Source organism: Euprymna scolopes, chromosome 46 (assembly GCF_053919585.1).
Source record: "Euprymna scolopes isolate OS-2025 chromosome 46, ASM5391958v1, whole genome shotgun sequence".
Classification (NCBI taxonomy): Eukaryota; Metazoa; Mollusca; class Cephalopoda; order Sepiida; family Sepiolidae; genus Euprymna; species Euprymna scolopes.
In genome coordinates, this window is record NC_136527.1 from 85,512,701 (window position 1) to 85,584,789 (window position 72,089).

General features: G+C 23.7%; 1 long non-coding RNA gene across 1 annotated transcript; it reads right to left on the reverse strand.

Moving 5' to 3' along the window:
• Nucleotides 1-1,085: 1,085 nt before the first annotated feature.
• Nucleotides 1,086-58,531, reverse strand: LOC145270728 (uncharacterized). The gene is made up of 2 exons (XR_013865539.1): nucleotides 58,274-58,531; nucleotides 1,086-3,305 (listed from the first exon to the last, which is right to left on the reverse strand). It is a non-coding gene; the product is annotated as an uncharacterized LOC145270728 (long non-coding RNA).
• Nucleotides 58,532-72,089: the final 13,558 nt, after the last annotated feature.

The window sequence follows — 72,089 nt, forward strand, 5'->3', positions numbered from 1 at the left end:
TATTTAGATTTACGAGGGTTTAGATGTAGGTGCAGTACTGTAAGGGTATAACTGGAGGTACATTTATAGTCATGGCGTATTCCGTATGTATAATTAAGTAAATATTTGGGCAAATTTTCAGTCGATGCAAATATATAGAAGTTGTGTTATTGTTTCTGCTATTAAAGGAGATAATTACGGTTTTCATTTAAGAGTCATCGAGCGTTTTGCTTAGCCAGGAGTATCGGATTCGGTTTAGCATTGTTCATTTCAAAACCATCTAGGAAGAGGCAATTGTAAATGTAATGAAGATCGCTTTGCACCCTTTGGTTGGTAAGTACAAAACTGGATAGGAATGAACTCTAATGCATGTCAGAGGTAGAAATGTATAGTGATGGCCTAAAAGCGGTTAGCATGTGAAAGTTAGGAGCTTGAGGCTAAGATATGTGTATAATGTAGGGTTTTAGTGGCGGCTAGAAGGGGGGTGCAGATTGTTAACTTTCAAGGGTCGGGGTTATTAACTTACAGAATGCAGTAAAGTTTCATTAGGATTTAGAGTTTCAAGTATTGTTTTAGCTTGGGAAAAAGGAATAAAATTTTTCGCTTCTTTTCCCCTACTTTGCATGCAGGTTAGACATAGGCAGTCGTCTTGGAGGTAAAGAGAAACAATTATTTCGTCGAGATTCGGAATTTATACTTATAGGCAGTCGTTAAGGTTGGAGACAAAACAATTGTATCTATTCAGAAAATAGTCCTAGTGATGCAGCTAAGATCACTGTAGATTTCAATTATAGTAACAGTTAATTATAAGCTATATCCAGTGGTTTGGTAGAGATATCAACGAGGCCTCTTTCTTTACACAAGCGAGCATATGGCAATTGTAGATATTAAGTATATTACTTAAAGTTCTTCTGACTTCTATGGTAGAAAAAATAAATCTGCGTTTGTGTTAATTTCAGAAAATTTATCCTGCCTAATGGTATTTTATCTCTAGCCTTAGTACAGAGCGTGGAAGTAATCATTTAAACTGGAAAAGAACGTGGTTGAGTTTTTCGGGGGGGGGGGAGTTTCAAACTAAGCAAAGTAAAGAAAACAAAAAACAGAACAAAAACAAAAAAATATTTATCATTCAAGGGAATGTTAAACGTGAAAAATGATATTCATGAAAATTATAAAATGCATGCTGAATAGGCGTGGGAGGCAGTATAGTTTTCTACATAGGGCTCAGAGTCAGAGTAGGAGTCAAAGATATCAAAGTAGTTAGAGTTGGAGTCGGCATTCTAGGAGTCAAATTCGATGTTTTATCATCACCCTCCACAAGAATATTGTTTCTGCCGTTTTTTGTTTTATTTTACTGTAGTCGAAGTTCTCAGAAATCAAGGGGCCCACGACCTGGGGTGCCCTGTATATGTTCGCATATGTTGGAACAAATGTGACTTCCATGCAAAAAAACACCAAATACTTCACACGAATGTGTTTTCTCTCTTATTTTAATTTTCTTCCTATGAAGATTGTACTACTGGGTATGGGGCAGTAAACCAGCTGCCAACATTGCCCTGGTTTTCATTGAAATCAACCGCGAGCTCTTTTTAGTATCCTCATTGTTCCCTTACGTGCAATTGTCTGGATCTCTTTTGCATTTGGTTCATCAGGAATATTAGTAGAGTAAGGCTTCAGATTCTTCTCCAAAAGCACTGTGGTACCTATAATAACTGGTATGATTGATATCTCTTTAAGATTCCAGTTTTCATATACATATGTATGTGTTTGTATATGATACAACAAAGCTGACTTGTATTCAAAATGAGGACCACATACTTCATAAGTATGTGGTTTTAACATGTGTGGAACCAAATGTGACTTACGTGAAAAGAAGAACCACATAATTAAAAAGAATGTGGTTTGTTTCCTGTATGCGAAAACATGTTGAAACAAATGTGACTTTTGTGTAAAAAAAGCACATACTTCAAAAAAAGGTGTTTTTTTTCTCCGGTATGTCTTAACATATGTTGCAACAAAGTTTATTTATGTGTAAAAGAAGCAACAAATAGATCACAATATTGCCGTTTGTCTCCTGTATGTGTTCGTATATGCTTGAACAACGTTGATTTCTCTGCGAAAGAAGAACCACATACTTCACAACAATGTGGTGTGTCTCCTGTATGTGTTAACATATGTCGCAACAAATGCGACTTCCGTGTAAAAGAAGAACCACATACTTCACAAGAATGTGGTTTTTCTCCTGTATGTGTTTGCATATGTCGCAACAAATTAGACTTCTCTGTAAAAGAATGACCACATATTTCACAAGAATGTGGTTTGTCTCCTGTATGTGTTCGTATATGATTGACCAAAGTTGATTTATGTGCAAAAGAAGAACCACATACTTCACAAGAATGTGGTTTGTCTCCTGTATGTGTTCGTATATGACTCAACAAATCTGATTTTTGTGCGAAAGAAGAACCACATACTTCACAAGAATGTGGTTTGTCTCCTGTATGTGTTAAGATATGTCGTAACAAATTCGACTTCTCTGTAAAAGGAGAACCACATACTTCACAAGAATATGGTTTTTCTCCTGTATGTGTTCGTATATGTCGCAACAAATGTAACTTCCGTGCAAAAGAAGCACCACATACTTCACAAGAATGTGGTTTGGCTGTCGTGTGTGTTGTCATATGTTGCAATAAATGTGACTTCTTTGTAAAACAGGAACTACATACTTCAAAAGAATGTAGTTTGTTTTTCATATTACTTTGCATATAGTCAAACAAACTTAAGTTCAATGCGAAAAAACACAATTTAATAAAATTATTAGTCTATAGTATATGTTCAAATGTTCCACAATAAAAATGACTTTTCACTAATGAAAACAACCTACATTTATTAAAGAATTTTCGATTTTCTTTTCTCTTTGTTTCTATTTTATTTAACCGTTAGTATTTGATACACCAGATTTTTACCAAAAGATTTATCTTGTTTCGCCTTAGACTTCAAGTTTTCTTTTATAGTAAACACATGATTTTTTTCATAAGTATTTTTCGTGCATTTTTCGATTTTTAGTTGATTATTTTATCAACTCTAACTTGTATTGATTTTAATTTTAAACATTTGTATTTTAAAAATGTCTATGCATTTTTGTTACATATGTTAAAGGATTCATTCACGTAACAAGTATTGAATGTTTTGAACTACTTTGCATCAAATTGTATGTCACGTGTTTCACAAGTCTATGATTTCTCTGCTTTCTGATATTTTTTCAAAATTTGTCACAGGTTTCTCATATCATCAAATGAATAATTGATTTCTGTTGATTGCTGCAAAGTCTGAAAATATAAAATGTATATATCAAATAGATTTCCTGCGATAATATTTAATTTTGAAAAATTCTTATAAAAATGTCAACAAATTATTCATTGTTAAAGAACAAAATATAATTAATACTTTTCATGTAATATTTGTTTGTAAACAATATATAATTAGTGCTTCTCTGTGTGATACTTATTTTAAACAATCCACAAATTGTTATCGCTTGTAAACAATATATAATTAGTGCTTTTCTGTGTGATACTTATTTTAAACAATCAACAAATTGTTATTGCTTGTAAACAATATATAATTAGTGCTTCTCTGTGTGATACTTATTTTGAAAAATCCACAAATTGTTATTGCTTGTAAACAATATATAATTAGTGCTTCTCTGTGTGATACTTATTTTAAACAATCAACAAATTTTTATTGCTTGTAAACAATATATAATTAGTGCTTTTCTGTGTGATACTTATTTTAAACAATCAACAAATTGTTATTGCTTATAAACAATATATAATTAGTGCTTTTCTGTGTGATACTTATTTTAAAAAATCAACAAATTGTTATTGCTTGTAAACAATATATAATAAGTGCTTTTCTGTGAACCACTTATTTTAAACAATCAACAAATTGTTATTGCTTGTAAACAATATATAATTAGTGCTTTTCTGTGTGATACTTATTTTAAACAATCAACAAATTGTTATTGCTTGTAAACAATATATAATTAGTGCTTCTCTGTGTGATACTTATTTTGAAAAATCAACAAATTGTTATTGCTTGTAAACAATATATAATTCGTACTTTTCTGTGTGATACTTATTTTAAAAAATCAACAAATTGTTATTGCTTGTTAACAATATATAATTAGTGCTTCTCTGTGTGATACTTATTTTAAACAATCAACAAATTTTTATTGCTGATAAACAATATATAATTAGTGCGTTTCTGTGTGATACTGATTTTAAACAATCAACAAATTGTTATTGCTTACAAACAATATATAATTAGTGCTTTTCTGTGTGATAGTTATTTTAAACAATCAACAAATTGTTATTGCTTGTAAACAATATATAATTAGTGTATTTCTGTGTGATACTTATTTTAAACAATCAACAAATTGTTATTGCTTGTAAACAATATATAATTAGTGCTTTTCTGTGTGATACTTATTTTAAACAATCAACAAATTGTTATTGCTTGTAAACAATATATAATTAGTGCTTCTCTGTGTGATACTTATTTTAAAAAATCAACAAATTATTATTGCTTGTAAACAATATATAATTAGTGCTTCTCTGTGTGATACTTATTTTAAACAATCAACAAATTGTTATTGCTTGTAAACAATATATAATTAGTGCTTCTCTGTGTAATACTTATTTTAAACAATCAACAAATTGTTATTGCTTGTAAACAACATATAATTAGTGCTTTTCTGTGTGATACTTATTTTAAACAATCAACAAATTGTTATTGCTTGAAAACAATATATAATTAGTGCTTCTCTGTGTGATACTTATTTTGAAAAATCCACAAATTGTTATTGCTTGTAAACAATATATAATTAGTGCTTCTCTGTGTAATACTTATTTTAAAAATCAACAAATTGTTATTGCTTGTAAACAATATATAATTAGTGCTTCTCTGTGTGATACTTATTTTAAACAATCAACAAATTGTTATTGCTTGTAAACAATATATAATTAGTGCTTCTCTGTGTGATACTTATTTTAAACAATCAACAAATTGTTACTGCTTGTAAACAATATATAATTAGTGCTTCTATGTGTAATACTTATTTTAAACAATCAACAAATTGTCATTGCTTATAAACAATATATAATTAGTGCTTCTCTGTGTGATACTTATTTTAAACAATCCACAAATTGTTATTGCTTATAAACAATATATAATTAGTGCTTTTCTGTGTGATACTTATTTTAAACAATCAATAAATTGTTATTGCTTGTAAACAATATATAATTAGTGCTTCTCTGTGTGATACTTATTTTAAACAATCAACAAATTGTTATTGCTTGTAAACAATATATAATTAGTGCTTTTCAGTGTGATACTTATTTTAAACAATCAACAAATTGTTATTGCTTATAAACAATATATAATTAGTGCTTTTCTGTGTGATACTTATTTTAAACAATCCAAAAATTGTTATTGCTTATAAACAATATATAATTAGTGCTTTTCTGTGTTATACTTATTTTAAACAATCCATAAATTGTTATTGCTTGTAAACAATATATAATTAGTGTTTCTCTGTGTGATACTTATTTTAAACAATCAACAAATTGTTATTGCTTGTAAACAAAATATAATTAGTGCTTCTCTGTGTGATCGTTATTTTAAACAATCAACAAATTGTTATTGCTTGTAAACAATATATAATTAGTGCTTCTCTGTGTGATACTTATTTTAAAAAATCAACAAATTGTTATTGCTTGTAAACAAAATATCATTGTAGTTCATGTAATACTTATTAAAAAGTCAAATTAGTTATTGTTAAAGAAACAAAATATAATTAGTACTTTTTCATGTAATATTTGTTTGTAAACAATATATAATTAGTGCTTCTCTGTGTGATAGTTATTTTAAACAATCAACAAATTGTTATTGCTTGTAAACAAAATATAATTAGTGCTCCTCTGTGTAATACTTATTTTAAACAATCAACAAATTGTTATTGCTTGTAAACAATATATAATTAGTGCTTCTCTTTGTAATACTTATTTTAAACAATCAACAAATTGTTATTGCTTGTAAACAATATATAATTAGTGCTTCTCTGTGTAATACTAATTTAAAAAAATCAACAAATTGTTATGGCTTGTAAACAATATATAATTAGTGCTTCTCTGTGTAATACTTTTTTTAAACAATCAACAAATTGTTATTGCTTGTAAACAATACAAAATTAGTGTTTCTCTGTGTTATACTAATTTAAAAAAAAAATCAACAAATTGTTATTGCTTTTAAACAATATATGATTAGTGCTTCTCTGTGTAATACTAGTTTTAAAAAATCAACAAATTGTTATTGCTTGTAAACAATATATAATTAGTGCTTCTCTGTGTAATACTTATTTTAAACGATCAACAAATGTTTATTGCTTGTAAACAATATAAAATTAGTGCTTCTCTGTGTAATACTAATTTTAAATAAATCAACAAATTGTTATTGCTTGTAAACAAAATATCATTGTAGTTCATGTAATACTTATTAAAAAGTCAAATTAGTTATTGTTAAAGAAACAAAATATAATTAGTACTTCTTCATGTAATATTTGTTTGTAAACAATATATAATTAGTGCTTTTCTGTGTAATACTTATTTTAAAAAATCAACAAATTGTTATTGCTTGTAAACAAAATATCATTGTAGTTCATGTAATACTTATTAAAAAGTCAAATTAGTTATTGTTAAAGAAACAAAATATAATTAGTACTTCTTCATGTAGTATTTGTTTGTAAACAATATATAATTAGTGCTTCTCTGTGTAATACTTATTTTAAACAATCAACAAATTGTTATTGCTTGTAAACAATATATAATTAGTGCTTCTCTGTGTTATACTAATTTAAAAAAAAATCAACAAATTGTTATTGCTTGTAAACAATATATGATTAGTGCTTCTCTGTGTCATACTAGGTTAAAAAAAATCAACAAATTGTTATTGCTTGTAAACAATATATAATTAGTGTTTCTCTGTGTAATACTTATTTTAAATGATCAACAAATGTTTATTGCTTGTAAACAATATATAATTAGTTCTTCTCTGTGTAATACTAATTTAAAAAAAAATCAACAAATTGTTATTGCTTGTAAACAAAATATCATTGTAGTTCATGTAATACTTATTAAAAAGTAAAATTAGTTATTGTTAAAGAAACAAAATATAATTAGTTCTTCTTCATGTAATATTTGTTTATAAACAATATATAATTAGTGCTTCTCTGTGTGATACTTATTTAAAAAAATCAACAAATTGTTATTGCTTGTAAAGAAAATATCATTGTAGTTCATGTAATACTTATTAAAAAGTCAAATTAGTTTTTGTTTAAGAAACAAAATATAATTAGTACTTCTTCATGTAATATTAGTTTGTAAACAATATATAATTAGTGCTTCTCTGTGTAATACTAATTTTAAAAAAATCAACAAATTGTTATTACTTGTAAACAATAGATAATTAGTGCTTCTCTGTGTGATACTTATTTAAAAAAATCAACAAATTGTTATTGCTTGCAAACAAAATATCATTGTAGTTCATGTAATACTTATTAAAACGTCAAATTAGTTATTGTTAAAGAAACAAAATATAATTAGTACTTCTTCATGTAATATTTGTTTGTAAACAATATATAATTAGTGCTTCTCTGTGTAATACTAATTTTAAAAAAATCAACAAATTGTTATTGCTTGTAAACAATATATAATTAGTGCTTCTCTGTGTAATACTTATTTTAAACGATCAACAAATGTTTATTGCTTGTAAACAATATATAATTAGTGCTTCTCTGTGTAATACTAATTTTCAAAAAATCAACAAATTGTTATTGCTTGTAAACAAAATATCATTGTAGTTCATGTAATACTTATTAAAAAGTAAAATTAGTTATTGTTAAAGAAACAAAATATAATAAGTTCTTCTTCATGTAATATTTGTTTATAAACAATATATAATTAGTGCTTCTCTGTGTGATACTTATTTTAAAAAATCAACAAATTGTTATTGCTTGTAAACAAAATATCATTGTAGTTCATGTAATACTTATTAAAAAGTCAAATTAGTTATTGTTAAAGAAACAAAATATAATTAGTACTTCTTCATGTAATATTTGTTCGTAAACAATATATAATTAGTGCTTCTCTGTGTAATACTAATTTTAAAAAAATCAACAAATTGTTATAACTTGTAAACAATAGATAATTAGTGCTTCTATGTGTGATACTTATTCAAAAAAATCAACAAATTGTTATTGCTTGTAAACAAAATATCATTGTAGTTCATGTAATACTTATTAAAACGTCAAATTAGTTATTGTTAAAGAAACAAAATATAATTAGTACTTCTTAATGTAATATTTGTTTGTAAACAATATATAATTAGTGCTTCTCTGTGTAATACTAATTTTAAAAAAATCAACAAATTGTTAATACTTTTAAACAATAGATAATTAGTGCTTCACTGTGTGATACTTATTTAAACTAATCAACAAATTGTTATTGCTTGTAAACAAAATATCATTGTAGTTCATGTAATACTTATTAAAAATTCAAATTAGTTTTTGTTAAAGAAACAAAATATAATTAGTACTTCTTCATGTAATATTTGTTTGTAAACAATATATATTTAGTGCTTCTCTGTGTAATACTTATTTTAAAACATCAACAAATTGTTATTGCTTGTAAACAAAATATCATTGTAGTTCATGTAATACTTATTAAAAAGTCAAATTAGTTATTGTTAAAGAAACAAAATATAATTAGTACTTCTTCGTGTCATATTTGTTTGTAAACAATATATAATTAGTGCTTCTCTGTGTAATACTTATTTTAAAAAATCAACAAATTGTTATTGCTTGTAATCAAAATATCATTGTAGTTCATTTAATACTTATTAAAATGTCAAATTAGTTATTGTTAAAGAAACAAAATATAATTAGTACTTCTTCATGTAATATTTGTTTGTAAACAATATATTAGTGCTTCTCTGTGTAATACTTATTTTAAAAAACCAACAAATTGCTATTGCTTGTAAACAATATATAATTAGTGCTTCTCTGTGTAATACTTATTTTAAAAAACCAACAAATTGTTATTGCTTGTAAACAATATATAATTAGTGCTTCTCTGTGTAATACTTATTTTAAAAAACCAACAAATTGTTATTGCTTGTAAACAATATATAATTAGTTCTTCTCTGTGTAATACTTATTGTAAAAAAATCAACAAATTGTTATTGCTTGTAAACAATATATAATTAGTGCTTCTCTGTGTAATACTTATTTTAAAAAATCAACAAATTGTTATTGCTTGTAAACAATATATAATTAGTGCTTCTCTGTGTAATACTTATTTTAAAAAACCAACAAATTGTTATTGCTTGTAAACAATATATAATTAGTGCTTCTCTGTGTAATACTTATTTTAAAAAATCAATAAATTGTTATTGCTTGTAAACAAAATATCATTGTAGTTCATGTAATACTTATTAAACAGTCAAATTAGTTATTGTTTAAGAAACAAAATATAATTAGTACTTCTTCATGTAATATTTGTTTGTAAACAATATATAATTAGTGCTTCTCTGTGTAATACTTATTTTAAAAAATCAACAAATTGTTATTGCTTGTAAACAAAATATCATTGTAGTTCATGTAATACTTATTAAAAAGTCAAATTAGTTATTGTTAAAGAAACAAAATATAATTAGTACTTCTTCATGTAATATTTGTTTGTAAACAATATATAATTAGTGCTTCTCTGTGTAATACTTATTTTAAAAAATCAACAAATTATTATTGCTTGTAAACAATATATAATTAGTGCTTCTCTGTGTAATACTTATTTTAAAAAATCAACAAATTGTTATTGCTTGTAAACAAAATATAATTGTAGTTCATGTAATACTTATTAAACAGTCAAATTAGTTATTGTTTAAGAAACAAAATATAATTAGTACTTCTTCATGTAATATTTGTTTGTAAACAATATATAATAAGTGCTTCTCTGTGTAATACTTATTGTAAAAAAATCAACAAATTGTTATTGCTTGTAAACAATATATAATTAGTGCTTCTCTGTGTAATACTTATTTCAAAAAATCAACAAATTGTTATTGCTTGTAAACAATATATAATTAGTGCTTCTCTGTGTAATACTTATTTAAAAAAAACAACAAATTGTTATTGCTTGTAAACAATATATAATTAGTGCTTCTCTGTGTAATACTTATTTTAAAAAACCAGCAAATTGTTATTGCTTGTAAACAATATATAATTAGTGCTTCTCTGTGTAATACTTATTTAAAAAAAATCAACAAATTGTTATTGCTTGTAAACAATATATAATTAGTGCTTCTCTGTGTAATACTTATTTTAAAAAACCAAAAAATTGTTATTGCTTGTAAACAATATATAATTAGTGCTTCTCTGTGTAATACTTATTTTAAAAAACCAACAAATTGTTATTGCTTGTAAACAATATATAATTAGTGCTTCTCTGTGCAATACTTATTTTAAAAAAATCAACAAATTGTTATTGCTTGTAAACAATATATAATTAGTGCTTCTCTGGTTAATACTTATTTTAAAAAAATCAACAAATTGTTATTGCTTGTTAACAATATATAATTAGTGCTTCTCTGCGTAATACTTATTTTAAAAAACCAACAAATTGTTATTGCTTGTAAACAATATATAATTAGTGCTTCTCTGTGTAATACCTATTTTAAAAAACCAACAAATTGTTATTGCTTGTAAACAATATATAATTAGTGCTTCTCTGTGTAATACTTATTTTAAAAAACCAACAAATTGTTATTGCTTGTAAACAATATATAATTAGTGCTTCTCTGTGTAATACTTATTTTAAAAAAATCAACAAATTGTTATTGGTTTGTAAACAATATATAATTAGTGCTTCTCTGTGTAATACTTATTTTAAAAAACCAACAAATTGTTATTGCTTGTAAACAATATATAATTAGTTCTTCTCTGTGTAATACTTATTTTAAAAAACCAACAAATTATTATTGCTTGTAAACAATATATAATTAGTGCTTCTCTGTGTAATACTTATTTTAAAAAATCAACAAATTGTTATTGCTTGTAAACAAAATATCATTGTAGTTCATGTAATACTTATTAAACAGTCAAATTAGTTATTGTTTAAGAAACAAAATATAATTAGTACTTCTTCATGTAATATTTGTTTGTAAACAATATATAATTAGTGCTTCTCTGTGTAATACTTATTTTAAAAAATCAACAAATTGTTATTGCTTGTAAACAAAATATCATTGTAGTTCATGTAATACTTATTAAAAAGTCAAATTAGTTATTGTTAAAGAAACAAAATATAATTAGTACTTCTTCATGTAATATTTGTTTGTAAACAATATATAATTAGTGCTTCTCTGTGTAATACTTATTTTAAAAAATCAACAAATTGTTATTGCTAGTAAACAATATATAATTAGTGCTTCTCTGTATAATACTTATTTTAAAAAATCAACAAATTGTTATTGCTTGTAAACAAAATATAATTGTAGTTCATGTAATACTTATTAAAAAGTCAAATTTGTTATTGTTAAAGAAACAAAATATAATTAGTACTTCTTCATGTAATATTTGTTTGTAAACAATATATAATAAGTGCTTCTCTGTGTAATACTTATTGTAAAAAAATCAACAAATTGTTATTGCTTGTACACAAAATATCATTGTAGTTCATGTAATACTTATTAAAAAGTCAAATTAGTTATTGTTAAAGAAACAAAATATAATTAGTACTTCTTCGTGTAATATTAGTTTGTAAACAATATATAATAAGTGCTTCTCTGTGTAATACTTATTTTAAAAAATCAACAAATTGTTATTGCTTGTAAACAATATATAATTAGTGCTTCTCTGTGTAATACTTTTTTTAAAAAAATCAACAAATTGTTATTGCTTGTAAACAATATATAATTAGTGCTTCTCTGTGTAATACTTATTTTAAAAAATCAACAAATTGTTATTGCTTGTAAACAATATATAATTAGTGCTTCTCTGTGTAATACTTATTTTAAAAAAACAACAAATTGTTATTGCTTGTAAACAATATATAATTAGTGCTTCTCTGTGTAATACTTATTTTAAAAAACCAACAAATTGTTATTGCTTGTAAACAATATATAATTAGTGCTTCTCTGTGTAATACTTATTTAAAAAAAATCAACAAATTGTTATTGCTTGTAAACAATATATAATTAGTGCTTCTCTGTGTAATACTTATTTTAAAAAACCAAAAAATTGTTATTGCTTGTAAACAATATATAATTAGTGCTTCTCTGTGTAATACTTATTTTAAAAAACCAACAAATTGTTATTGCTTGTAAACAATATATAATTAGTGCTTCTCTGTGCAATACTTATTTTAAAAAAATCAACAAATTGTTATTGCTTGTAAACAATATATAATTAGTGCTTCTCTCGTTTATACTTATTTTAAAAAAATCAACAAATTGTTATTGCTTGTTAACAATATATAATTAGTGCTTCTCTGCGTAATACTTATTTTAAAAAACCAACAAATTGTTATTGCTTGTAAACAATATATAATTAGTGTTTCTCTGTGTAATACCTATTTTAAAAAACCAACAAATTGTTATTGCTTGTAAACAATATATAATTAGTGCTTCTCTGTGTAATACTTATTTCAAAAAACCAACAAATTGTTATTGCTTGTAAACAATATATAATTAGTGCTTCTCTGTGTAATACTTATTTTAAAAAAATCAACAAATTGTTATTGGTTTGTAAACAATATATAATTAGTGCTTCTCTGTGTAATACTTATTTTAAAAAACCAACAAATTGTTATTGCTTGTAAACAATATATAATTAGTTCTTCTCTGTGTAATACTTATTTTAAAAAACCAACAAATTATTATTGCTTGTAAACAATATATAATTAGTGCTTCTCTGTGTAATACTTATTTTAAAAAATCAACAAATTGTTATTGCTTGTAAACAAAATATCATTGTAGTTCATGTAATACTTATTAAAAAGTCAAATTAGTTATTGTTAAAGAAACAAAATATAATTAGTACTTCTTCGTCTAATATTTGTTTGTAAACAATATATAATTAGTGCTTCTCTGTGTGATACTTATTTTAAAAAATCTACAAATTGTTATTGCTTGTAAACAAAATATCATTGTAGTTCATGTAATACTTATTAAAACGTCAAATTAGTTATTGTTAAAAAAACAAAATATAATTAGTACTTCTTCATGTAATATATGTTTGTAAACAATATATAATTAGTGCTTCTCTGTGTAATACTTATTTTAAAAAATCAACAGATTGTTATTGCTTGTAAACAAAATATCATTGTAGTTCATGTAATACTTATTAAAAAGTCAAATTAGTTATTGTTACAGAAACAAAATATAATTATTACTTCTTCATGTAATATTTGTTTGTAAACAATATATAATTAGTGCTTCTCTGTGTAATACTTATTTTTAAAAATCAACAAATTGTTATTGCTTGTAAAGAAAATATCATTTTAGTTCATTTAATACTTATTAAAAAGTCAAATTAGTTATTGTTAAAGAAAATAAAAAATAATTAGTACTTCTTCATGTAATATTTGTTTGTAAACAATATATAATTAGTGCTTCTCTGTGTAATACTTATTTTAAAAAATCAACAAATTGTTATTGCTTGTAAACAATATATAATTAGTGCTTCTCTGTATAATACTTATTTTAAAAAATCAACAAATTGTTGTTGCTTGTAAACAAAATATAATTGTAGTTCATGTAATACTTATTAAAAAGTCAAATTAGTTATTGTTAAAGAAACAAAATATAATTAGTACTTCTTCATGTAATATTTGTTTGTAAACAATATATAATTAGTGCTTCTCTGTGTAATACTTATTGTAAAAAAATCAACAAATTGTTATTGCTTGTAAACAAAATATCATTGTAGTTCATGTAATACCTAATAAAAAGTCAAATTAGTTATTGTTAAAGAAACAAAATATAATTAGTACTTCTTCATGTAATATATGTTTATAAACAATGTATAATTAGTGCTTCTCTGTGTAATTCTTATTTTTAAAAAATCAACAAATTGTTATTGCTTGTAAACAATATATAATTAGTGCTTCTCTGTGTTTTACTTATTTTAAAAAATCAACAAATTGTTATTGCTTGTAAACAATATATAAATAGTGCTTCTCTGTATAATACTTATTTTAAAAAATCAACAAATTGTTATTGCTTGTAAACAAAATATCATTGTAGTTCATGTAATACTTATTAAAAAGTCAAATTAGTTATTGTTAAAGAAAATAAAAAATAATTAGTACTTCTTCATGTAATATTTGTTTGTAAACAATATATAATTAGTGCTTCTCTGTGTAATACTTATTTTAAAAAACCAACAAATTTTTATTGCTTGTAAACAATATATAATTAGTGCTTCTCTGTGTAATACTTATTTAAAAAAAATCAACAAATTGTTATTGCTTGTAAACAATATATAATTAGTGCTTCTCTGTGTAATACTTATTTTAAAAAACCAACAAATTGTTATTGCTTGTAAACAATATATAATTAGTGCTTCTCTGTGTAATACTTATTTTAAAAAACCAACAAATTGTTATTGCTTGTAAACAATATATAATTAGTGCTTCTCTGTGCAATACTAATTTTAAAAAAATCAACAAATTGTTATTGCTTGTAAACAATATATAATTAGTGCTTCTCTGGTTAATACTTATTTTAAAAAAATCAACAAATTGTTATTGCTTGTTAACAATATATAATTAGTGCTTCTCTGCGTAATACTTATTTTAAAAAACCAACAAATTGTTATTGCTTGTAAACAATATATAATTAGTGCTTCTCTGTGTAATACCTATTTTAAAAAACCAACAAATTGTTATTGCTTGTAAACAATATATAATTAGTGCTTCTCTGTGTAATACTTATTTTAAAAAACCAACAAATTGTTATTGCTTGTAAACAATATATAATTAGTGCTTCTCTGTGTAATACTTATTTTAAAAAAATCAACAAATTGTTATTGGTTTGTAAACAATATATAATTAGTGCTTCTCTGTGTAATACTTATTTTAAAAAACCAACAAATTGTTATTGCTTGTAAACAATATATAATTAGTTCTTCTCTGTGTAATACTTATTTTAAAAAACCAACAAATTATTATTGCTTGTAAACAATATATAATTAGTGCTTCTCTGTGTAATACTTATTTTAAAAAATCAACAAATTGTTATTGCTTGTAAACAAAATATCATTGTAGTTCATGTAATACTTATTAAACAGTCAAATTAGTTATTGTTTAAGAAACAAAATATAATTAGTACTTCTTCATGTAATATTTGTTTGTAAACAATATATAATTAGTGCTTCTCTGTGTAATACTTATTTTAAAAAATCAACAAATTGTTATTGCTTGTAAACAAAATATCATTGTAGTTCATGTAGTACTTATTAAAAAGTCAAATTAGTTATTGTTAAAGAAACAAAATATAATTAGTACTTCTTCATGTAATATTTGTTTGTAAACAATATATAATTAGTGCTTCTCTGTGTAATACTTATTTTAAAAAATCAACAAATTGTTATTGCTAGTAAACAATATATAATTAGTGCTTCTCTGTATAATACTTATTTTAAAAAATCAACAAATTGTTATTGCTTGTAAACAAAATATAATTGTAGTTCATGTAATACTTATTAAAAAGTCAAATTTGTTATTGTTAAAGAAACAAAATATAATTAGTACTTCTTCATGTAATATTTGTTTGTAAACAATATATAATAAGTGCTTCTCTGTGTAATACTTATTGTAAAAAAATCAACAATTTGTTATTGCTTGTACACAAAATATCATTGTAGTTCATGTAATACTTATTAAAAAGTCAAATTAGTTATTGTTAAAGAAACAAAATATAATTAGTACTTCTTCGTGTAATATTAGTTTGTAAACAATATATAATTAGTGCTTCTCTGTGTAATACTTATTTTAAAAAATCAACAAATTGTTATTGCTTGTAAACAATATATAATTAGTGCTTCTCTGTGTAATACTTTTTTTAAAAAAATCAACAAATTGTTATTGCTTGTAAACAATATATAATTAGTGCTTCTCTGTGTAATACTTATTTTAAAAAATCAACAAATTGTTATTGCTTGTAAACAATATATAATTAGTGCTTCTCTGTGTAATACTTATTTTAAAAAACCAACAAATTGTTATTGCTTGTAAACAATATATAATTAGTGCTTCTCTGTGTAATACTTATTTCAAAAAACCAACAAATTGTTATTGCTTGTAAACAATATATAATTAGTGCTTCTCTGTGTAATACTTATTTTAAAAAAATCAACAAATTGTTATTGGTTTGTAAACAATATATAATTAGTGCTTCTCTGTGTAATACTTATTTTAAAAAACCAACAAATTGTTATTGCTTGTAAACAATATATAATTAGTTCTTCTCTGTGTAATACTTATTTTAAAAAACCAACAAATTATTATTGCTTGTAAACAATATATAATTAGTGCTTCTCTGTGTAATACTTATTTTAAAAAATCAACAAATTGTTATTGCTTGTAAACAAAATATCATTGTAGTTCATGTAATACTTATTAAAAAGTCAAATTAGTTATTGTTAAAGAAACAAAATATAATTAGTACTTCTTCGTCTAATATTTGTTTGTAAACAATATATAATTAGTGCTTCTCTGTGTGATACTTATTTTAAAAAATCAACAAATTGTTATTGCTTGTAAACAAAATATCATTGTAGTTCATGTAATACTTATTAAAACGTCAAATTAGTTATTGTTAAAAAAACAAAATATAATTAGTACTTCTTCATGTAATATATGTTTGTAAACAATATATAATTAGTGCTTCTCTGTGTAATACTTATTTTAAAAAATCAACAGATTGTTATTGCTTGTAAACAAAATATCATTGTAGTTCATGTAATACTTATTAAAAAGTCAAATTAGTTATTGTTACAGAAACAAAATATAATTATTACTTCTTCATGTAATATTTGTTTGTAAACAATATATAATTAGTGCTTCTCTGTGTAATACTTATTTTTAAAAATCAACAAATTGTTATTGCTTGTAAAGAAAATATCATTTTAGTTCATTTAATACTTATTAAAAAGTCAAATTAGTTATTGTTAAAGAAAATAAAAAATAATTAGTACTTCTTCATGTAATATTTGTTTGTAAACAATATATAATTAGTGCTTCTCTGTGTAATACTTATTTTAAAAAATCAACAAATTGTTATTGCTTGTAGACAATATATAATTAGTGCTTCTCTGTATAATACTTATTTTAAAAAATCAACAAATTGTTGTTGCTTGTAAACAAAATATAATTGTAGTTCATGTAATACTTATTAAAAAGTCAAATTAGTTATTGTTAAAGAAACAAAATATAATTAGTACTTCTTCATGTAATATTTGTTTGTAAACAATATATAATTAGTGCTTCTCTGTGTAATACTTATTGTAAAAAAATCAACAAATTGTTATTGCTTGTAAACAAAATATCATTGTAGTTCATGTAATACCTAATAAAAAGTCAAATTAGTTATTGTTAAAGAAACAAAATATAATTAGTACTTCTTCATGTAATATATGTTTATAAACAATGTATAATTAGTGCTTCTCTGTGTAATTCTTATTTTTAAAAAATCAACAAATTGTTATTGCTTGTAAACAATATATAATTAGTGCTTCTCTGTGTTTTACTTATTTTAAAAAATCAACAAATTGTTATTGCTTGTAAACAATATATAAATAGTGCTTCTCTGTATAATACTTATTTTAAAAAATCAACAAATTGTTATTGCTTGTAAACAAAATATCATTGTAGTTCATGTAATACTTATTAAAAAGTCAAATTAGTTATTGTTAAAGAAAATAAAAAATAATTAGTACTTCTTCATGTAATATTTGTTTGTAAACAATATATAATTAGTGCTTCTCTGTGTAATACTTATTTTAAAAAACCAACAAATTTTTATTGCTTGTAAACAATATATAATTAGTGCTTCTCTGTGTAATACTTATTTAAAAAAAATCAACAAATTGTTATTGCTTGTAAACAATATATAATTAGTGCTTCTCTGTGTAATACTTATTTTAAAAAACCAACAAATTGTTATTGCTTGTAAACAATATATAATTAGTGCTTCTCTGTGTAATACTTATTTTAAAAAACCAACAAATTGTTATTGCTTGTAAACAATATATAATTAGTGCTTCTCTGTGCAATACTTATTTTAAAAAAATCAACAAATTGTTATTGCTTGTAAACAATATATAATTAGTGCTTCTCTGGTTAATACTTATTTTAAAAAAATCAACAAATAGTTATTGCTTGTTAACAATATATAATTAGTGCTTCTCTGCGTAATACTTATTTTAAAAAATCAACAAATTGTTATTGCTTGTAAACAATATATAATTAGTGCTTCTCTGTGTAATACCTATTTTAAAAAACCAACAAATTGTTATTGCTTGTAAACAATATATAATTAGTGCTTCTCTGTGTAATACTTATTTTAAAAAACCAACAAATTGTTATTGCTTGTAAACAATATATAATTAGTGCTTCTCTGTGTAATACTTATTTTAAAAAAATCAACAAATTGTTATTGGTTTGTAAACAATATATAATTAGTGCTTCTCTGTGTAATACTTATTTTAAAAAACCAGAAATTGTTATTGCTTGTAAACAATATATAATTAGTTCTTCTCTGTGTAATACTTATTTTAAAAAACCAACAAATTATTATTGCTTGTAAACAATATATAATTAGTGCTTCTCTGTGTAATACTTATTTTAAAAAATCAACAAATTGTTATTGCTTGTAAACAAAATATCATTGTAGTTCATGTAATACTTATTAAACAGTCAAATTAGTTATTGTTTAAGAAACAAAATATAATTAGTACTTCTTCATGTAATATTTGTTTGTAAACAATATATAATTAGTGCTTCTCTGTGTAATACTTATTTTAAAAAATCAACAAATTGTTATTGCTTGTAAACAAAATATCATTGTAGTTCATGTAGTACTTATTAAAAAGTCAAATTAGTTATTGTTAAAGAAACAAAATATAATTAGTACTTCTTCATGTAATATTTGTTTGTAAACAATATATAATTAGTGCTTCTCTGTGTAATACTTATTTTAAAAAATCAACAAATTGTTATTGCTAGTAAACAATATATAATTAGTGCTTCTCTGTATAATACTTATTTTAAAAAATCAACAAATTGTTATTGCTTGTAAACAAAATATAATTGTAGTTCATGTAATACTTATTAAAAAGTCAAATTTGTTATTGTTAAAGAAACAAAATATAATTAGTACTTCTTCATGTAATATTTGTTTGTAAACAATATATAATAAGTGCTTCTCTGTGTAATACTTATTGTAAAAAAATCAACAAATTGTTATTGCTTGTACACAAAATATCATTGTAGTTCATGTAATACTTATTAAAAAGTCAAATTAGTTATTGTTAAAGAAACAAAATATAATTAGTACTTCTTCGTGTAATATTAGTTTGTAAACAATATATAATTAGTGCTTCTCTGTGTAATACTTATTTTAAAAAATCAACAAATTGTTATTGCTTGTAAACAATATATAATTAGTGCTTCTCTGTGTAATACTTTTTTTAAAAAAATCAACAAATTGTTATTGCTTGTAAACAATATATAATTAGTGCTTCTCTGTGTAATACTTATTTTAAAAAATCAACAAATTGTTATTGCTTGTAAACAATATATAATTAGTGCTTCTCTGTGTAATACTTATTTTAAAAAAACAACAAATTGTTATTGCTTGTAAACAATATATAATTAGTGCTTCTCTGTGTAATACTTATTTTAAAAAACCAACAAATTGTTATTGCTTGTAAACAATATATAATTAGTGCTTCTCTGTGTAATACTTATTTAAAAAAAATCAACAAATTGTTATTGCTTGTAAACAATATATAATTAGTGCTTCTCTGTGTAATACTTATTTTAAAAAACCAAAAATTGTTATTGCTTGTAAACAATATATAATTAGTGCTTCTCTGTGTAATACTTATTTTAAAAAACCAACAAATTGTTATTGCTTGTAAACAATATATAATTAGTGCTTCTCTGTGCAATACTTATTTTAAAAAAATCAACAAATTGTTATTGCTTGTAAACAATATATAATTAGTGCTTCTCTGGTTAATACTTATTTTAAAAAAATCAACAAATTGTTATTGCTTGTTAACAATATATAATTAGTGCTTCTCTGCGTAATACTTATTTTAAAAAACCAACAAATTGTTATTGCTTGTAAACAATATATAATTAGTGCTTCTCTGTGTAATACCTATTTTAAAAAACCAACAAATTGTTATTGCTTGTAAACAATATATAATTAGTGCTTCTCTGTGTAATACTTATTTTAAAAAACCAACAAATTGTTATTGCTTGTAAACAATATATAATTAGTGCTTCTCTGTGTAATACTTATTTTAAAAAAATCAACAAATTGTTATTGGTTTGTAAACAATATATAATTAGTGCTTCTCTGTGTAATACTTATTTTAAAAAACCAACAAATTGTTATTGCTTGTAAACAATATATAATTAGTTCTTCTCTGTGTAATACTTATTTTAAAAAACCAACAAATTATTATTGCTTGTAAACAATATATAATTAGTGCTTCTCTGTGTAATACTTATTTTAAAAAAATCAACAAATTGTTATTGCTTGTAAACAAAATATCATTGTAGTTCATGTAATACTTATTAAAAAGTCAAATTAGTTATTGTTAAAGAAACAAAATATAATTAGTACTTCTTCGTCTAATATTTGTTTGTAAACAATATATAATTAGTGCTTCTCTGTGTGATACTTATTTTAAAAAATCAACAAATTGTTATTGCTTGTAAACAAAATATCATTGTAGTTCATGTAATACTTATTAAAACGTCAAATTAGTTATTGTTAAAAAAACAAAATATAATTATTACTTCTTCATGTAATATTTGTTTGTAAACAATATATAATTAGTGCTTCTCTGTGTAATACTTATTTTTAAAAATCAACAAATTGTTATTGCTTGTAAAGAAAATATCATTTTAGTTCATTTAATACTTATTAAAAAGTCAAATTAGTTATTGTTAAAGAAAATAAAAAATAATTAGTACTTCTTCATGTAATATTTGTTTGTAAACAATATATAATTAGTGCTTCTCTGTGTAATACTTATTTAAAAAAATCAACAAATTGTTATTGCTTGTAAACAATATATAATTAGTGCTTCTCTGTATAATACTTATTTTAAAAAATCAACAAATTGTTATTGCTTGTAAACAAAATATCATTGTAGTTCATGTAATACTTATTAAAAAGTCAAATTAGTTATTGTTAAAGAAACAAAATATAATTAGTACTTCTTCATGTAATATTTGTTTGTAAACAATATATAATTAGTGCTTCTCTGTGTAATACTTATTGTAAAAAAATCAACAAATTGTTATTGCTTGTAAACAAAATATCATTGTAGTTCATGTAATACCTAATAAAAAGTCAAATTAGTTATTGTTAAAGAAACAAAATATAATTAGTACTTCTTCATGTAATATATGTTTATAAACAATGTATAATTAGTGCTTCTCTGTGTAATTCTTATTTTTAAAAAATCAACAAATTGTTATTGCTTGTAAACAATATATAATTAGTGCTTCTCTGTGTTTTACTTATTTTAAAAAATCAACAAATTTTTATTGCTTGTAAACAATATATAAATAGTGCTTCTCTGTATAATACTTATTTTAAAAAATCAACAAATTGTTATTGCTTGTAAACAAAATATCATTGTAGTTCATGTAATACTTATTAAAAAGTCAAATTAGTTATTGTTAAAGAAAATAAAAAATAATTAGTACTTCTTCATGTAATATTTGTTTGTAAACAATATATAATTAGTGCTTCTCTGTGTAATACTTATTTTAAAAAATCAACAAATTTTTATTGCTTGTAAAGAAAATATCATTGTAGTTCATGTAATACTTATTAAAAAGTCAAATTAGTTATTGTTAAAGAAACAAAATATAATTAGTACTTCTTCATGTAATATTTGTTTATAAACAATATATATAATTAGTGCTTCTCTGTGTAATACTTATTTTAAAAAATCAACAAATTGTTATTGCTTGTAAACAATATATAAATAGTGCTTCTCTGTATAATACTTATTTTAAAAAATCAACAAATTGTTATTGCTTGTAAACAAAATATAATTGTAGTTCATGTAATACTTATTAAAAAGTCAAATTAGTTATTGTTAAAGAAACAAAATATAATTAGTACTTCTTCATGTAATATTTGTTTGTAAACAATATATAATTAGTGCTTCTCTGTGTAATACTTATTGTAAAGAAATCATCAAATTGTTATTGCTTGTAAACAAAATATAATTGTAGTTCATGTAATACTTATTAAAAATCAAATTAGTTATTGTTAAAGAAACAAAATATAATTAGTACTTCTTCATGTAATATTTGTTTGTAAACAATATATAATTAGTGCTTCTCTGTGTAATACTTATTGTAAAAAATCAACAAATTGTTATTGCTTGTAAACAAAATATCATTGTAGTTCATGTAATACTTATTAAAAAGTCAAATTAGTTATTGTTAAAGAAACAAAATATAATTAGTACTTCTTCATGTAATATTTGTTTGTAAACAATATATAATTAGTGCTTCTCTGTGTAATACTTATTTTAAAAAATCAACAAATTGTTATTGCTTGTAAACAAAATATCATTGTAGTTCATGTAATACTTATTAAAAAGTCAAATTAGTTATTGTTAAAGAAACAAAATATAATTAGTACTTCTTAATGTAATATTTGTCTTTTAACAAAATGAATTTACAATTCTTAATATTTGAGATAATATGTGAATGTTTGTGTTATTTTGATTAATCGGACTATTTTATCTTGGGTGTTTGTAGCACAACATTTCAGTCGCTGCACCCTGTCACCTTCATCAGGTGTTGAAAACATGCTTCTTTTTCTCCACTCAGGAAAAGGGGTTGCGTCTGCATTACAAAATTTGGAATTGTGGTTTGAGGGTTGGTCAGTAAATCATAAAGAAAGTTCAATCTTCATTATTGTTGAAAAACAAAATATAATTAGTATTTCTTCATGTAATACTTGTATGTAAACAAAATGCATTTTCTCTTAGTGCAGAATTCAGTTATGAATATGGGTTACGGAATTAGATACGTAGAATGGGAAATTTCCTGGTCGTCAGAAATGGTTTCAAAAACGTGCAAATCGCGCATGTTGATAACACGTGAGTTATGGTCACGTTGACCAGACATACATGTGATTTCTCAATATAGGAAAGAGTTCGAAGTTAGTTAGGGGAAATCGGATCAGACAGATCAGAGGAGCAGAGATGTTAAGACCGATTCCCAGTTAGAGTCAAGGCTCCCTCTGGAAGCGAGAGGGTTTAGAAATACCCATCTAACAAGTTTGAATTCCTGAAATACAGAATCATTTCCGATTGGTCGAAGAATAAATGATCATCATATTTTTATAACTGTCGTCTTTGTGTTCATCATTACAACGAGAAAGGGTCCATTACAACTAGATGATCACACAACGTGAAAAAGTAAAAAAGAAAAAACGGAGGAAAAAAGGCAAAACGAAATAAAACAATAATTAAGAAGGAAAAAAGAAGCATTCACACATATGCAGTATTAAAGAGAAAAAAATGAACACACATATACACACAATGGAACAAAAGTATACGAGAAAATTAGAAAAGAGGCCGATATGCTACAAAGAAAAAAATATAACAGTTTTTAAAAATATATGTACACATACACACAACAAAATTAATTTGTGCCAGTAATGTTATTGTAAATATATTTAGTGATAAAATTGTTTGTTTTTAAAAATATATGTACATATACACACAACAAAATTAATTTGTGTCAGTAATGTTATTGTAAATATATTTAGTGATAAAATTGTTTTTAAAAATATATGTACACATACACACAACAAAATTAATTTGTGTCAGTAATGTTATTGTAAATATATTTATTGATAAAATTGTTTGTTTTTAAAAATATATGTACACATACACACAACAAAATTAATTTGTGTCAGTAATGTTATTGTAAATATATTTAGTGATAAAATTATTTATTATAAAAATATATGTACACATACACACAACAAAATTAATTTGTGTCAGTAATGTTATTGTAAATATATTTAGTGATAAAATTGTTTGTTTTTAAAAATATATGTACACATACACACAACAAAATTAATTTGTGTCAGTAATGTTATTTTAAATATATTTAGTGATAAAATTGTTTTTAAATATATATGTACACATACACACAACAAAATTAATTTGTGTCAGTAATGTTATTGTAAATATATTCAGTGATAAAATTGTTTGTTTTTAAAAATATATGTACACATACACACAACAAAATTAATTTGTGTCAGTAATGTTATTGTAAATATATTTATTGATAAAATTGTTTGTTTTTAAAAATATATGTACACATACACCAACAAAATTAATTTGTGTCAGTAATGTTATTGTAAATATATTTAGTGATAAAATTGTTTGTTTTTAAAAATATATGTACACATACACACAACAAAATTAATTTGTGTCAGTAATGTTATTTTAAATATATTTAGTGATATAATTGTTTTTAAATATATATGTACACATACACACAACAAAATTAATTTGTGTCAGTAATGTTATTGTAAATATATTCAGTGATAAAATTGTTTTTTTTTTTAAATATATGTACACATACACACAACAAAATTAATTTGTGTCAGTAATGTTATTTTAAATATATTTAGTGATAAAATTGTTTTTAAATATATATGTACACATACACACAACAAAATTAATTTGTGTCAGTAATGTTATTGTAAATATATTTAGTGATAAAATTGTTTGTTTTTAAAAATATATGTACACATACACACAACAAAATTAATTTGTGTCAGTAATGTTATTGTAAATATATTTAGTGATAAATTGTTTTTAAAAATATATGTACACATACACAACAAAATTAATTTGTGTCAGTAATGTTATTGTAAATATATTTAGTGATAAAATTGTTTGTTTTTAAAAATATATGTACACATACACACAACAAAATTAATTTGTGTCAGTAATGTTATTATAATTATATTTAGTGATAAAATTGTTTGTTTTTAAAAATATATGTACACATACACACAACAAAATTAATTTGTGTCAGTAATGTTATTGTAAATATATTTAGTGATAAAATTGTTTGTTTTTAAAAATATATGTACACATACACACAACAAAATTAATTTGTGTCAGTAATGTTATTGTAAATATATTTAGTGATAAAATTGTTTTTAAATATATATGTACACATACACACAACAAAATTAATTTGTGTCAGTAATGTTATTGTAAATATATTTAGTGATAAAATTGTTTTTAAAAATATATGTACACATACACACAACAAAATTAATTTGTGTCAGTAATGTTATTGTAAATATATTTAGTGATAAAATTGTTTTTAAAAATATATGTACACATACACACAACAAAATTAATTTGTGTCAGTAATGTTATTGTAAATATATTTAGTGATAAAATTGTTTTTAAAAATATATGTACACATACACACAACAAAATTAATTTGTGTCAGTAATGTTATTGTAAATATATTTAGTGATAAAATTGTTTTTAAAAATATATGTACACATACACACAACAAAATTAATTTGTGTCAGTAATGTTATTGTAAATATATTTAGTGATAAAATTGTTTTTAAAAATATATGTACACATACACACAACAAAATTAATTTGTGTCAGTAATGTTATTGTAAATATATTTAGTGATAAAATTGTTTTTAAAAATATATGTACATATACACACAACAAAATTAATTTGTGTCAGTAATGTTATTGTAAATATATTTAGTGATAAAATTGTTTGTTTTTAAAAATATATGTACACATACACACAACAAAATTAATTTGTGTCAGTAATGTTATTGTAAATATATTTAGTGATAAAATTGTTTGTTTTTAAATATATATGTACACATACACACAACAAAATTAATTTGTGTCAGTAATAGTGATAAATTGTTTTTAAAAATATATGTACACATACACACAACAAAATTAATTTGTGTCAGTAATGTTATTGTAAATATATTTAGTGATAAAATTGTTTTTAAAAATATATGTACACATACACACAACAAAATTAATTTGTGTCAGTAATGTTATTGTAAATATATTTAGTGATAAAATTGTTTGTTTTCAAAAATATATGTACACATACACACAACAAAATTAATTTGTGTCAGTAATGTTATTGTAAATATATTTAGTGATAAAATTGTTTGTTTTTAAATATATATGTACACATACACACAACAAAATTAATTTGTGTCAGTAATGTTATTGTAAATATATTTAGTGATAAAATTGTTTTTAAATATATATGTACACATACACACAACAAAATTAATTTGTGTCAGTAATGTTATTGTAAATATATTTAGTGATAAAATTGTTTTTAAAAATATATGTACACATACACACAACAAAATTAATTTGTGTCAGTAATGTTATTTTAAATATATTTAGTGATAAAATTGTTTTTAAATATATATGTACACATACACACAACAAAATTAATTTGTGTCAGTAATGTTATTGTAAATATATTTATTGATAAAATTGTTTGTTTTTAAAAATATATGTACACATACACACAACAAAATTAATTTGTGTCAGTAATGTTATTGTAAATATATTTAGTGATAAAATTATTTATTATAAAAATATATGTACACATACACACAACAAAATTAATTTGTGTCAGTAATGTTATTGTAAATATATTTAGTGATAAAATTGTTTGTTTTTAAAAATATATGTACACATACACACAACAAAATTAATTTGTGTCAGTAATGTTATTTTAAATATATTTAGTGATAAAATTGTTTTTAAATATATATGTACATATACACACAACAAAATTAATTTGTGTCAGTAATGTTATTGTAAATATATTCAGTGATAAAATTGTTTGTTTTTAAAAATATATGTACACATACACACAACAAAATTAATTTGTGTCAGTAATGTTATTGTAAATATATTTATTGATAAAATTGTTTGTTTTTAAAAATATATGTACACATACACCAACAAAATTAATTTGTGTCAGTAATGTTATTGTAAATATATTTAGTGATAAAATTGTTTGTTTTTAAAAATATATGTACACATACACACAACAAAATTAATTTGTGTCAGTAATGTTATTTTAAATATATTTAGTGATAAAATTGTTTTTAAAAATATATGTACACATACACAACAAAATTAATTTGTGTCAGTAATGTTATTGTAAATATATTTAGTGATAAAATTGTTTGTTTTTAAAAATATATGTACACATACACACAACAAAATTAATTTGTGTCAGTAATGTTATTATAATTATATTTAGTGATAAAATTGTTTGTTTTTAAAAATATATGTACACATACACACAACAAAATTAATTTGTGTCAGTAATGTTATTGTAAATATATTTAGTGATAAAATTGTTTTTAAAAATATATGTACACATACACACAACGAAATTAATTTGTGTCAGTAATGTTATTGTAAATATATTTAGTGATAAAATTGTTTTTAAAAATATATGTACACATACACACAACAAAATTAATTTGTGTCAGTAATGTTATTGTAAATATATTTAGTGATAAAATTGTTTTTAAAAATATATGTACACATACACACAACAAAATTAATTTGTGTCAGTAATGTTATTGTAAATATATTTAGTGATAAAATTGTTTTTAAAAATATATGTACACATACACACAACAAAATTAATTTGTGTCAGTAATGTTATTGTAAATATATTTAGTGATAAAATTGTTTTTAAAAATATATGTACACATACACACAACAAAATAAATTTGTGTCAGTAATGTTATTGTAAATATATTTAGTGATAAAATTGTTTTTAAAAATATATGTACACATACACACAACAAAATTAATTTGTGTCAGTAATGTTATTGTAAATATATTTAGTGATAAAATTGTTTTTAAAAATATATGTACACATACACACAACAAAATTAATTTGTGTCAGTAATGTTATTGTAAATATATTTAGTGATAAAATTGGTTTTAAAAATATATGTACACATACACACAACAAAATTAATTTGTGTCAGTAATGTTATTGTAAATATATTTAGTGATAAAATTGTTTGTTTTTAAAAATATATGTACACATACACACAACAAAATTAATTTGTGTCAGTAATGTTATTGTAAATATATTTAGTGATAAAATTGTTTGTTTTTAAAAATATATGTACACATACACACAACAAAATTAATTTGTGTCAGTAATAGTGATAAATTGTTTTTAAAAATATATGTACACATACACACAACAAAATTAATTTGTGTCAGTAATGTTATTGTAAATATATTTAGTGATAAAATTGTTTGTTTTCAAAAATATATGTACACATACACACAACAAAATTAATTTGTGTCAGTAATGTTATTGTAAATATATTTAGTGATAAAATTGTTTGTTTTCAAAAATATATGTACACATACACACAACAAAATTAATTTGTGTCAGTAATGTTATTGTAAATATATTTAGTGATAAAATTGTTTGTTTTTAAAACTTTATGTACACATACACCAACAAAATTAATTTGTGTCAGTAATGTTATTGTAAATATATTTAGTGATAAAATTGTTTGTTTTTAAAAATATATGTACACATACACACAACAAAATTAATTTGTGTCAGTAATGTTATTTTAAATATATTTAGTGATAAAATTGTTTTTAAATATATATGTACACATACACACAACAAAATTAATTTGTGTCAGTAATGTTATTGTAAATATATTTAGTGATAAAATTGTTTGTTTTTAAAAATATATGTACACATACACACAACAAAATTAATTTGTGTCAGTAATGTTATTGTAAATATATTTAGTGATAAAATTGTTTGTTTTTAAAAATATATGTACACATACACATCACAAAATTAATTTGTGTCAGTAATGTTATTGTAAATATATTTAGTGATAAAATTGTTTGTTTTTAAAAATATATGTACACATACACACAACAAAATTAATTTGTGTCAGTAATGTTATTATAATTATATTTAGTGATAAAATTGTTTGTTTTTAAAAATATATGTACACATACACAACAAAATTAATTTGTGTCAGTAATGTTATTGTAAATATATTTAGTGATAAAATTGTTTTTAAAAATATATGTACACATACACACAACAAAATTAATTTGTGTCAGTAATGTTATTGTAAATATATTTAGTGATAAAATTATTTATTATAAAAATATATGTACACATACACACAACAAAATTAATTTGTGTCAGTAATGTTATTGTAAATATATTTAGTGATAAAATTGTTTGTTTTTAAAAATATATGTACACATACACACAACAAAATTAATTTGTGTCAGTAATGTTATTTTAAATATATTTAGTGATAAAATTGTTTTTAAATATATATGTACACATACACACAACAAAATTAATTTGTGTCAGTAATGTTATTGTAAATATATTCAGTGATAAAATTGTTTGTTTTTAAAAATATATGTACACATACACACAACAAAATTAATTTGTGTCAGTAATGTTATTGTAAATATATTTATTGATAAAATTGTTTGTTTTTAAAAATATATGTACACATACACCAACAAAATTAATTTGTGTCAGTAATGTTATTGTAAATATATTTAGTGATAAAATTGTTTGTTTTTAAAAATATATGTACACATACACACAACAAAATTAATTTGTGTCAGTAATGTTATTTTAAATATATTTAGTGATAAAATTGTTTTTAAATATATATGTACACATACACACAACAAAATTAATTTGTGTCAGTAATGTTATTGTAAATATATTCAGTGATAAAATTGTTTGTTTTTAAAAATATATGTACACATACACACAACAAAATTAATTTGTGTCAGTAATGTTATTTTAAATATATTTAGTGATAAAATTGTTTTTAAATATATATGTACACATACACACAACAAAATTAATTTGTGTCAGTAATGTTATTGTAAATATATTTAGTGATAAAATTGTTTGTTTTTAAAAATATATGTACACATACACACAACAAAATTAATTTGTGTCAGTAATGTTATTGTAAATATATTTAGTGATAAATTGTTTTTAAAAATATATGTACACATACACAACAAAATTAATTTGTGTCAGTAATGTTATTGTAAATATATTTAGTGATAAAATTGTTTGTTTTTAAAAATATATGTACACATACACACAACAAAATTAATTTGTGTCAGTAATGTTATTATAATTATATTTAGTGATAAAATTGTTTGTTTTTAAAAATATATGTACACATACACACAACAAAATTAATTTGTGTCAGTAATGTTATTGTAAATATATTTAGTGATAAAATTGTTTTTCAAAATATATGTACACATACACACAACGAAATTAATTTGTGTCAGTAATGTTATTGTAAATATATTTAGTGATAAAATTGTTTTTAAAAATATATGTACACATACACACAACAAAATTAATTTGTGTCAGTAATGTTATTGTAAATATATTTAGTGATAAAATTGTTTTTAAAAATATATGTACACATACACACAACAAAATTAATTTGTGTCAGTAATGTTATTGTAAATATATTTAGTGATAAAATTGTTTTTAAAAATATATGTACACATACACACAACAAAATTAATTTGTGTCAGTAATGTTATTGTAAATATATTTAGTGATAAAATTGTTTTTAAAAATATATGTACACATACACACAACAAAATAAATTTGTGTCAGTAATGTTATTGTAAATATATTTAGTGATAAAATTGTTTTTAAAAATATATGTACACATACACACAACAAAATTAATTTGTGTCAGTAATGTTATTGTAAATATATTTAGTGATAAAATTGTTTTTAAAAATATATGTACACATACACACAACAAAATTAATTTGTGTCAGTAATGTTATTGTAAATATATTTAGTGATAAAATTGGTTTTAAAAATATATGTACACATACACACAACAAAATTAATTTGTGTCAGTAATGTTATTGTTAATATATTTAGTGATAAAATTGTTTGTTTTTAAAAATATATGTACACATACACACAACAAAATTAATTTGTGTCAGTAATGTTATTGTAAATATATTTAGTGATAAAATTGTTTGTTTTTAAAAATATATGTACACATACACACAACAAAATTAATTTGTGTCAGTAATAGTGATAAATTGTTTTTAAAAATATATGTACACATACACACAACAAAATTAATTTGTGTCAGTAATGTTATTGTAAATATATTTAGTGATAAAATTGTTTGTTTTCAAAAATATATGTACACATACACACAACAAAATTAATTTGTGTCAGTAATGTTATTGTAAATATATTTAGTGATAAAATTGTTTGTTTTCAAAAATATATGTACACATACACACAACAAAATTAATTTGTGTCAGTAATGTTATTGTAAATATATTTAGTGATAAAATTGTTTGTTTTTAAAAATATATGTACACATACACACAACAAAATTAATTTGTGTCAGTAATGTTATTGTAAATATATTTAGTGATAAAATTGTTTTTAAATATATATGTACACATACACACAACAAAATTAATTTGTGTCAGTAATGTTATTGTAAATATATTTAGTGATAAAATTGTTTTTAAAAATATATGTACACATACACACAACAAAATTAATTTGTGTCAGTAATGTTATTTTAAATATATTTAGTGATAAAATTGTTTTTAAATATATATGTACACATACACACAACAAAATTAATTTGTGTCAGTAATGTTATTGTAAATATATTTAGTGATAAAATTGTTTGTTTTTAAAAATATATGTACACATACACACAACAAAATTAATTTGTGTCAGTAATGTTATTGTAAATATATTTAGTGATAAAATTGTTTTTAAAAATATATGTACACATACACACAACAAAATTAATTTGTGTCAGTAATGTTATTGTAAATATATTTAGTGAAAAAATTGTTTGTTTTTAAAAATATATGTACACATACACACAACAAAATTAATTTGTGTCAGTAATGTTATTGTAAATATATTTATTGATAAAATTGTTTGTTTTTAAAAATTTATGTACACATACACCAACAAAATTAATTTGTGTCAGTAATGTTATTGTAAATATATTTAGTGATAAAATTGTTTGTTTTTAAAAATATATGTACACATACACACAACAAAATTAATTTGTGTCAGTAATGTTATTTTAAATATATTTAGTGATAAAATTGTTTTTAAATATATATGTACACATACACACAACAAAATTAATTTGTGTCAGTAATGTTATTGTAAATATATTTAGTGATAAAATTGTTTGTTTTTAAAAATATATGTACACATACACACAACAAAATTAATTTGTGTCAGTAATGTTATTGTAAATATATTTAGTGATAAAATTGTTTGTTTTTAAAAATATATGTACACATACACATCACAAAATTAATTTGTGTCAGTAATGTTATTGTAAATATATTTAGTGATAAAATTGTTTGTTTTTAAAAATATATGTACACATACACACAACAAAATTAATTTGTGTCAGTAATGTTATTATAATTATATTTAGTGATAAAATTGTTTGTTTTTAAAAATATATGTACACATACACACAACAAAATTAATTTGTGTCAGTAATGTTATTGTAAATATATTTAGTGATAAAATTGTTTTTAAAAATATATGTACACATACACACAACAAAATTAATTTGTGTCAGTAATGTTATTGTAAATATATTTAGTGATAAAATTGTTTTTAAAAATATATGTACACATACACACAACAAAATTAATTTGTGTCAGTAATGTTATTTTAAATATATTTAGTGATAAAATTGTTTTTAAAAATATATGTACACATACACACAACAAAATTAATTTGTGTCAGTAATGTTATTGTAAATATATTCAGTGATAAAATTGTTTGTTTTTAAAAATATATGTACACATACACACAACAAAATTAATTTGTGTCAGTAATGTTATTGTAAATATATTTAGTGATAAAATTGTTTTTATAAATATATGTACACATACACACAACAAAATTAATTTGTGTCAGTAATGTTATTGTAAATATATTTAGTGATAAAATTGTTTTTAAAAATATATGTACACATACACAACAAAATTAATTTGTGTCAGTAATGTTATTGTAAATATATTTAGTGATAAAATTGTTTGTTTTTAAAAATATATGTACACATACACACAACAAAATTAATTTGTGTCAGTAATGTTATTGTAAATATATTTAGTGATAAAATTGTTTTTAAAAATATATGTACACATACACACAACAAAATTAATTTGTGTCAGTAATGTTATTGTAAATATATTTAGTGATAAAATTGTTTTTAAAAATATATGTACACATACACACAACAAAATTAATTTGTGTCAGTAATGTTATTTTCAATATATTTAGTGATAAAATTGTTTTTAAAAATATATGTACACATACACAACAAAATTAATTTGTGTCAGTAATGTTATTGTAAATATATTTAGTGATAAAATTGTTTGTTTTTAAAAATATATGTACACATACACACAACAAAATTAATTTGTGTCAGTAATGTTATTGTAAATATATTTAGTGATAAAATTGTTTGTTTCTAAAAATATATGTACACATACACACAACAAAATTAATTTGTGTCAGTAATGTTATTGTAAATATATTTAGTGATAAAATTGTTTTTAAAAATATATGTACACATACACACAACAAAATTAATTTGTGTCAGTAATGTTATTGTAAATATATTTAGTGATAAAATTGTTTTTAAAAATATATGTACACATACACACAACAAAATTAATTTGTGTCAGTAATGTTATTTTAAATATATTTAGTGATAAAATTGTTTTTAAATATATATGTACACATACACACAACAAAATTAATTTGTGTCAGTAATGTTATTGTAAATATATTTAGTGATAAAATTGTTTGTTTTTAAAAATATATGTACACATACACACAACAAAATTAATTTGTGTCAGTAATGTTATTGTAAATATATTTAGTGATAAAATTGTTTGTTTTAAAAAATATATGTACACATACACACAACAAAATTAATTTGTGTCAGTAATGTTATTGTAAATGCGGGTCAAAGCAGACTTTGTTTAAAGTTAAAAAAAAGCTGTCAATCAAGTGTAACAATTTTGTGTCAATCAAGTGTAACAATTTTGTGTCAATCAAGTGTAACAATTTTGTGTCAATCAAGTGTAACAATTTTGTGTTAATCAATTGTAACAATTTTGTGTCAATCAATTGTAACAATTTTGTCTCAAAGTCGAAGATACTTTTAAAATCTTGTGGTATTATGTAGAATGAAATATGCTTAAATGAAAATCAATTCTGTGTTCATAGTTGAACTTTTCGACTTTTTGTGTGTTTTAATTTTTTTGTTTTTGAAAAAAAAGGACAATTTTAAATATTGACTCTATATAGATACTTAAAAAAAACTGTTTTTTTCTCTGCATGTTCCAGTTATTTTTTAAGACTTTTATTGTTGTTTGTTACGAAACAAGATTTATTTCAATGAAAAAGTAATAATTGTAAGTTTAGTGAAATCCAGTTAAATATATTAATAATGCATTTTGTTTTGTTGAACAAATATTGTAAATTGTCTTAAATGTATGTTATTTTATTTCCCATCAGGAATTCAAAGTTTTAATTAAATATACATTAAAATCAAAAGAAACAAGAAATAGGAAAATAAGTAAAATAGGAAACAATAATTTAATCCGAATGGTTGGCGTGGAAATCGGTTAAAATTTTAGAGAGAGGACAAGATAAATTACGTAAACGGGTATTTTGAGAGTTTTCAGATGTGAGAAGCCGAAAGAAAGAAAAAAAAACTTTGACAATTGGTTTTCGTTTGGTTTTGTTTTTTTGTGATGCCCATAACATTTTTCCCAAGAAGAGTAACTTGGTAGGAGATGATAAGCACTAGAGGTGCCCCTAATTAGAAAAATACAGATGGGAACCTGCGATATTGTGTGCTCTTAAAGCATGCCGCATGTAATAGTTACGAGCAGAGGATAAGTCTCAACACAATAAGTTAAAATGCAGGCGTTGGAAGGATACGAGAATCCTTATGAAAAAAGGGCTATGAGAGCCCGAAGGCTAAGCACATAGCATAATGAAGTGAGAGAAAAGTAAAATATACTGTAAGTACGTAGTAAGATATAATCTTGTATTTTTTAGAGATGTATGAATGTGGGATATCTCTGCGTGATCTTGGAAGCTCTGATGAGAGAAAAGAGAAATCACAAAAAGCGGGCCATTAGGTAGAATTTAATGTGCAAATAGGAATTTTGCCACAAAAGGTGTTAGTTAAGGCTGCTATTTCTAGGTCTTCATCAAGTTCCAAGGGTCCAGGCAAGGTATATCTTAAACTTTGGAAGCCAACCACAGAGATAAATAAGCTTTGAGAATGTCCCAAAAAGATAAGTTAGTTACAAAACGAAAACAATCTCTAATTAATAGAAGAACCATACGAGAGAAAGGATCAAGGACACATTTGTTGTTGTCGATTTTGAAAAGAGGTAAAATGAAACCTAGTTTATGGCATAAGGGTGGCTGGATGAAGCAGCTGACGTGAGTTATAGGAGGTACTACCCTACACCCAAAAGGAATATGCCAGGGAGATCAGATAGTCTGGTCTAAAAAATAAAATTATAAAGTCAGTTTGAAAAAAGCTGACTTGGAAAAAAGTTTCGTTCTTGTTTTATGGGGTCTGATCTTTCTTAGCCAAGTGGTTATATAAAAAAAATGTACTAAAATTTAAAAATGCATTTTTTTTTTGAAAAATAAGAGGAAAGGATATTACATGATAAGAGCTGTTCCATTTTCATGTAAGTAAAAAAATAGGGAATTAGTTAAATGTAAATATGAAATAGGATAGTCAAGGATTTGAACTTGCCATGCTAGACTTGGAATTGAGAATTCCAATCATAAGTTAAAATAAACACAGAATGATATTATAAATGGAATGTCCAGTAAATTGTTGATTCTGTTAAAAAGTTTAATAAATACAAATTCGGCTGGAAACTATTCACATTCTTAGAGAGAATGCATAATAAAATATGGGTTACAGAATTAGACAAGTAGGTTAAATTCTTTGTAAAACAACAAAGAGAATGGGAAATTTCCTGGTCGTCAGAAATGGTTTCAAAAACGTGCAAATCGCACATGTTGATAACATGTGAGTTATAGTCACGTTGACCAGACATACATGTGATTTCTCAATATAGGAAAGAGTTCGAAGTTAGTTAGGAGGAATCAGATCAGTCAGTTAGAAGAAGCGAGAGGAGTCAGACCAGAGAAGCAGAGAGGTTCAGACCGATTCTCGGTTAGAGTCAAGGCTCCCTCTGGAAGTGAGAGAGTTTAGAAATAACCATGCAACAACTTTGAATCCCTGAAATACAGATTCATTTCCGACTGGTCGAAGAATAAATGATCATCATATTTTTTATAATTGCCGTCTTCTGTGTTCATCATTACAACGAGAAAGGTAACGTGTTTATATTATATGTACAGCTATCAAACGTAAATATGAAATGCACTCTCGGTCTATCTATCAAGATATTCAAACATCTCCCTCTCATTGAATTACAGGCTTGGCTCTCTTGTAGTAACATGTACCTGTCTGTCTCGTTATATATAAGAACTGTCTCTCTCTCTCTCTCTTTACATGTATTCTGCCTCTCATATATACAGAACTGTCTATCTCGTTATATATAAGAACTCTCTCCCTCTTTACATGTATCATGCCTCTCATATATACAGAATACGTGTTAAATATGCATTAAACTGATTTTCACAATTAACCAGTGAGTGCTGAACCATTTTTAATCGGACGCTGCAATTTTCTGTCATTAAACAATTGTAAGCAAATAATTACACACGAGCTTAAATTAAAATTAGAATTCATTATTGAGATGAGTTTTATTTATTAATTTTTATTTATTGCGAACTATCAAAATGGCAACGTGCCTTGTTTAGTGTGAAAATGTAATAAAAAATAAAACAAAAAAACCCAACTAATTTAATAAACAATATGCCGTAAAAATATCAAAAAGCCAACAATATGTTTGTTTTTTGAAATGTTAAAATTCAAATTCATATTTGATATTTAAAAATATCAAAAAGCCAACAACATGTTTGTTTTTTGAAATGTTAAAATTCAAATTCATATTTGATATTTAAAAATATCAAAAAGCCAACAACATGTTTGTTTTTTGAAATGTTCGAATTCAAATTCATATTTGATATTTAAAAATATCAAAAAGCCAACAACATGTTTGTTTTTTGAAATGTTAAAATTCAAATTCATATTTGATATTTAAAAATATCAACAAGTCAACAACATGTTTGTTTTTTGAAATGTTCAAATTCAAATTCATATTTGATATTTAAAAATATCAAAAAGCCAACAACATGTTTGTTTTTTGAAATGTTAAAATTCAAATTCATATTTGATATTTAAAAATATCAAAAAGCCAACAACATGTTTGTTTTTTGAAATGTTAAAATTCAAATTCATATTTGATATTTAAAAATATCAAAAAGCCAACAATATGTTTGTTTTTTGAAATGTTAAAATTCAAATTCATATTTGATATTTAAAAATATCAAAAAGCCAACAACATGTTTGTTTTTTATAATGTTAAAATTCAAATTCATATTTGATATTAAAAATATCAAAAAGCCAACAACATGTTTGTTTTTTGAAATGTTCAAATTCATATTTGATATTTAAAAATATCAAAAAGCCAACAACATGTTTGTTTTTTGAAATGTTAAAATTCAAATTCATATTTGATATTTAAAAATATCAAAAAACCAACAATATGTTTGCTTTTTGAAATGTTAAAATTCAAATTCATATTTGATATTAAAAAATATCAAAAAGCCAACAACATGTTTGCTTTTTTGAAATGTTAAAATTCAAATTCATATTTGATATTTAAAAATATCAAAAAGCCAACAATATGTTTGTTTTTTGAAATGTTAAAATTCAAATTCATATTTGATATTTAAAAATATCAAAAAGCCAACAACATGTTTGTTTTTTGAAATGTTAAAATTCAAATTCATATTTGATATTTAAAAATATCAAAAAGCCAACAACATGTTTGTTTTTTGAAATGTTAAAATTCAAATTCATATTTGATATTTAAAAATATCAAAAAGCCAACAACATGTTTGTTTTTTGAAATGTTAAAATTCAAATTCATATTTGATATTTAAAAATATCAAAAAGCCAACAACATGTTTGTTTTTTGAAATGTTAAAATTCAAATTCATATTTGATATTTAAAAATATCAAAAAGCCAACAACATGTTTGTTTTTTGAAATGTTCAAATTCAAATTGATATTTGATATTTAAAAATATCAAAAAGCCAACAATATGTTTACTTTTTGAAATGTTAAAATTCAAATTCATATTTGATATTAAAAAATATCAAAAAGCCAACAACATGTTTGGTTTTTTAAATGTTAAAATTCAAATTCATATTTGATATTTAAAAATATCAAAAAGCCAACAATATGTTTGTTTTTTGAAATGTTAAAATTCAAATTCATATTTGATATTTAAAAATATCAAAAAGCCAACAATATGTTTGCTTTTTGAAATGTTAAAATTCAAATTCATATTTGATATTTAAAAATATCAAAAAGCCAACAATATGTTTGTTTTTTGAAATGTTAAAATTCAAATTCATATTTGATATTTAAACATATCAAAAAGCCAACAATATGTTTGCTTTTTGAAATGTTAAAATTCAAATTCATATTTGATATTTAAAAATATCAAAAAGCCAACAATATGTTTGCTTTTTGAAATGTTAAAATTCAAATTCATATTTGATATTTAAAAATATCAAAAAGCCAACAATATGTTTGTTTTTTGAAATGTTAAAATTCAAATTCATATTTAATATTTAAAAATATCAAAAAGCCAACAACATGTTTGTTTTGTTAAATGGCAAAATTCAAATTCATATTTGATATTTAAAAATATCAAAAAGCCAACAACATGTTTGTTTTTTGAAATGTTAAAATTCAAATTCATATTTGATATTTAAAAATATCAAAAAGCCAACAACATGTTTGTTTTTTGAAATGTTAAAATTCAAATTCATATTTGATATTTAAAAATATCAAAAAGCCAACAATATGTTTGCTTTTTGAAATGTTAAAATTCAAATTCATATTTGATATTTAAAAATATCAAAAAGCCAACAATATGTTTGTTTTTCTAAATGTTAAAATTCATATTCATATTTGATATTTAAAAATATTAAAAAGCCAACAATATGTTTACTTTTTGAAATGTTAAAATTCAAATTCATATTTGATATTAAAAAATATCAAAAAGCCAACAACATGTTTGCTTTTTTGAAATGTTAAAATTCAAATTATTATTTGATATTTAAAAATATCAAAAAGCCTACAATATGTTTGTTTTTTGAAATGTTAAAATTCAAATTCATATTTGATATTTAAAAATATCAAAAAGCCAACAACATGTTTGTTTTTTGAAATGTTAAAATTCAAATTCATATTTGATATTTAAAAATATCAAAAAGCCAACAACATGTTTGCTTTTTTGAAATGTTAAAATTCAAATTCATATTTGATATTTAAAAATATCAAAAAGCCAACAATATGTTTGTTTTTTGAAATGTTAAAATTCAAATTCATATTTGATATTTAAAAATATCAAAAAGCCAACAACATGTTTGTTTTTTTAAATGTTAAAATTCAAATTCATATTTGATATTTAAAAATATCAAAAAGCCAACAATATGTTTGTTTTTTGAAATGTTAAAATTCAAATTCATATTTGATATTTAAAAATATCAAAAAGCCAAGAACATGTTTGTTTTTTGAAATGTTAAAATTCAAATTCATATTTGATATTTAAAAATATCAAAAAGCCAACAACATGTTTGTTTTTTGAAATGTTAAAATTCAAATTCATATCTGATATTTAAAAATATCAAAAAGCCAACAATATGTTTGCTTTTTAAAATGTTAAAATTCAAATTCATATTTGATATTTAAAAATATCAAAAAGCCAATAATATGTTTGTTTTTTGAAATGGTAAATTCATATTCATATTTGATATTTAAAAATATCAAAAAGCCAACAATATGTTTACTTTTTGAAATGTTAAAATTCAAATTCATATTTGATATTTAAAAATATCAAAAAGCCAACAACATGTTTGCTTTTTTGAAATGTTAAAATTCAAATTCATATTTGATATTTAAAAATATCAAAAAGGCAACAACATGTTTGTTTTTTGAAATGTTAAAATTCAAATTCATATTTGATATTTAAAAATATCAAAAAGCCAACAACATGTTTGTTTTTTGAAATGTTAAAATTCAAATTCATATTTGATATTTAAAAATATCAAAAAGCCAACAATATGTTTGCTTTTTGAAATGTTAAAATTCAAATTCATATTTGATATTTAAAAATATCAAAAAGCCAACAATATGTTTGTTTTTTGAAATGTTAAAATTCAAATTCATATTTGATATTTAAAAATATCAAAAAGCCAACAATATGTTTGCTTTTTGAAATGTTAAAATTCAAATTCATATTTGATATTTAAAAATATCAAAAAGCCAACAACATGTTTGCTTTTTTGAAATGTTAAAATTCAAATTCATATTTGATATTTAAAAATATCAAAAAGCCAACAATATGTTTGATTTTGAAATGTTAAAATTCAAATTCATATTTGATATTTAAAAATATCAAAAAGCCAACAACATGTTTGTTTTTTGAAATGTTCAAATTCAAATTGATATTTGATATTTAAAAATATCAAAAAGCCAACAACATGTTTGTTTTTTGAAATGTTAAAATTCAAATTCATATTTGATATTTAAAAATATCAAAAAGCCAACAATATGTTTGCTTTTTGAAATGTTAAAATTCAAATTCATATTTGATATTTAAAAATATCAAAAAGCCAACAATATGTTTGTTTTTCTAAATGTTAAAATTCATATTCATATTTGATATTTAAAAATATTAAAAAGCCAACAATATGTTTACTTTTTGAAATGTTAAAATTCAAATTCATATTTGATATTAAAAAATATCAAAAAGCCAACAACATGTTTGCTTTTTTGAAATGTTAAAATTCAAATTATTATTTGATATTTAAAAATATCAAAAAGCCAACAATATGTTTGTTTTTTGAAATGTTAAAATTCAAATTCATATTTGATATTTAAAAATATCAAAAAGCCAACAACATGTTTGTTTTTTGAAATGTTAAAATTCAAATTCATATTTGATATTTAAAAATATCAAAAAGCCAACAACATGTTTGCTTTTTTGAAATGTTAAAATTCAAATTCATATTTGATATTTAAAAATATCAAAAAGCCAACAATATGTTTGTTTTTTGAAATGTTAAAATTCAAATTCATATTTGATATTTAAAAATATCAAAAAGCCAACAACATGTTTGTTTTTTTAAATGTTAAAATTCAAATTCATATTTGATATTTAAAAATATCAAAAAGCCAACAATATGTTTGTTTTTTGAAATGTTAAAATTCAAATTCATATTTGATATTTAAAAATATCAAAAAGCCAAGAACATGTTTGTTTTTTGAAATGTTAAAATTCAAATTCATATTTGATATTTAAAAATATCAAAAAGCCAACAACATGTTTGTTTTTTGAAATGTTAAAATTCAAATTCATATCTGATATTTAAAAATATCAAAAAGCCAACAATATGTTTGCTTTTTAAAATGTTAAAATTCAAATTCATATTTGATATTTAAAAATATCAAAAAGCCAACAATATGTTTGTTTTTTGAAATGGTAAATTCATATTCATATTTGATATTTAAAAATATCAAAAAGCCAACAATATGTTTACTTTTTGAAATGTTAAAATTCAAATTCATATTTGATATTTAAAAATATCAAAAAGCCAACAACATGTTTGCTTTTTTGAAATGTTAAAATTCAAATTCATATTTGATATTTAAAAATATCAAAAAGGCAACAACATGTTTGTTTTTTGAAATGTTAAAATTCAAATTCATATTTGATATTTAAAAATATCAAAAAGCCAACAACATGTTTGTTTTTTGAAATGTTAAAATTCAAATTCATATTTGATATTTAAAAATATCAAAAAGCCAACAATATGTTTGCTTTTTGAAATGTTAAAATTCAAATTCATATTTGATATTTAAAAATATCAAAAAGCCAACAATATGTTTGTTTTTTGAAATGTTAAAATTCAAATTCATATTTGATATTTAAAAATATCAAAAAGCCAACAATATGTTTGCTTTTTGAAATGTTAAAATTCAAATTCATATTTGATATTTAAAAATATCAAAAAGCCAACAACATGTTTGCTTTTTTGAAATGTTAAAATTCAAATTCATATTTGATATTTAAAAATATCAAAAAGCCAACAATATGTTTGTTTTTGAAATGTTAAAATTCAAATTCATATTTGATATTTAAAAATATCAAAAAGCCAACAACATGTTTGTTTTTTGAAATGTTCAAATTCAAATTGATATTTGATATTTAAAAATATCAAAAAGCCAACAACATGTTTGTTTTTTGAAATGTTAAAATTCAAATTCATATTTGATATTTAAAAATATCAAAAAGCCAACAACATGTTTGTTTTTTGAAATGTTAAAATTCAAATTCATATTTGATATTTAAAAATATCAAAAAGCCAACAATATGTTTGTTTTTCGAAATGGTAAATTCATATTCATATTTGATATTTAAAAATATCAAAAAGCCAACAATATGTTTACTTTTTGAAATGTTAAAATTCAAATTCATATTTGATATTTAAAAATATCAAAAAGCCAACAACATGTTTGCTTTTTTGAAATGTTAAAATTCAAATTCATATTTGATATTTAAAAATATCAAAAAGCCAACAACATGTTTGTTTTTTGAAATGTTAAAATTCAAATTCATATTTGATATTTAAAAATATCAAAAAGCCAAGAACATGTTTGTTTTTTGAAATGTTAAAATTCAAATTCATATTTGATATTTAAAAATATCAAAAAGCCAACAACATGTTTGTTTTTTGAAATGTTAAAATTCAAATTCATATTTGATATTTAAAAATATCTAAAAGCCAACAACATGTTTGCTTTTTTGAAATGTTAAAATTCAAATTCATAATTGATATTTAAAAATATCAAAAAGGCAACAACATGTTTGTTTTTTGAAATGTTAAAATTCAAATTCATATTTGATATTTAAAAATATCAAAAAGCCAACAACATGTTTGTTTTTTGAAATGTTAAAATTCAAATTCATATTTGATATTTAAAAATATCAAAAAGCCAACAATATGTTTGCTTTTTGAAATGTTAAAATTCAAATTCATATTTGATATTTAAAAATATCAAAAAGCCAACAATATGTTTGTTTTTTGAAATGTTAAAATTCAAATTCATATTTGATATTTAAAAATATCAAAAAGCCAACAATATGTTTGCTTTTTGAAATGTTAAAATTCAAATTCATATTTGATATTTAAAAATATCAAAAAGCCAACAACATGTTTGCTTTTTTGAAATGTTAAAATTCAAATTCATATTTGATATTTAAAAATATCAAAAAGCCAACAATATGTTTGTTTTTGAAATGTTAAAATTCAAATTCATATTTGATATTTAAAAATATCAAAAAGCCAACAACATGTTTGTTTTTTGAAATGTTCAAATTCAAATTCATATTTGATATTTAAAAATATCAAAAAGCCAACAACATGTTTGCTTTTTTGAAATGTTAAAATTCAAATTCATATTTGATATTTAAAAATATCAAAAAGGCAACAACATGTTTGTTTTTTGAAATGTTAAAATTCAAATTCATATTTGATATTTAAAAATATCAAAAAGCCAACAACATGTTTGTTTTTTGAAATGTTAAAATTCAAATTCATATTTGATATTTAAAAATATCAAAAAGCCAACAATATGTTTGCTTTTTGAAATGTTAAAATTCAAATTCATATTTGATATTTAAAAATATCAAAAAGCCAACAATATGTTTGTTTTTTGAAATGTTAAAATTCAAATTCATATTTGATATTTAAAAATATCAAAAAGCCAACAATATGTTTGCTTTTTGAAATGTTAAAATTCAAATTCATATTTGATATTTAAAAATATCAAAAAGCCAACAACATGTTTGCTTTTTTGAAATGTTAAAATTCAAATTCATATTTGATATTTAAAAATATCAAAAAGCCAACAATATGTTTGTTTTTGAAATGTTAAAATTCAAATTCATATTTGATATTTAAAAATATCAAAAAGCCAACAACATGTTTGTTTTTTGAAATGTTCAAATTCAAATTGATATTTGATATTTAAAAATATCAAAAAGCCAACAACATGTTTGTTTTTTGAAATGTTAAAATTCAAATTCATATTTGATATTTAAAAATATCAAAAAGCCAACAACATGTTTGTTTTTTGAAATGTTAAAATTCAAATTCATATTTGATATTTAAAAATATCAAAAAGCCAACAATATGTTTGTTTTTCTAATTGTTAAAATTCATATTCATATTTGATATTTAAAAATATTAAAAAGCCAACAATATGTTTACTTTTTGAAATGTTAAAATTCAAATTCATATTTGATATTAAAAAATATCAAAAAGCCAACAACATGTTTGCTTTTTTGAAATGTTAAAATTCAAATTCATATTTGATATTTAAAAATATCAAAAAGCCAACAATATGTTTGTTTTTTGAAATGTTAAAATTTAAATTCATATTTGATATTTAAAAATATCAAAAAGCCAACAACATGTTTGTTTTTTGAAATGTTAAAATTCAAATTCATATTTGATATTTAAAAATATCAAAAAGCCAACAACATGTTTGCTTTTTTGAAATGTTAAAATTCAAATTCATATTTGATATTTAAAAATATCAAAAAGCCAACAACATGTTTGTTTTTTGAAATGTTCAAATTCAAATTCATATTTGATATTTAAAAATATCAAAAAGCCAACAACATGTTTGTTTTTTGAAATGTTAAAATTCAAATTCATATTTGATATTTAAAAATATCAAAAAGCCAACAACATGTTTGTTTTTTGAAATGTTAAAATTCAAATTCATATTTGATATTTAAAAATATCAAAAAGCCAACAATATGTTTGTTTTTCGAAATGGTAAATTCATATTCATATTTGATATTTAAAAATATCAAAAAGCCAACAATATGTTTACTTTTTGAAATGTTAAAATTCAAATTCATATTTGATATTTAAAAATATCAAAAAGCCAACAACATGTTTGCTTTTTTGAAATGTTAAAATTCAAATTCATATTTGATATTTAAAAATATCAAAAAGCCAACAACATGTTTGTTTTTTGAAATGTTAAAATTCAAATTCATATTTGATATTTAAAAATATCAAAAAGCCAACAACATGTTTGTTTTTTGAAATGTTAAAATTCAAATTCATATTTGATATTTAAAAATATCAAAAAGCCAACAACATGTTTGTTTTTTGAAATGTTAAAATTCAAATTCATATTTGATATTTAAAAATATCTAAAAGCCAACAACATGTTTGCTTTTTTTAAATGTTAAAATTCAAATTCATAATTTATATTTAAAAATATCAAAAAGGCAACAACATGTTTGTTTTTTGAAATGTTAAAATTCAAATTCATATTTGATATTTAAAAATATCAAAAAGCCAACAACATGTTTGTTTTTTGAAATGTTAAAATTCAAATTCATATTTGATATTTAAAAATATCAAAAAGCCAACAATATGTTTGCTTTTTGAAATGTTAAAATTCAAATTCATATTTGATATTTAAAAATATCAAAAAGCCAACAATATGTTTGTTTTTTGAAATGTTAAAATTCAAATTCATATTTGATATTTAAAAATATCAAAAAGCCAACAATATGTTTGCTTTTTGAAATGTTAAAATTCAAATTCATATTTGATATTTAAAAATATCAAAAAGCCAACAACATGTTTGCTTTTTTGAAATGTTAAAATTCAAATTCATATTTGATATTTAAAAATATCAAAAAGCCAACAATATGTTTGTTTTTGAAATGTTAAAATTCAAATTCATATTTGATATTTAAAAATATCAAAAAGCCAACAACATGTTTGTTTTTTGAAATGTTCAAATTCAAATTCATATTTGATATTTAAAAATATCAAAAAGCCAACAACATGTTTGTTTTTTGAAATGTTAAAATTCAAATTCATATTTGATATTTAAAAATATCAAAAAGCCAACAACATGTTTGTTTTTTGAAATGTTAAAATTCAAATTCATATTTGATATTTAAAAATATCAAAAAGCCAACAATATGTTTGCTTTTTGAAATGTTAAAATTCAAATTCATATTTGATATTTAAAAATATCAAAAAGCCAACAATATGTTTGTTTTTCTAAATGTTAAAATTCATATTCATATTTGATATTTAAAAATATTAAAAAGCCAACAATATGTTTACTTTTTGAAATGTTAAAATTCAAATTCATATTTGATATTAAAAAATATCAAAAAGCCAACAACATGTTTGCTTTTTTGAAATGTTAAAATTCAAATTCATATTTGATATTTAAAAATATCAAAAAGCCAACAATATGTTTGTTTTTTGAAATGTTAAAATTCAAATTCATATTTGATATTTAAAAATATCAAAAAGCCAACAACATGTTTGTTTTTTGAAATGTTAAAATTCAAATTCATGTTTGATATTTAAAAATATCAAAAAGCCAACAACATGTTTGCTTTTTTGAAATGTTAAAATTCAAATTCATATTTGATATTTAAAAATATCAAAAAGCCAACAACATGTTTGTTTTTTGAAATGTTAAAATTCAAATTCATATTTGATATTTAAAAATATCAAAAAGCCAAGAACATGTTTGTTTTTTGAAATGTTAAAATTCAAATTCATATTTGATATTTAAAAATATCAAAAAGCCAACAACATGTTTGTTTTTTGAAATGTTAAAATTCAAATTCATATTTGATATTTAAAAATATCTAAAAGCCAACAACATGTTTGCTTTTTTGAAATGTTAAAATTCAAATTCATAATTGATATTTAAAAATATCAAAAAGGCAACAACATGTTTGTTTTTTGAAATGTTAAAATTCAAATTCATATTTGATATTTAAAAATATCAAAAAGCCAACAACATGTTTGTTTTTTGAAATGTTAAAATTCAAATTCATATTTGATATTTAAAAATATCAAAAAGCCAACAATATGTTGGCTTTTTGAAATGTTAAAATTCAAATTCATATTTGATATTTAAAAATATCAAAAAGCCAACAATATGTTTTTTTTTTGAAATGTTAAAATTCAAATTCATATTTGATATTTAAAAATATCAAAAAGCCAACAATATGTTAGCTTTTTGAAATGTTAAAATTCAAATTCATATTTGATATTTAAAAATATCAAAAAGCCAACAACATGTTTGCTTTTTTGAAATGTTAAAATTCAAATTCATATTTGATATTTAAAAATATCAAAAAGCCAACAATATGTTTGTTTTTGAAATGTTAAAATTCAAATTCATATTTGATATTTAAAAATATCAAAAAGCCAACAACATGTTTGTTTTTTGAAATGTTCAAATTCAAATTCATATTTGATATTTAAAAATATCAAAAAGCCAACAACATGTTTGTTTTTTGAAATGTTAAAATTCAAATTCATATTTGATATTTAAAAATATCAAAAAGCCAACAACATGTTTGTTTTTTGAAATGTTAAAATTCAAATTCATATTTGATATTTAAAAATATCAAAAAGCCAACAATATGTTTGCTTTTTGAAATGTTAAAATTCAAATTCATATTTGATATTTAAAAATATCAAAAAGCCAACAATATGTTTGTTTTTCTAAATGTTAAAATTCATATTCATATTTGATATTTAAAAATATTAAAAAGCCAACAATATGTTTACTTTTTGAAATGTTAAAATTCAAATTCATATTTGATATCAAAAAATATCAAAAAGCCAACAACATGTTTGCTTTTTTGAAATGTTAAAATTCAAATTCATATTTGATATTTAAAAATATCAAAAAGCCAACAATATGTTTGTTTTTTGAAATGTTAAAATTCAAATTCATATTTGATATTTAAAAATATCAAAAAGCCAACAACATGTTTGTTTTTTGAAATGTTAAAATTCAAATTCATATTTGATATTTAAAAATATCAAAAAGCCAACAACATGTTTGCTTTTTTGAAATGTTAAAATTCAAATTCATATTTGATATTTAAAAATATCAAAAAGCCAACAATATGTTTGTTTTTGAAATGTTAAAATTCAAATTCATATTTGATATTTAAAAATATCAAAAAGCCAACAACATGTTTGTTTTTTGAAATGTTAAAATTCAAATTCATATTTGATATTTAAAAATATCAAAAAGCCAACAATATGTTTGTTTTTTGAAATGTTAAAATTAAAATTCATATTTGATATTTAAAAATATCAAAAAGCCAACAACATGTTTGTTTTTTGAAATGTTAAAATTCAAATTCATATTTGATATTTAAAAATATCAAAAAGCCAACAACATGTTTGTTTTTTGAAATGTTAAAATTCAAATTCATATCTGATATTTAAAAATATCAAAAAGCCAACAATATGTTTGCTTTTTAAAATGTTAAAATTCAAATTCATATTTGATATTTAAAAATATCAAAAAGCCAACAATATGTTTGTTTTTTGAAATGGTAAATTCATATTCATATTTGATATTTAAAAATATCAAAAAGCCAACAATATGTTTACTTTTGTAAATGTTAAAATTCAAATTCATATTTGATATTTAAAAATATCAAAAAGCCAACAACATGTTTGCTTTTTTGAAATGTTAAAATTCAAATTCATAATTGATATTTAAAAATATCAAAAAGCCAACAATATGTTTGTTTTTGAAATGTTAAAATTCAAATTCATATTTGATATTTAAAAATATCAAAAAGCCAACAACATGTTTGTTTTTTGAAATGTTCAAATTCAAATTCATATTTGATATTTAAAAATATCAAAAAGCCAACAACATGTTTGTTTTTTGAAATGTTAAAATTCAAATTCATATTTGATATTTAAAAATATCAAAAAGCCAACAACATGTTTGTTTTTTGAAATGTTAAAATTCAAATTCATATTTGATATTTAAAAATATCAAAAAGCCAACAATATGTTTGTTTTTCGAAATGGTAAATTCATATTCATATTTGATATTTAAAAATATCAAAAAGCCAACAATATGTTTACTTTTTGAAATGTTAAAATTCAAATTCATATTTGATATTTAAAAATATCAAAAAGCCAACAACATGTTTGCTTTTTTGAAATGTTAAAATTCAAATTCATATTTGATATTTAAAAATATCAAAAAGCCAACAACATGTTTGTTTTTTGAAATGTTAAAATTCAAATTCATATTTGATATTTAAAAATATCAAAAAGCCAACAACATGTTTGTTTTTTGAAATGTTAAAATTCAAATTCATATTTGATATTTAAAAATATCAAAAAGCCAACAACATGTTTGTTTTTTGAAATGTTAAAATTCAAATTCATATTTGATATTTAAAAATATCTAAAAGCCAACAACATGTTTGCTTTTTTGAAATGTTAAAATTCAAATTCATAATTGATATTTAAAAATATCAAAAAGGCAACAACATGTTTGTTTTTTGAAATGTTAAAATTCAAATTCATATTTGATATTTAAAAATATCAAAAAGCCAACAACATGTTTGTTTTTTGAAATGTTAAAATTCAAATTCATATTTGATATTTAAAAATATCAAAAAGCCAACAATATGTTTGCTTTTTGAAATGTTAAAATTCAAATTCATATTTGATATTTAAAAATATCAAAAAGCCAACAATATGTTTGTTTTTTGAAATGTTAAAATTCCAATTCATATTTGATATTTAAAAATATCAAAAAGCCAACAATATGTTTGCTTTTTGAAATGTTAAAATTCAAATTCATATTTGATATTTAAAAATATCAAAAAGCCAACAACATGTTTGCTTTTTTGAAATGTTAAAATTCAAATTCATATTTGATATTTAAAAATATCAAAAAGCCAACAACATGTTTGTTTTTTGAAATGTTCAAATTCAAATTCATATTTGATATTTAAAAATATCAAAAAGCCAACAACATGTTTGCTTTTTTGAAATGTTAAAATTCAAATTCATATTTGATATTTAAAAATATCAAAAAGCCAACAACATGTTTGTTTTTTGAAATGTTCAAATTCAAATTCATATTTGATATTTAAAAATATCAAAAAGCCAACAACATGTTTGCTTTTTTGAAATGTTAAAATTCAAATTCATATTTGATATTTAAAAATATCAAAAAGCCAACAACATGTTTGTTTTTTGAAATGTTAAAATTCAAATTCATATTTGATATTTAAAAATATCAAAAAGCCAACAACATGTTTGTTTTTTGAAATGTTAAAATTCAAATTCATATTTGATATTTAAAAATATCAAAAAGCCAACAATATGTTTGCTTTTTGAAATGTTAAAATTCAAATTCATATTTGATATTTAAAAATATCAAAAAAGCCAACAACATGTTTGCTTTTTTGAAATGTTAAAATTCAAATTCATATTTGATATTTAAAAATATCAAAAAGCCAACAATATGTTTGTTTTTTGAAATGTTAAAATTCAAATTCATATTTGATATTTAAAAATATCAAAAAGCCAACAACATGTTTGTTTTGTTTAATGGCAAAATTCAAATTCATATTTGATATTTAAAAATATCAAAAAGCCAACAACATGTTTGTTTTTTGAAATGTTAAAATTCAAATTCATATTTGATATTTAAAAATATCAAAAAGCCAACAACATGTTTGTTTTTTGACATGTTAAAATTCAAATTCATATTTGATATTTAAAAATATCAAAAAGCCAACAATATGTTTGTTTTTTGAAATGTTAAAATTCAAATTCATATTTGATATTTAAAAATATCAAAAAGCCAACAATATGTTTGTTTTTCTAAATGTTAAAATTCATATTCATATTTGATATTTAAAAATATCAAAAAGCCAACAATATGTTTACTTTTTGAAATGTTAAAATTCAAATTCATATTTGATATTTAAAAATATCAAAAAGCCAACAACATGTTTGTTTTTTTGAAATGTTCAAATTCAAATTCATATTTGATATTTAAAAATATCAAAAAGCCAACAACATGTTTGTTTTTTGAAATGTTAAAATTCAAATTCATATTTGATATTTAAAAATATCAAAAAGCCAACAACATGTTTGTTTTTTGAAATGTTAAAATTCAAATTCATATTTGATATTTAAAAATATCAAAAAGCCAACAATATGTTTGTTTTTCGAAATGGTAAATTCATATTCATATTTGATATTTAAAAATATCAAAAAGCCAACAATATGTTTACTTTTTGAAATGTTAAAATTCAAATTCATATTTGATATTTAAAAATATCAAAAAGCCAACAACATGTTTGCTTTTTTGAAATGTTAAAATTCAAATTCATATTTGATATTTAAAAATATCAAAAAGCCAACAACATGTTTGTTTTTTGAAATGTTAAAATTCAAATTCATATTTGATATTTAAAAATATCAAAAAGCCAACAACATGTTTTTTTTTGAAATGTTAAAATTCAAATTCATATTTGATATTTAAAAATATCAAAAAGCCAACAATATGTTTGCTTTTTGAAATGTTAAAATTCAAATTCATATTTGATATTTAAAAATATCAAAAAGCCAACAATATGTTTGTTTTTTTAAATGTTAAAATTCATATTCATATTTGATATTTAAAAATATCAAAAAGCCAACAATATGTTTACTTTTTGAAATGTTAAAATTCAAATTCATATTTGATATTAAAAAATATCAAAAAGCCAACAACATGTTTGCTTTTTTGAAATGTTAAAATTCAAATTCATATTTGATATTTAAAAATATCAAAAAGCCAACAATATGTTTGTTTTTTGAAATGTTAAAATTCAAATTCATATTTGATATTTAAAAATATCAAAAAGCCAACAATATGTTTGCTTTTTGAAATGTTAAAATTCAAATTCATATTTGATATTTAAATATATCAAAAAGCCAACAATATGTTTGTTTTTTAGAAATGTTAAAATTCAAATTCATATTTGATATTTAAAAATATCAAAAAGCCAACAATATGTTTGCTTTTTGAAATGTTAAAATTCAAATTCATATTTGATATTTAAAAATATCAAAAAAGCCAACAACATGTTTGCTTTTTTGAAATGTTAAAATTCAAATTCATATTTGATATTTAAAAATATCAAAAAGCCAACAATATGTTTGTTTTTTGAAATGTTAAAATTCAAATTCATATTTAATATTTAAAAATATCAAAAAGCCAACAACATGTTTGTTTTGTTTAATGGCAAAATTCAAATTCATATTTGATATTTAAAAATATCAAAAAGCCAACAACATGTTTGTTTTTTGAAATGTTCAAATTCAAATTCATATTTGATATTTAAAAATATCAAAAAGCCAACAACATGTTTGTTTTTTGAAATGTTAAAATTCAAATTCATATTTGATATTTAAAAATATCAAAAAGCCAACAATATGTTTGTTTTTTGAAATGTTAAAATTCAAATTCATATTTGATATTTAAAAATATCAAAAAGCCAACAATATGTTTGTTTTTCTAAATGTTAAAATTCATATTCATATTTGATATTTAAAAATATCAAAAAGCCAACAATATGTTTACTTTTTGAAATGTTAAAATTCAAATTCATATTTGATATTAAAAAATATCAAAAAGCCAACAACATGTTTGCTTTTTTGAAATGTTAAAATTCAAATTCATATTTGATATTTAAAAATATCAAAAAGCCAACAATATGTTTGTTTTTTTTAAATGTTAAAATTCAAATTCATATTTGATATTTAAAAATATCAAAAAGCCAACAACATGTTTGTTTTTTGAAATGTTTAAATTTAAATTCATATTTGATATTTAAAAATATCAAAAAGCCAACAACATGTTTGCTTTTTTGAAATGTTAAAATTCAAATTCATATTTGATATTTAAAAATATCAAAAAGCCAACAATATGTTTGTTTTTTGAAATGTTAAAATTCAAATTCATATTTGATATTTAAAAATATCAAAAAGCCAACAACATGTTTGCTTTTTGAAATGTTAAAATTCAAATTCATATTTGATATTTAAAAATATCAAAGAGCCAACAACATGTTTGTTTTTTGAAATGTTAAAATTCAAATTCATATTTGATATTTAAAAATATCAAAAAGCCAACAACATGTTTGTTTTTTGAAATGTTAAAATTCAAATTCATATTTGATATTTAAAAATATCAAAAAGCCAACAACATGTTTGTTTTTTGAAATGTTAAAATTCAAATTCATATTTGATATTTAAAAATATCAAAAAGCCAACAATATGTTTGCTTTTTGAAATGTTAAAATTCAAATTCATATTTGATATTTAAAAATATCAAAAAGCCAACAACATGTTTGTTTTTTGAAATGTTAAAATTCAAATTCATATTTGATATTTAAAAATATCAAAAAGCCAACAACATGTTTGTTTTTTGAAATGTTAAAATTCAAATTCATATTTGATATTTAAAAATATCAAAAAGCCAACAATATGTTTGCTTTTCGAAATGTTAAAATTCAAATTCATATTTGATATTTAAAAATATCAAAAAGCCAACATGTTTGCTTTTTTGAAATGTTAAAATTCAAATTCATATTTGATATTTAAAAATATCAAAAAGCCAACAACATGTTTGTTTTTTGAAATGTTAAAATTCAAATTCATATTTGATATTTAAAAATATCAAAAAGCCAACAACATGTTTGTTTTTTGAAATGTTAAAATTCAAATTCATATTTGATATTTAAAAATATCAAAAAGCCAACAATATGTTTGCTTTTCGAAATGTTAAAATTCAAATTAATATTTGATATTTAAAAATATCAAAAAGCCAACATGTTTGCTTTTTTGAAATGTTAAAATTCAAATTCATATTTGATATTTAAAAATATCAAAAAGCCAACAATATGTTTGTTTTTTGAAATGTTAAAATTCAAATTCATATTGGATATTTAAAAATATCAAAAAGCCAACAACATGTTTGTTTTTTGAAATGTTAAAATTCAAATTCATATTTGATATTTAAAAATATCAAAAAGCCAACAATATGTTTGTTTTTTGAAATGTTAAAATTCAAATTCATATTTGATATTTAAAAATATCAAAAAGCCAACAACATGTTTGCTTTTTGAAATGTTAAAATTCAAATTCATATTTGATATTTAAAAATATCAAAAAGCCAACAATATGTTTGTTTTTTGAAATGTTAAAATTCAAATTCATATTTGATATTTAAAAATATCAAAAAGCCAACAACATGTTTGTTTTTTGAAATGTTAAAATTCAAATTCATATTTGATATTTAAAAATATCAAAAAGCCAACAACATGTTTGTTTTTTGAAATGTTAAAATTCAAATTCATATTTGATATTTAAAAATATCAAAAAGCCAACAACATGTTTGGTTTTTGAAATGTTAAAATTCAAATTCATATTTGATATTTAAAAATATCAAAAAGCCAACAACATGTTTGTTTTTTGAAATGTTAAAATTCAAATTCATATTTGATATTTAAAAATATCAAAAAGCCAACAACATGTTTGTTTTTTGAAATGTTAAAATTCAAATTCATATTTGATATTTAAAAATATCAAAAAGCCAACAACATGTTTGTTTTTTGAAATGTTAAAATTCAAATTCATATTTGATATTTAAAAATATCAAAAAGCCAACAATATGTTTGTTTTTTGAAATGTTAAAATTCAAATTCATATTTGATATTTAAAAATATCAAAAAGCCAACAACATGTTTGGTTTTTGAAATGTTAAAATTCAAATTCATATTTGATATTTAAAAATATCAAAAAGCCAACAATATGTTTGTTTTTTGAAATGTTAAAATTCAAATTCATATTTGATATTTAAAAATATCAAAAAGCCAACATGTTTGTTTTTTGAAATGTTAAAATTCAAATTCATATTTGATATTTAAAAATATCAAAAAGCCAACAATATGTTTGTTTTTTGAAATGTTAAAATTCAAATTCATATTTGATATTTAAAAATATCAAAAAGCCAACAACATGTTTGGTTTTTGAAATGTTAAAATTCAAATTCATATTTGATATTTAAAAATATCAAAAAGCCAACAACATGTTTGTTTTTTGAAATGTTAAAATTCAAATTCATATTTGATATTTAAAAATATCAAAAAGCCAACAATATGTTTGTTTTTTGAAATGTTAAAATTCAAATTCATATTTGATATTTAAAAATATCAAAAAGCCAACAACATGTTTGTTTTTTGAAATGTTAAAATTCAAATTCATATTTGATATTTAAAAATATCAAAAAGCCAACAATATGTTTGTTTTTTGAAATGTTAAAATTCAAATTCATATTTGATATTTAAAAATATCAAAAAGCCAACAACATGTTTGGTTTTTGAAATGTTAAAATTCAAATTCATATTTGATATTTAAAAATATCAAAAAGCCAACAATATGTTTGTTTTTTGAAATGTTAAAATTCAAATTCATATTTGATATTTAAAAATATCAAAAAGCCAACAACATGTTTGTTTTTTGAAATGTTAAAATTCAAATTCATATTTGATATTTAAAAAAGTGGCATCTTATTTATTTTTTACATTCTATGAAAATGAAGTTTAATTTAAATTTTTTTTAATTTTTTAATCTGGGGGGGAAACATTTTTTTGACATTTCAATTTTTTTTAAAGGACCCCTCCACTTATTAATAATAATGATATTATTTTGAAAACTATTCTTAACATGAGAAATGGGGTCTTCGTTAACTAATTTTATTCTTAATACGAGAAAGTGGGTCCTTGCTAATTTGTACTTTCACCTAACAATGTAATAAACTAAATGGGCATTTTAGACAAAGAAAACTGAAAAAGTGGTTAAAAATCAAATACATAACAAATGATTGTTACCAAAGGCAACATAAGTAACTCTTCTACCTACTTGGATAAGCTTGCTTTGTGCTTTAACTTATTTTGAAGCGTTAAATAAACTTTTTAAAATCCATGCCAGGTCTTATGTTAAAATTAGAAAAATTGGCTGATATAAAACAGCCATTTAGAAAGTCCCGATAATCATTTAAAAATCAATAATTAAACAAAATACTGGTAGAAACCACCAAATAAATGTCACAATGACAATTTTTTTACGGTATCTTTGGTTGATTAAATTGTTAAGTCGAAGTACAGAATAGTTAACAATACATAGGATCTAATCCCCATCGAAATAAAAAAACAAAAAAAACGTAGGAAAGCAAAAACTGATATGAGCTCCAATCTCTTCCCCTCCAACAAAAAATACAGATATTATTGACTGCTAACTGGGCATGAAGTGGGTGCTCATTTTACGTTAAATTCATATAGGAAAGTGATTACCCACCTTAAAAACTTAAATATTTATTACTATTGTATTCGTTTTGCGAATATTTTAAAGCTGTTGAAATGTCGTCGCCAAAATAAGTCAATTTTTTAAAGAGTAAACTATCCTGGGTTAGATTGTAAAGTTTTACAACTATTCGTTTTTTTTTTTATGTTAAGTTTTTTTTCTAGTTGGTGCTGACCAATGAATGGGTTTATTTTATATAAATTTGTACAAGAAATATATATATATATATATATATATATATATATATATATATATATATATATATATATATATATATATATATATTGATAAAAATTAAATAATATAATTTTATGAAATTTTGGGTCGATAGATCGATTTTTTTTTTTGCACTTGTACAGTTTAATGAAGACATTCAAAAATATATATATATATATTGATAAAAATTCAAAAAGAGAAATATTGAGAAAAAGGTTATATTGTACATATCCGTTTGACTGAAGATCGCCGAAAAAAATTCATTTAATTTGATTGGGTATATTTTTTTTTTTTTTAGCTGAAAAATATGTTCTTATGGGAGCGCGATGAATCAACTATTATGAAATTTATTAAACGCCATGGGGAGATAACTCCATGTAAATCGCCGATACTCCCTCCCCATCTTTAATTCTAGCTTTTCTTCCTAAAAATCGAACCTTTTGCTCGATATCATAACAAATTGTTTTTTCGCTAAAAAAATACTTGATGAAATTAAGTGAATTTTTGTTTGGAGAACTTTGTTTCATAACGGATACGTGGAATAATAAACTTTTTTCGATATTTCCATTTTTTATGTCTTCATTAAACTGTACAAGTACCTTTCGTTTTTTTTTAATTATGTCGTTTTAAGCAAAAACATTATTACCTACTTAACTAAAATTTCGAAAATAGTAATATTTTTTAAAATTACGAAAATTCACCGAGTGGAAAGTTATTTAACACTCGCAACAACGCAAAGTTTAGATTAAACCAACATTTGTAGTCTATAGTGATATAGACTGTTTTTTCTTTTTTTTTTTTTACTAAATAGCTTTTTCGAGAAGTTGGGTAAAATTGCATTTTTCTTAGATGGAATAGAGATAGACTTTTTTTTAAACTAAAAGTACAATAACAGTTGTTCAATGAGTTTTCGTAATAGTTTTTATTGGATTGCAATAAAAGCAAATGTTTTTAATGTTTAAAATTATTTTTAAAGTTATTGAATTTTTAAATTGTTAAAAAGTAAAAGAAAAAAAACTTACCTTTCATTCCAGGAATTCAATAAAAATAAAAAAATAAAAAATCGGGATGAATTCGTTTATTTCTTTTGTGTTCAAAACAGAAAATTTGTTTTGTTTGTTATGATTTCTTTAATAAACTGATACAACTTTTGTTTTGTGTGTTCAATTCATTAAGAAATAAAATATATGAAAATATAAAAGAATCAAAATTAAAAGATGAAAAACACGATTTAAACGTGAAATTATTTAAAAAGAAAATCAACTGCTAAAGAACAAAGGGTTTAAGTCATCGAAAATCGGTGTAATCATTATTTTGTTCCTCGTGTAAAAATGTCCGTTTATTAGTTAAGTGTGCCGAATTGTTTTCTATCACTTTTGTCAATACTTAAGGTTTGTTACAATTCATTTGGTAAAATTTATTTTTTAAATAAAATTTATTAAAAAAATTAAAATATGAAGATTTATTTTGTAAAATTCATTTTTTTGATACAATTTATTTGTAAATACTTAAGGTTTATTTCGATTTATTTTGTAAAATTATTTTTTTATTATACAATTTATTTAAAAAAATATATATATATGAAGATATTTATTTTGTAAAATTCATTTTTATATACAATTTATTAAAAATTTTTTTTTTTAAATATGAAGATACAAAAAACAGGTTTGTTTTGAACATTTCATTATTTTTTGGACTTGTCGAATTACTGTTAACATCTAAGAGGAGAACAGTAGTCCGAAGTATATTGTAAAAAAAAAAAAAATTGTATATATTATTTTAAATAAATAAATAAATGTTATTTTTTATTTTTAAAAAGTCCTGTTTGTAATGTTTACTTTTGAAAGAAAGCTCTGCTTATTTAAAACTGTAAACTTCTGAAATACCGATATTATTGTTTACGTATTGTTTGCGTAGTAACATATCGTTCATTAGGAGGAATTATATTCCTTTTATGCGATATAAGAATTGAGAGAATTTTTTCACTCAATCTCCAATCTTGCCACAGGAACTTCGGTCTGGGAAGCGAAACAATTTTATATTGTAAATGATTTTCAAATGACACTGGTTTTGGTCGCCCATTGTTCCGTTAAACCCGCCATCTTGGACCCTTTTCAGCATCATGACGCTGCGTTGGCAAAGCGCACACCTAGGACGTTTAAGTGGTAAGCCAGCGTTCCCACAATTTTCACCACACTGCCCTCGATATCATCATCACAGAGAGGGCAGGGACGTAGTGGCCTTTTTCTTTGGGTGCTTCTTCGAAGAGGGGGATTGGGGGTTTCGTCCTCACCTGTGCTTTTATCCTCAGTTTCAAGGTCGGTGAACCTAAGGCTGCTAATCTTAGGGTCGCTGTCTGACAAAGTCGGCATAACCCAGAATGATAGTTCACTGGTCTCAGATCCAGTCTTGCTCTCATCGCCGAGTGGCGGCTGCGCTTGTGATGTCAATCGAACATCCTTGATGTGATGGGACACCCCGTCAACCTACACCAATTGCGGGCTTATCACCTCAGTAACACACCTGGTTCCGTAGCGTGTGGTGCACTTGCTGTGGGTTTTTTTTAACCCAGACGGCATCCCCCTCTTTGATACTCTCTCTCATCGCCTCTAGCTCGGGCAGTGAGCTGGTCTCCATGCCTCTCTCACCCTGACGTGGTACCTGTGCAGTGCTTCGGCTGGCACGGTAGAGGGTGAAATGTCGTCCTTAGTAGTGATATTATACTAATAGACAACCTCCGGCACCATACACCACTTCCTAGCTGCGATGGTCTTGATGGTCCTTTGGTTTCTCTCAATAATTCCATTTCCGCTGGGCACATGGGTGTACCGAAATTGCAGACGTATACCCCAGCTGTCTGCGAACTGTTTGAACTGCTCGCTAACAAAGGCGGTGCCATTATTGGTCAGTATCTCAAAAAGGGGACCACGCCAGAGAATGACACTTTCCAGCTCACAATGGTGCTCGAGTCTTGCCTGCGAAGGGGCCAGCACAATGCAAATCTAGATAGTCCGCAATCGATGAGCGTCAAAAAATGCTGTTGTGATGAGTTATGTCCAGTGCGAGCCTGTTCCAATTTCCTCTAACACTCAGATTTCATATCCCTCTTTGACACATAAGATTCGACCATGCTGGCGAAGTAAAGGGTTCGGTTTGCACTGGGTGCCCGCTTTGGCAATGGATATCAGCAACATGGTCCAGGCTAAGCCGACGCCCAACCACAGCACAATTAACAGGTGCCAGTGCGTCCACTTCTTTCAGCAGGTTCAGCCAACAGCATGGCACTCTGGTCAGGCGATCAGCGCGATTCTGATAGGACTGCACCAGTGTAACATCTACGGCCAGGTTGAATTCCTTGATGATCTCGGTCGGGGTAGCAAGTCATCTCCATATTAGCATTTTGGCCGATACATTCGTTGTCAACCGTGCTTTCCCACTCAAAGGATTGGTTATCCACTGATGCACGCACGTAGAGTCTGTTACGATGTGCAGCACTCTGACCTGCCACTGAAGTGCCAGATTTACTCCTTTTAGTGTAACATCAAGCTCAGTCAGGTTTATGTGCCTAGCGTCATTTTCTGGCACAAGCCAGCAGGCCTCTTCTATGATAATCTGTTGACAACCAGAGCAACGGCAAGGGCGAGTGAGTTGGCGTCCATCCAAACTGTAAACTCACTCCCATCAATGCACCAAATCCCTTGCACGGGGTCATCCTTGGTCACACTGGCCACAGCTTCCACCAGCATGCTTCACAGGGAGGGATCGTGCACCTCATCCTCCCATCCCGTTGACATGGAAGTTGCACGTCACTATAGGGTCGCCACCATCACCCGAAGCCTCCCACACACAGGGAAGTGGGACACCAGTTTTTCGCAGATGGAAAAAATGCTCCGACGTGTGATGTTGGTTAGAACTTCTGGGATATAACCACCTCTTCCCCAGCGGAGTCCGTCTGCGCTGCCACTTACATGCAAGCCAAGAACTTTTGCTCCATCTTTCAGGTGCTCTGGCCCCTTGCACGACATCCCAAAGCTGTCAAAATGTTCTTTCACCACATGGGCAGACATGAGGCTTTCGTTCACAAAAATGTCGTCAATATACGATGACGTCGCCTGTTGCACATCTTCATTCTGACACCGGATCGCCTGCGTAATTGGTGTCATAATGTTCGGGGTCACGTTCAGGCCTGGTCAAACAATAGCGAGTCCCTTTGATCTTGACCGTCTGGAACGGTCACTTCGATTTCTTACGTGGTATGCATAGCTCACCAGCACAAAGATTCTTTTCCAGGCGCACTCGCCCCATGCTACTCTGCAAAACCACAGATTACACACCGCAAGTGCAAGCAGAGGTATGAGATAGCCTCATAAAAAAGCGACAAATGACAAAAACATATTATGACCGTCATACCAAGCCACTACCCAATCTCACCATAGGACAGCCTGTAAGGGTGAAATGTCACCCACAAATCCCTAACAGCAACTGGGAATTGGGCACAGTCATTAGTAATGTAGCTCAAGGCAGTTATGGGGTCGAAGTAAACGGAGGATGTTATAGAAGAAACAGAATCCACATCCGCCACTTTCCCAACGGGTATGGACTCCATATAACAACATGCCGCCACGCCACAGCATCTGAAACAAAGATTATCAGACAAACCCAGGACTACAACGATCCCCAACATATGAGAAACAACTGTGTAGCTCTAAGCGGGTGATCAAACCCCCTGCACGATTGACAGACTATACACTCTAACACACACACACACACACACACACACACACACACACACACACACACACACACACACACACACACGCACGCACGCACACACATACACCGACTATAATACACCACACATCTCCTTCAGTCAAAGAACCAATAGAGAAGAAGAGGTATGTTATGGAATATGTAGTACGTCGTACATGGAGTATGTTATGGAGTATGTAGTACGTACATGGAGTATGTAAGTACGTAGCTACGACTACAAACTCCTGCAAAACTATACATATGAAAACACGACTTCGCAAGACACCATTCATTCAGGCAATAAAGCTGCGGCACATTCTTAACTCAATATCAGCTTTGTGTTCTCTCTGCTTTTCTTTCAACACATTCTTAACGATGCAACACTGGTCCTATCGAAAATACAGCAGCAGCAATTAGCAGAAAACAACAAAAACAGACAATTATGTAAAATTCTTAAGTCTGATTGGTTAAAAGTTCAAAGTTTGATTGGTTACTGTAATCCAACTTCAACCAATCAAAAAACAGTCGTCCTGGGAGCCAGCTGATCAATATTTAAGGGAAGACCCAAACTTCTCCAGCATCTTACCAAAGAGAAGACCGGGGACAGCATTTTGACATCACCAACTTGGCAGACGACAAATCTGCATCTTAAGTTTAGGATCAATAAAGCCGTGAAAAACGCATCTGAACAACTGCCCCATCAAACGTGAGTTGAATAATATTTCCACGTCAAATAGATGACAAGCTGTTAAATTGTCTTCATTGAAAACCAAACTTCAAGATCTTATTCTTCGACATTGTTAACACCTTCACAATAAAAGAATAACAAATATTGACAGTTAAAATACGTCAAAATCTCCTTCATAAACGTTTTCTATTTTCGTTGTTTTGTGTACGTTAATTACTATGCGCCCCAAATCATATCTTGTAAAACGAAACTACAAAATAGTAAAGAAAAAAAAAAACTTGAATCATAGCCAGAAATTGACAGTTTAAATACTTCAAAATCTCCTTCAAAAAAGTTTTAATCATCATGACGTTGATTGATTACCTGAAATAAAGAAAAACAAATTTCTTATTTTTTAATTTTTATTTTCGTTTAAAAAAAATTAAAATGACGGTTTAAATACTTCAAAATCTCCTTCAAAAAGGTTTCGTTTTTTTTTGTTAATTAACAAGTTTTTTTTTTTTTTTTAATTTCTGGTTATCTCCCTTAGATTAAATGATCCGTTGACATAAACGCCATATTAATTACGCTACATGGTCTTCCTTGAACATTTTTCATTAAAAAGTAAGCTCCTATTCTTCAATATTATTAACAAAACAATACGACAAAAGAATAGCACATATTGATATATTTTAAAAACAAAACATGTTAAGTTGCTTCCCTTGAAAATCTTCATCGTAAAACAAATTCTTGTTTTCCAATATTGTTGCCAAAACAACCCAGCAGCACAAAAATAACGTATATTGACATGTTTTATAAAAAATGTATTATTTGTGCTAAGTTGTCGGGTTTGTTTTACGGTACACATAGATTCGAAAAAGTTGTCACAAAACAAATATATATGTTTTTAGTGTTTATATTTAATGTAACATGTTTATTCAGCTCGAAAAACATACAATGTTTACCGATGTGGAGCTCCGATGGGATTTGCCTCCGCGCTAGCAGACGAATTCCGTTCTAATCACGTGGTCTCGTGCGGCGACTGCAAAAAAGTGAAAGGGTAATAATACGAAACGCAATGGCTCATTTATTTCAGTGTTTACGTAGTTTGTTGCGCTTGTAATTATGTTGTTGTTGTTGTTGTTGTTTTTGTTAAACATTTATCTCAAATATATAGCAAATAAATGGGTTCTCCAGCTTTTGTTCAATTTGAAATAATTGCGCGTGTACTTATAGCTAATTACGCGTGTAATTATGATTTTAGTTGCTTTTATAGCATTTTCAAGTTTTACGATATATTTTTTATTGAATTGTTAGGTGAAAGTACAGAATAGTTACAAAACACCCTCACCTTCCAATGTTAAGTAATAGTTTTCTAAATAATAACGTTGGCTCATTTATTTGAGTTTTTACGTAGTTTCAATTTTTTTTTTAGTGTTTACGTAGTTTTATTTTATTTCGTTTATTGGCTAACTAGAAAACCAAAAGAAAATTTTCCCATTCAAATTTACAATAAAATCAAATTAAAAGCAAATATACAACAGATAAATGTATTGTCAATAAAAATTACTTTGTAATAATCTACCTGCATGGCATTTTAAAGTAGTTTTAAAATGTTTGTTTCATATCAAATATTAATCCTTTTTTAATTCGAGTAGCCACCTGACTTCATAAAAAATACATATATCGTAAAAAAAATAAGCCAGGTAAATATAAAAGTAACGAAAATCATAATTACACGCGTAAAAACAATATATTACGTAAAAACTCAAATAAAATTCAAGAAAAGCGCGTCATTTCTTATATTTATTTCGTTTCTTTATTTCCAATTACTTTTTTGGTAGTTACCGCACGAAATAAGATCACGTGATTAGAACGGAATTCGTCTGCTAGCGCGGAGGCAAATCCCGTCGGAGCTCCTTTATTTATAACTCATTTCCCCAAACTTATCGCCTCAAAGAGAGAGTCGGCAGCCATTTAAAATTTCCCAATACATCGGTAAACATTGTATGTTTTTTCGAGCTGAATAAACATGTTCCATTAAATATAAACACTAAAAACATATCCAGTTTGGTAGAAAAGTAACTTATCTTTCCTTTGATAACATTTATTTGTTATATATTTGTTTTTTTGACAACTTTTTCGAATTCATGTGTACAGTAATACAAAAACCAAGTTATCTTTCTTGAACATTTTATTTAAAAAAATTTGTTTATGCAAAGTTGTCTCCCTTGAATATTTTTCATCGAAACCCAAACTCTTATTCTCCGATATTATTATGAAAACCACCCAGCAGAAGGAATGACACTGACGTATTTTATCAACAAGGAAGAACGTGAACAAAAATGGACTTTCTTTTATCGCCGATAAGGACTATGTTGAATGAATAATATTAACAGCAGGGACAAACTCTTGTTGAACTGAAGAACTTCTTTTTTTTTTTAGTTTCTTAAGTTTATTTAAAAATAAACGATTGAGCAATCAATTGCTTAAAATTAAACTTATATTGTTTGTTTGGTTCTTTCCTGCCACCATACGCTTATTTTTAATATAACACAGCTACTACACTTTAATCGTTTAGTTTATTAATTTTGTAATTTAACTGACTTTGCTGTTTGTGCAATTCTTTCCTCTTATTTGAGTTGTTTATGCGAAATATTCAGTTTTTAATTTTTTATGCGATGATTATTTGAATTATTCGGACTTTGGATGTTAACATTAGTTCGATTAATTCAAATAATAATGAAATGTTCTGTCTTAAAAAATAAATCTAATTTTGGTATTAAAAAAAAACAAAACATTGAACAATCAATCACTTAAAATTAAACTGATATTGTCTGGTTCTTTCCTGCTACGGCACGCTTATTTTTATTATAACAATCTTAGAAAACAAACCTGGTTTTCATATCTTCATATGTTTTTTTTTTGTTATTTCTTAATAAATTGTATATGAAAATGAATTTTACACAATAAATATCTTCATATATATATATATATATATATATATATATATATATATATATATATATATATATATATTATTTTTAATAAATTGTATAATAAAAAAAAATATTTTACGAAATAAATCGAAATAAACCTTAAGTATTGACAAATAAATTGTATTTAAAAAAATGAATTTTTCAAAATAAATCTTCATAATTTTTATTTTTTAATAAATGATATTTAACACAATAAATTCTAGAAGAATTGCAACAAACAAACAACAAATCTCAACTCAAAACAATTCGGCACATTTAACTAATAAACGGACATTTTTACACGAGGAACGAAATAATGATTACACCGTCTCATGATGACCTAAATCCTTTGTTCTTTAGCAGTTGATTTTCTTTTTAAATAATTTCACGTTTAAATCGTGTTTTTCATCTTTTAATTTTGATTCTTTTATATTTTCATGTATTTTATTTCTTAATGAATTGAAAACACAAAACAAAATTACATCAATTTACTAAAGAAATCATAAAAAACAAAACAATTTTTCTGTTTTGAACAAAAAAGAAAAAAGAAAAAAACGAATTCATCCCAATTTTTTTTTTTTTTAATTCCTGAAATAAAAGGTAAGTTTTTTCTTTTACTTTTAAACAATTTAAAAATTCAATAACTTTGAAAACAATTTTAAACATTTATTTTTATTGCAATTCAATAAAAAAAATGAAAAAATTACGGAAACTCATTGAATTGAACAACTGTTTTTGTATTTTTAGTAAAAAAAAAAAAAAAGTCTATCACTATAAAGTATAAATGTTGATTTAATCTAAACGTTGAAATCTTCATTGTCTACTGTAGGACATCTAAGAAAAATGCAATTTTATCCAACTGTTTTAAAAAAGTTACTTTTACCTATAAATAGTTTTCACTTGTAAAATTTTTTGTAATTTTTAAAAATATTACTATTTTCGATATATTAGTTAAGTACCTAATAATGTTTTTGCTTAAAAATATTACTATTTTCGATATATTAGTTAAGTACGTAATAATGTTTTTGCTTAAAAATATTACTATTTTCGATATATTAGTTAAGTACGTAATAATGTTTTTGTTTAAAAATATTACTATTTTCGATATATTAGTTAAGTACGTTTTTGCTTAAAACGACATAATTTAAAAAATGGATCTATCGAGTCTATCTTAAAGGAGCACCAAAAAGCTACTATAATTATATTATTTAACCTGACATTTACATTTTTGTGTATATATATATATATATATATATATATATATATATATATATATATATATATATATATATATGTGTTTACATATATATATATATATATATATATATATATATATAAACATATATATATATATGTTTACATAACTTTTTATTTCACTAGAGAATTCCGTTTGATTTTTTTATGTTTTCTCCTTTAAACTTTAGAATGGGGATCACTTTCTTTGATAAATTTACATAAAATAAACACATTTATTGGCCATCACCAATTAGTAGAAACTTAATATAAAAAAATAGTTGTAAAACGGTACAATCTAACCCAGCGTATTTTGGTCCTTTTATAAAAAGCTGCCTTTATTTTGGCACCTACGTTGATAGCATGGATCACTCTCTGCACAAGCACCGTGCAGAGAGTGATCCGCGCTATTTTTTTAAATCGTATTTCCAAATTTAATTAAAGTTTTATGATATGTTTTTTTTTATTCAATTGTAAGGTTTAAGTATAGAATAGATACAAAAACACCCTCCCCTCCCCATGTTAGGAATGGCTTTTTGAATAATAACGTTATTATTTACGTCCAGATCATTTTATGCACTAGTACCCCTACGTTTTTACAGCTTTAAAATATCCGCAAAAAGAATCTTAGAAATCACAGATATTGAAGTTATGGGGGTGGGTAATCACTTTCTTATATAAATTTAACGTAAAATGAGCACTCACTTCATGACCAGTTATCAGTCAATAATATCTGTAATTTTTTGTTGTTGGAGGGGAAGAGAGTGACGCTCATGTCAGTTTTTGCTTTCTTACGTTTTTTTTTTCGATGGGGATTAGATCCTAAGTGTTTTAACTATTTTGTACTTCCTCCTAACAATTTAATAAACCAAAGATACAAGAAAAATCGTTACGCATAAAAAACATGTGACATATATTTGGTGGTTTAATTATTGATTTTCGAATGATTATTGGAACTTCCTAGATGGCTGTTTTATGTCACCCAATTTATCTAATTTTAACATAAGACTCTGTATGATTTTTTAAAGTAAATAAACACTTCAAAATAACTTAAAGCACAAAATAAGCGTATTCAAATAAGTAGAAGAGTTACTAATGTTGCCTTTGGTAACAATCATTTGTTATATATTCCATGGCAGGTGCTCGTCTTGGTTCCGATCTGTGGTTCCTCCTTGCCAAACTTTCATGAGAAACACCCATTTAGCTGAAAACACTATCAGTGATTTACCCTACTTTTTGTCTGTGCCTAAACCTAAACATAGATTCCATGAACAAAGTTTCTTTCTTAGAACTGCATGCCTGTTGAACTGTCTTCTGTTTGCCTGCTTTCCAGCTGACTACAATATGGGCGTCTTCAAGTCCAACATAAACAAGTTCTTGATGAGCCATTCCACTTAGTTAACAAATTTACCGATTTCAACTACTGACGATTACCATGATATTTCTCATTGACAACTGTACACTTGTTAATCATTATCTTCGAATGGTCTCTTGGCCTTGATAAAAAAAGTTTACAGATAGAATTCATCACTGTATTTCCTCATCCTTACAATTTTCTCTCTCAACTTCCAGCCTGCCTCTCACCAACAGGCTTTTTATTAATAAAAAAAAACTGACACAGCTGCGATCTTTTATCTCTCTCAGAAGGTGAGTTGTACAGCCACCCAAGGCACAAACACATGGGCGCTTGCTTCTTTGACTATTACATTCAACTCAACATTGGTGAATGTTCTTTTTTTTTAAAACAGAACAACAAAAAATGTACGAGTAAAAATTATGGTATCTTTTGTTTAATAAATTAGTTGGTGAAAATTGTTGACTAGTTAACAACACATGGGCTTTTATACTCCTTAAGAAACGTAAAAAAGCCAAAACATATATTACCCCCCCCCTCACTAATTAGAAATTGCAACTAATTACATGCCTGGTTGATCACTAACTGGCCATGAAGTCAGTGTTCAATTTTATGTTTAATTTATATAGGAAAGTGATTTCCTATGCTAAGACCTAAAATATTTATTATTTTTTAATTACTTCAGTTCGTATATTTTAAGGCTGTTGAAATATAAAAACCTCCAAAAGATACAAATTAAAGATTTAGGGGAAAACTATGTTGGGTTAGATAGTAAAGATTTACAAAAATATTTTTGGTTTTATTTCGTTTTTTTTTTGTATAACAGAAATGTATTTTGTGTGCGTGAAGGTGACGTATTTTTAATAGACAATTTTTAATTGATCTATTTTTGATGGTACAATTTTTTAGAGCAATGTACCGACAACTCTTTTTTTAATTTCTAAAATTCTAAACTACTTGTACAACAGAACTTAAAAAAGCCAATATATATATATTATCCACTAAAATTCTAAACTACTTGTACAACAGCACATATGTAATTAGTTTGGTTACAATTGTTTAATGACAAAGAATTGCACGTCAGTTTAAAAATGTTTCAGCAGTCAATGGTTAATTACAAAAATAAGTTTCCTGCATATTAAACATGTACAACTGTCATGCATATTAAACATGTACAACTGTCATGCATATTAAACATGTACAACTGTCCTGCATATTAAACATGTACAACTGTCATGCATATTAAACATGTACAACTGTCATGCATATTAAACATGTACAACTGTCATGCATATTAAACATGTACAACTGTCATGCATATTAAACATGTACAACTGTCATGCATATTAAACATGTACAACTGTCATGCATATTAAACATGTACAACTGTCCTGCATATTAAACATGTACAACTGTCATGCATACTAAACATGTACAACTGTCATGCATATTAAACATGTACAACTGTCATGCATATTAAACATGTACAACTGTCATGCATATTAAACATGTACAACTGTCATGCATATTAAACATGTACAACTGTCATGCATATTAAACATGTACAACTGTCATGCATATTAAACATGTACAACTGTCATGCATATTAAACATGTACAACTGTCATGCATATTAAACATGTACAACTGTCATGCATATTAAACATGTACAACTGTCATGCATATTAAACATGTACAACTGTCATGCATATTAAACATGTACAACTGTCATGCATATTAAACATGTACAACTGTCATGCATATTAAACATGTACAACTGTCATGCATATTAAACATGTACAACTGTCATGCATATTAAACATGTACAACTGTCATGCATATTAAACATGTACAACTGTCATGCATACTAAACATGTACAACTGTCATGCATATTAAACATGTACAACTGTCATGCATATTAAACATGTACAACTGTCATGCATATTTAACATGTACAACTGTCATGCATATTAAACATGTACAACTGTCATGCATATTAAACATGTACAACTGTCATGCATATTAAACATGTACAACTGTCATGCATATTAAACATGTACAACTGTCATGCATATTAAACATGTACAACTGTCATGCATATTAAACATGTACAACTGTCATGCATATTAAACATGTACAACTGTCATGCATATTAAACATGTACAACTGTCATGCATATTAAACATGTACAACTGTCATGCATATTAAACATGTACAACTGTCATGCATACTAAACATGTACAACTGTCATGCATATTAAACATGTACAACTGTCATGCATATTAAACATGTACAACTGTCATGCATATTAAACATGTACAACTGTCATGCATATTAAACATGTACAACTGTCATGCATATTAAACATGTACAACTGTCATGCATATTAAACATGTACAACTGTCATGCATATTAAACATGTACAACTGTCATGCATATTAAACATGTACAACTGTCATGCATACTAAACATGTACAACTGTCATGCATATTAAACATGTACAACTGTCATGCATATTAAACATGTACAACTGTCCTGCATATTAAACATGTACAACTGTCATGCATATTAAACATGTACAACTGTCATGCATATTAAACATGTACAACTGTCATGCATACTAAACATGTACAACTGTCATGCATATTAAACATGTACAACTGTCATGCATATTAAACATGTACAACTGTCATGCATATTAAACATGTACAACTGTCATGCATATTAAACATGTACAACTGTCATACATATTAAACATGTACAACTGTCTAGACCAACACATAATATTGTATGTGATTTCTTTCACTAAAAATTTGAATTTTTTAATTGCAAATATATTTATTAATTAAAATGTTTTACTTTTTACAAATCCTCAAAAATATGTTTAACAAATTCCCTCCACATGTTCGAATGCTTTTCTTAATAACTTTTTCTTCAACTAAAAGTTATGCAAATCTTTCAAATAGCGTGCGCTTGAATTGACTCCCCTTTAAAAGAGGTTCTTTAAAAATGAAAACAAATATATTGTCCAACTAACAGTAATGCACAAGTTCCCGTTTTCTTTCTGAGGTGGAGGTCCCTACGAAAGAGTATCTGAAAAAATATTATTATATAATGGTGGGCTCTTGTGGATTAACTTGCATACATGCATTGAATCAGCACCTTTACGCACTGCGTTATAAACACGGTCTGAAAGATCTGAGTTTTTTAAAGTTAAGCACTTTTGAACTGTGTCAGGAGTTATTATTATGGGCTCATAAGGAGCTTTCACACGGGTTATCAAAGATATTGAATACAACCTGTGGTGTCCCCTGGAAGCTGAGTGACAACAAGTCTCCCCAGATTTTCTAGTACTCTCCACGTTCGATAACATTTGCAAATCAATTTGCATTATCGCAACAGCTGCTTTCCATTGATTTCTCATTGGCAGTGGCCATTGGTATTTACTGGAATTTGAGTGGCAATAAGCCTCACCAAGGTTCCAGTTCTTTTCGCACTTACAGAGTGGAGGTCTTGTAAGTGCTCACTCCTAGATCTTTCCTTCTTTCTTGACTACTTGACTATTTCGTTTCACTCTTTTTTTGAGGGGGAACAGTGATGTGGTAATGGGGTATGGGTATGGAGTTAGAGAATGTATATGTATGCTGCTCCAATGTTCTTGGTTCCATGTAGCACTTCATGTTTTGTCTCTGTAGAAGTTTGTCTGGTCTACACTTTTCGTTCATCTGTGTTATGCTCCACATTCAAGGGTTTTTCTTAATATTTCAGCCGTTTTCATTATTGTTGTTTGTTGTATTTTTTAGTTATTCCTTTGATTCCAATTTCTCCCATTCTTTTTTCAAAGTTTTTCGGGATTA